This window comes from Sceloporus occidentalis, unplaced genomic scaffold (assembly GCF_023333645.1).
Source record: "Sceloporus occidentalis isolate IW3139 unplaced genomic scaffold, rSceOcc1.0.p SCAF_1, whole genome shotgun sequence".
NCBI lineage: Eukaryota > Metazoa > Chordata > Lepidosauria > Squamata > Phrynosomatidae > Sceloporus > Sceloporus occidentalis.
This window is the reverse complement of record NW_028316981.1, coordinates 70,747,289-70,819,377: the sequence shown is the minus strand read 5'-3', so window position 1 is coordinate 70,819,377 and position 72,089 is coordinate 70,747,289. Positions and strand designations below refer to the sequence as shown.

General features: G+C 41.7%; 1 protein-coding gene across 5 annotated transcripts; it reads left to right on the top strand.

Moving 5' to 3' along the window:
* Positions 1-19,637: 19,637 nt before the first annotated feature.
* Positions 19,638-52,467, top strand: POC1A (POC1 centriolar protein A). Of its 5 annotated transcripts, none has more exons than XM_089524474.1 (12): positions 19,647-20,237; positions 21,209-21,293; positions 23,054-23,225; positions 27,126-27,305; positions 29,488-29,595; positions 30,966-31,081; positions 31,820-31,953; positions 36,926-36,994; positions 38,257-38,355; positions 44,047-44,106; positions 47,132-47,272; positions 52,204-52,467. In XM_089524474.1, the coding sequence occupies exons 1-12, from the start codon at positions 20,220-20,222 to the stop codon at positions 52,300-52,302; spliced, it is 1,281 nt and encodes a 426-aa protein (XP_089380600.1). In that variant the 5' UTR covers positions 19,647-20,219; the 3' UTR covers positions 52,303-52,467. The 5 variants fall into 5 exon arrangements, with proteins under 5 accessions (XP_089380610.1, XP_089380600.1, XP_089380591.1 ...); XM_089524465.1 differs by having other exon boundaries at positions 19,651-20,237; positions 47,129-47,272; XM_089524494.1 differs by having other exon boundaries at positions 20,147-20,237; positions 21,213-21,293; positions 47,129-47,272.
* Positions 52,468-72,089: the final 19,622 nt, after the last annotated feature.

Here is a 72,089-nt window from a genome sequence, read left to right as displayed (position 1 = left end):
TTAAAACCATACAGGTATTATCAACACTGAAACACAACAATTAACATATTAAATTTGCATAATTAAAATGCAAATTAACATCATGCATAATTATAATTTCCATAATAGGTAAAATAGATGAACAGATTTGAATAGCTGGAATGTGACAACCCTAACTACATCACCCGACATTTGTCCATGTTGGCTGGGACTGAAGGAATCTATAGTCCAACAACATAGAATCATAGGATCATAGAATCGTAGAGTTGGAAGAGACCACTAGGGCCATCCAGTCCAACCCCCTGCCATGCAGGAAATCCAAATCAAAGCATCCCTGACAGATGGCCATCCAGCCTCTGTTTAAAGACCTCCAAGGAAGGAGACTCTATCACCTTCCGAGGAAGTGCATTCCACTGTCGAACAGCCCTTACTGTCAGGAAGTTCCTCCTAATGTTCAGGTGGAATCTCTTTTCCTGTAGCTTGCATCCATTGTTCCGGGTCCTGTTCTCTGGAGCAGCAGAAAACAAGCTTGCTCCCTCCTCAATATGACATCCTTTCAAATATTTAAACAGGGCTATCATATCACCTCTTAACCTTCTTTTCTCCAGGCTAAACATCCCCAGTTCCCTAAGTTGTTCCTCATAGGGCATAGTCTCCAGACCCTTCACCATTTTTGTCGCCCTCCTTTGGACACGCTCCAGTTTCTCAATGTCCTTTTTGAATTGTGGCGCCCAGAACTGGACACAATATTCTAGGTGGGGCCTGACCAAAGCAGAATACAGTGGCACTATTACTTCTCTTGATCTAGACACTATACTTCTGTTGATGCAGCCTAAAATAGCATTGGCCTTTTTAGCTGCCGCATCACACTGTTCACTCATGTTCAACTTGTGGTCTACTTGGACTCCTAGATCCCTTTCACACGTAGTTTCATTCAGCCAGGTGTCACCCATCCTATATCTGTGCATTTTATTTTTCCGCCCTAAGTGCAATACCTTACATTTCTCTGTGTTGAATTTCATTTTGTTAGCTTTGGCCCAGCTTTCTAGTCTATTCAGGTCATTTTGAATCTTGATCCTGTCCTCTGGGGTATTAGCTATTCCCCCTAATTTGGTGTCATCTGCAAATTTGATAAGTATGCTCCCAATTCTGTCATCCAGGTCATTGATAAAGATGTTGAATAGCACTGGGCCCAGGACAGAGCCCTGTGGGACCCCACTGGTCACTTCTCTCCAGGATGAAAAGGAGCCATTGTTGAGTACCCTTTGGGTTTGGCCGGTCAACCAATTACAGATCCATTTAACAGTTCCTTTGTCTAGCCCACATTTTACAAGCTTGTTTGCAAGAATGTCATGGGAAACCTTGTCAAAGGCCTTACTGAAATCAAGATATACTATATCCACAGCATTCCCTTCATCTACCAAGCTGGTAATTTTGTCAAAGAAAGAGATTAGATTTGTCTGGCATGACTTGTTTCTCTGAAACCCATGTTGACTTTTTGTGATTATGGCATTGCCTTCTAGATGTTCACAAACTCTCTGTTTAATGATCTGCTCCAGAATCTTTCCTAGAACTGATGTCAGACTAACTGGACGATAATTGTTGGGATCCTCTTTTTTCCCCTTTTTGAAGATGGGGACAACGTTTGCTCTCCTCCAGTCTGCTGGGATCTCTCCTGTTCTCCAGGAGTTTTCAAATATGATTGCCAATGGCTCCGATATTACTTTTGCCAGTTCTTTTAATACCCTTGGATGGAGTTCATCTGGTCCCGGAGACTTAAATTCATTTAGATTAAGAAGGTATTCCTCTACTATCACTTTACTTATTCTGTGCTGAAATTCCCCTATTCTGTCCTCTGCTCCATTATCCTCAGGTTGAGCACCCTTTGCCTTTTCTGAGAAGACTGAGGCAAAGAAGGTGTTGAGTAATTCTGCCTTTTCTCTATCTCCTGTTAGCATTTTGCCATCTTCCCCACACAGTGGTCCTACCATTTCCTTCTTCTTACTTTTGCTGTGGACATATCCAAAAAAACCCTTTTTATTGTTCTTAACCTCTCTAGCAAACCTGAGTTCATTCTGCGCTTTAGCTTTTCTGACTTTACCCCTACACATGCCTGCTATTTCTTTGAATTCCTTTTTCGTGATTTCCCCCTTTTTCCATTTCTTATACATGTTCCGTTTCAAACTTAGCTCGGTTGAAAGTTCCTTAGTCATCCATCCTGGTTTCTTGAGACACCTCCCGTTTTTCTTTCTCACTGGAACTGTTTGAAATTGTGCCTTCAGTATCTCTCTTTTGAGAAACTCCCATCCGTTCTGAACTCCTTTATCTTTTAGTATTTCTGACCATGGAATCGCCCTCAATACTTCTCTAAGTTTACTGAAATCCGCTCTCCTAAAGTCTAGGATGTGTGTCTGACTCTGCCTGGCTTCCCCTCTCCATTGTATAACAAACTCCAGGAGAACATGGTCGCTTCCACCTAAGGATCCCACCACTTGCACCCCATTAACCAAGTCATCCTTGTTGGTTAGGATCAGATCTAAAATAGCTGACCCCCTTGTTGCCTCTTCCACCTTTTGGACCATGAAATTGTCTTCCAGGCAAGTGAGGAATTTGCTAGACCTTGAGCATTTTGCTGAGTTTGACTTCCAGCAAATATCAGGATAGTTGAAGTCGCCCATTACTACTACATCTCTCTTTTCTGACTGTGTGGTCATCTGTTCTAGAAAGACATCATCAAATTCCTCAGTCTGACTTGGAGGTCTGTAGTAGACTCCCACCGTTACACCCTTGTTGTTTCCCTCCCCTTTGATTCTTATCCAGATGCTCTCCACCTGGCTTCCATGATTGATGTCCAGGATCTCTTCACTGGTGTAAATATCTCTGACATATAGTGCTATTCCTCCTCCTTTCCTGTTTGGCCTATTTCTCTTAATAAGGTTATACCCCTCTAGAGGTTCTCACCCCTGGTTTACTGCATTACATTCCTTCAGTGTAATACCTCTGGTTTGTGTTTATGAAGTAGTAGCCAGCTTCCAACTCTGAGGGCTAGCCAGGGTATCGCCACAGTTGGTGCAAAGGGGAAATATACCTATCTACAGCCAGATGTATTTGTAGTGTTCTTTTTCTTACAAAGGTCCAAGGGCATAAGTGAGGGTACACTTATACACATCTTCATAGAAGTAAATCCCACTCACTTCACCCAAGCCTACTTCCAAGTAAGTGGATATAGGACTTCAGTAGGAACCTTTAGGGTAGTTTCAGGGACGTAGCCAAGGGGGGGGGGGTTTCTTGGGGCCCGGACCCCCCCTTCCATTAGGAAAATGAATGGTGCGTGCTGCTGTGCCGCCGTGCCCAAGCCCCATTATAATGGGGGCACTTAGTCTGGACCCCCCCTTCCTAAAATCCTGGCTACGTCCCTGGTAGTTTGCTGTATTCTGGCACTAACCTGCATTCTTAACCTTGTCATCACTTCCAAAGAAAAATAATATTTCAGGACAGACTGCAAGAGAAAGTAAAATAGCCTTGAAATGACAAGCCCCTGAGGCTTCTGGGAGTATGTTCTTGCTATTTTTTCCTCCTAGAAAGGGGGGGGGTATGGGATCTAATTGAGTCTGGGAGGCATGATGGGTTGCATGTGGCCCATGGGCAACGCTTCACCTACCCCCAGTCTAACCTAGCAAAGTGTTCTGTGGAACTTGAAAGCTCACATACTTTTGGTGCATTTTGGCTGGTTCCAATAAAAGTATTACCTAGTGGCATCACTAGGGTTAGGGGTGTCACCTAGTGCGACTGTGCGAATGCACAGAAAGGGCTTCCAGGAGGTGACGACAGTGGCAGCCTGACCTGTCCCCCTTTCTTCCCTCCTCTCTCTCGCTGCCTCATTTGCCTGCCTACCCAACCAGACTCAGAAATGGCTGCCATCAGCTGCCTGCCTCACTCTCCCTCCCTTGTTTCTGGCTGCCTCACTTGCCCGTCCTCCCCAGATGGCTGCCTGCCATCTGGCCAGAACCAGAAAGGGCTGCCAGGCAGCAACAGTGGCCTTCCTTCCTCTCCCTCTCCTCCCACTGCCTCGCTGGCATGGTCACCCACCTGCCCCCTGCCCAGACATGAAAAGAGCTGCCAGAGCAGGAAGCCAGGGGGTTAGTCAAGTGAGGCAGTGTGTGTGTGTGTGTGTGTGTGTGTGTGTGTGTGTTTGTGTTTGTGTGGAACTGGCATGTGCCCATGCCTCCTTCTCCACTGCTTTGGCTGTCTTGGCAGAAAAAGCCAAGACAGTGGATAAACAGAAGAGGAGTGCACCTGTGCCTCCTTCTCCACTGTTTTGGCTGCCTCGGTGGAGAGAGCCAAGGTGGTAGAAAAGCCAGAAGGGGAGTGCATCCATGTTTTCTTCTCTTGTGCATTGGTGCCCTTGTCTGAGAGAGACATGACAGCAGAGAAGAAGCAGCGGGTGTGGGCACTGAACACTGAACCCCACCACACACAGTGGGTGGAGGGCCTGACTGTATGTCACCCCTCTGAGGTGTCAACGCTGTAGTCCAAACCCCCCCCCCCCCCGTACCCCTTAGTGATGCTTTTGGTATTACCTTACTGGGGATTTTGTTTTTAATCAGGCTAACATGGCTACTGTTTTTTCTTATTTACATTAAGGCAATATATTTTCTTAACCAGAACAATTATTTGTCTAATCATACTTTGACTCAGATAAATACCTTAAAACATGTAATCTAAACACATAATTGGACTGCCCAGCCAAAGTTCTGCTCAGGTCAGAATGCAAAAGAGGCCATAACGCCCAGGGATAAATGGATAGTGCTCAAGCAAGGGGCTGTTACACTTGCATCACTGCAATTTGTGGCACCTTTCTCCAAATAACTGGCAGTGCCTGAACACCTACATCTGATGTGGAGGAGCACCTAACATTCCATATCTTTAAACATTGTTTGGCTTAAAGGAAATATTGTCTTTACAGAACTGTAATCATTTCCCTGTTGTATAGCAGCCAGAAGTTTTATTTTCTGGAATCTTGGCATCTCTACTGCGTTCCGAACTCTGAGACCCTGCTGTGCCTCCACTCAAAGCATTCCCTCAGAAACAAGATCAGTTCAAAGTTCCTCTGGTCTTTTGTCTCTGGTGGTTTGCCAAAGTTATTTCTCCTTGACAAGAAACCTCAGCTGTAGCACTCATTCTTCCAACTCAGCCTTGAGGTTTATAGCAGAGATTAGCTGTGTATATAAGACAAAACTAGAAAAGGGCAGGGTAGGGGTGGAAATCAGTGGGATTTTCCTACTAAATCATTATGAGACGTCAAAATATTCACTATTATCCAAAAACAGTCTTTCTTCAAAAGCAGCCCCCGATAGTGTCACTGTGGTGTAGTAGTTTAGGTGTTGTGATAGGACTCTGGGAGACCAGGGTTCAAATCTCTGCTGAGCCACAGAAACCCACTGCAAGACTTGGGGCAAGTCACATTATCTGCCATAGAGGAAGGCAATGACTAACGTCCTCTGAATAAAGCCTGCTAAGAAAACCCTGTAATAAAGTAGCCATAATCCTGGAGTTGACATGAAGGTACATAGTAACAGCAACAACAACGTTATAGCTTGGATTTTAGCCATGGATACTTACAATCTGGTCCTGTAACCAGGAATGGCTATGTTGGATTTGCTGCTATGTGATGTGGTTGTTCTTGGCAATTGTATTCTGCATGTTCATTTTGAAATATAAAAGATGGCTTTAAGTATGCGGTAGAATTCAAAGATATAGCCATGTTAATCTATAGAATTAGTATGTAGATGGATCTTGTAGCTCCTTTGAGACTAACTGAAAGAAAGAAGTTGGCAGCATGAGCTTTCGTAGACTTGAATCTACTTCCAAATGCATCTGAGGAAGCAGACTTAAGTCTGTGAAAGTTCATGCTGCCAATTTATTTCTTCAAGTATGTGGTTACTGTTGCTGCACCTGTCACACCAGGAGTGCGTAAGTGAAGCCAATGGCTCATACAAAACTTTTGAGGGGAGCCACTCAAAGTTCCCTCCCCCACTAGTCTGAGGCTGGGAAAAGATATGAAGGCTGAGAAAAAACTAGAGGAGTGAATCTTCCTCTTTACTAACCTGCTTGTAATGTTCACATAGCTATTGTAGGAGGAAGGAGATGGATCACACTTGTACACTTTTGCTCCTGCACTATATAACCCTTGGGAGCCCATCTTCCATCAGTCACACTTTCTGTGTGTGTGCACACCAGTCCAGAAGCACATGGGATATTTAGGGATAGTCTGGATAGAATTAGCTGTTTGTGGGCCCAAGTCTATCATGGGGTATGGGGAGACATTGGACCCTATCAGCTAAAAGGCTGGAATGCTTCTCTGCTGCATATAATCTGCTGCACTAATAAAGCTTATCTTATAGCAGAACAGCCATCAGTAGTTAACACCAAATGAAATCATGGAACTACATCCATTTCTAGAGCAACTATGGAGTCTTTTTCTTTTCCCATTGGAATTGTACACAAAATGAAACTTCCTTTCTACTTGGTTTGGATTCTTGTAAATCATTAGACTGGATGGCTGCAGAAACTTAAAATGTAAGTTTAATGGGCTGGTAGACAGAATCATTGAATAGTCTAGCCAAGAGCACAGAAACAGATTTCTAAATCATGGTAGGCTATAGGAAAGGAAAGGAAAAACAGGATGACTGAGTTTTTTATGGTTTTTTGGGGGCTATGTGGCCATGTTGTAGAAGAGTATATTCCTGATGTTTCACCAGCATCTGTGGCTGGTATCTTCAGTATTCTCTGAAGATGTCAGCCACAGATGTTGGTGAAACGTCAGAAATATACTCTTCTAGAACATGGCCACATAGTCCAAAAAACCCACAAAAAACTATGGATGCCGGTCATGAAAGCCTTTGACTTCACACAGGATGACTGAGGTTTAGTACAACCAGATTTTCTTCATTAAAGACTGTATGCTGCACAAGCTTTCTGCAAAGACACAATTGTAAATGTGTCCATGTGCCCAGCATCCAAATTCCATTCCTTTGCAGACACTTGTCACTTAGCTGCCAGAAAAAGAGACAGATAGAGCAAGGACAGCAACCTTTCCAGGTCAGCTGTTTGACTGAGGAACATACGGTTTAATAATTCATCTGATGAAAAAAGGTTGAGCAGCATCTTTTGAGATACTGCATTGTTTGACTTAGAGAATCCTTCATATCCAGTTTTCCTCTTGCTTATGCAGTGCCTAGCAGTTTATAAAACACAGGCAAGGCAATCTTATATAAGTCTACCGTGAAGTTCAATTAGATAGCAAGGGTTGGAACTGTTCAGCTCTCCAGATGTTGTTGGACTGCAAAGCCCATCTGCCCTAGCCAACATACCCAATCATAAGGAATGTTAGGTGCTGCAATATAACATCATCTAGAAGGCTATGTGATTTTGGTGCATAAGTATGCACTTGAAATATGTAAAAGGTTGGCACCATCTGTGTAACAGATGTGTTTTTAATGGGCTTGTGTAAGGAGTGGTTTCCCTGTCAACACATATTTTCCTGGTGGGACATTCAGGTACAGTTCTGCCCCCCTCACTCCAAGATGGCTGCTTCCACCTTCTCCGCAGTCCCAATGAATTACACCAGCAGAGCCTTTGGTTTTCAGCAGGATTCTAGCCTAACTGTTTGGTCTGCAGGGTGAGGAGGATGATAGCTTTATTAGCTGTTGACTAAAAGGCAGTCATAAAGAGAACAGAAAATATCTATTTAGGAGCAATGAGTTTAATGCAAGTTTAAACAGAATCTTGGGAAACACACCATAGTTAGTTTAGCAGGACAATGAAAAATAACCAGATACATATTTGTGGCTTTGTACATTAACTGAGTATATGAACTTCCAGTGAAAGGAACTGAGGGAAAGTTGGTAGCTGAACCTGACCAATAGCTCATCTAGTCTTTATTTTGTTAAAGAGTTTATTTTAATGTAAAATTATATCAAGTACCATACAAATAAAGGCCAATAGTTAGCACATTGGACTATGTCAGGAGAACAGGGTTTGAATCCCAGTTTGGCCATGGAAACCCACTAGGTGACCCTGGGCAAGTCACACTCTCTCAGCCTCAGAGGATGGCAATGGCAAACTAATATAGCTCAGATTTTCCTTTCAGCAATGGCCAAATCAGCTGTTCATTTGAAGACCTTAAAGCTGGACATGAAGACAATAGTTTATGCTCCCTTGCAACTGGCATTGCACACTGGCTCTGATACTGAAGGTAAGCTCCAGTCAGTCATGACTCATGAGTGAGAGTTGTTGACATCCTTATCCTCCATGGATTTGTCTCATCCCCCCTTTAAAGCCATTCTGTCTAGTCACAGTTGGCAGCTGTCATTAGACTGAGGGATGTTTTTCTAGGGAATCATCCCATGGTAGTCCTCTTAGGTTTAATGGCCTGTCATCAACCAGGAAGCGCCCATTTGCATGCATAGTTGTCAATCCAATGGGTTCTGGCAGAAGGGTAAAAAAGGCTCTGCACAACTGAGTCCACCTGTGTTGTGGTGAGACCCATATGTTACAGCAGCAGCTCTGGCATTTGCTTTAGAGATGCAATGCAGCACTATGTTAGGAAGGATCGAATTAGGGGAATTATACAAGAGGTGTGTCCTAACAACGCACGTAGCGGGATCGTGTCCCTGTGTGTATACCAGAGGTCATCTAGTCCAAGCCCGGGGAGAAAGAGACTCGGATGCCAATGGAGGTGCAATTAAAATATGAACATTTATTAAAGCCACACAACAAAAGGGATCATACACGCACACACACATTCAATGCTAAAGCAAGGGAGAAGTGAGTTCGGGAGTAAAGGAAAAGGATAAAGGCACCGTTGGGAATATTTACCTTCGAAGTCTTCTCCAAGACATCGGATGTGAGGGATGGTGGATGGTGAGACACACCAGCCATGTGAACGAGAAAGAAAGTGGCGGCCGCGATGGCTAGGAGATGAGTTCCGGCGGGCAAAGCTAACTAGAGGCCCGAAAAGACAGTGAGCTTGGCTTCGCTCAAGTGATTTCTGCAGAGCACAAGGCTCCAGAAACACAAGCTTGGAGCAAAATGCTCTACAAGCAAGGAACTTGGGCTCGGAACTTACTGCTCTACAAACCCAAGGAAGGGCTGGAAACGAGGTCCTTATATACCCCTAAACATAACCTCAAGCTATGGCAGCCTGGTGGACAAAAGGCTTGACGACTTATCTTTGTCTAAGCTGAAACTACACAATGGATACACAAAGCATAGGTCTGGCACTTTTTCAGGGGGAGCAAATATCTTGATGGTCGAGCCGTTAATTTAATCACTGGCTCATTAACGAGGAAGCTATAGCTATTGTCTTTCTGCTTCAGGTAGCTTGCAAATCCGGTCTAGCAATTCCTAGAACTGCTGCTGAAAGGTTTAAATCTACCTTTTTTTCTGTGACCATGCCTAGCAAGGGTTGCTGGCTATGCGGTCTGCTCGCTTTGGGGATGATGGCGGCTAGCGATGGGGTCAGTCAGGGGTCATGGCTTCAGATCGCATGGCATCCAAAATTTATATAAAACCATACTTGGTAACAACTAGAAGTTTGCAGGGATCAAACAATGAACCTACATTGTATAAATCAAGCTGAGCTGCCTGAAACAATTGCAGAACATTCTGTGCTCGAGAAGAAACTAGTTGTGAACACTGAACGTATTTTTATTATTATTTTTAAAAACCTGTTGTTGCTGTTAGACTGGCAAAGACAGTGATACGTTTCATTTCAGGTCTGATTCAGGGGAAGTAGCAACACTATAAGCACCAAACATAAAAGCGGCTACATAATTTCAAACCACACCCGTACTATCGTGAACATAACAAAAGCCATTTAGACCACAATCTATGCACAATCTAGCATTCTGTTTGCAGTGGCCAGTATATATCCCATCAAATGACATAAAGAGGCATTCTGGGGTGATATATAGCCATCTTGACAGACAGCGACATTATTGAGCAAGTTGTCTAAATACTGGTTCTCATTGAACCTGTGTGAACCAGCTGACTTGCGTAACAAAATGAACCTTCTACAAAATGAAAAGGCAGGTGAAAGGGAGCTGATAAAACAGGTTCAGAGTGCTGGATTCTATTCAGTGCTAAATCAGTACTATTCATCCTTTGCCAACAAGGTGCTTGGCATTATGCTCATTTTCCTTCAAAGGGCTCCAGATGGCTACATTTTTTATGAACCCTTGAATCAACAAAAGCATAATTTAGGCTAGAGAGATAGGTCTGGTTCTCATTAATATGATATCAAACCTGGGCTCAAATCTTCCTCATTTTGACAATAACAAAATAAAAAAAAAACTGTTCCAATGCTTACACACTGTAAATCGCTTGGGGAGTGCTTAAGCGCACTGATAAGTGGTATAGAAATGTGCTTGCTATTGCTATGCTTATAAACGGCATTTATAACAGCACAGTCTGTTATAAAATCAAACACACCCATCTCACCACTCCTGGAATTCTTAAGTCAAGATCCTTTTCAGGCATATACATATACAGTATTTGCAACTCTAATCTGAGGATATGCACACATATCCTACCACTGTCTCCCTGTGTGCCTGGCAGCATTCCAGATGTTCACATGCTGGGCACAAATACTACTTAGGAGTCTCTCACCACATGCAATTAAACATGGCTATTGTGGTCATAAGACTGACAGTCCCGATACTTTCCACTTTTAAAAATTTATTTAATTTATAACCCACCTTTCCCCCAATATGAGACTGAAACTAAAATCACAGGAGCTCTATAACAGTTCTCAGTCAAATGGAGTTAGAAAGTCCTATATGGTACAGACATTTGTATTCATCATACAAAGTTCTGAAATGCTACCAAGTGTGCAGGGATGCTAGGAACAGGGCCTATGTGTCTACCCACATCCATACCCCCAGTTTAGCCCTATGTGAAGCCAGCGTGGTGTAATGGTTTGAGCACTGGACTACAACTGGAGACCAGGGTTCAATTCTCAGCTTGGCCATGAAACCCACTGGGTGACTTGAGAAAGCCACATGCTCTCAGCCTCAGGGGAAGGCAAAGGCAAATCCCCTCTGAACAAACTTGTCAAGAAAACCCTATGATAGGTTTGCTTTGGGGTTGTCGTGAATCAGAAATGACTTGAAGGCACACAACATACACAGACGAACAAATGGACATTTTCACAGGGTTCTAGTTAGCAAGTTATGCTAAACCCCTCGGTACATATGAGATGTTAGGAAGACACTCTACTTTAGGCACTCCCGTTTTTAATTTATTTTTAACAGTCTTCACTAAAATACTATTAACTGACAGAAAATACTGCTCAGTAAAGTATAACTCAGCAAAACAAATTAATTGTTTTGGCCTCAACACCCGCTATGTGTGTATCCAGACAGTTAAACTCACATCCAACCATTCTGAACTAAATCAAAGTTCAACTTTATTCTTGAAATAAACAACAGCAATGGTGAGATTGTTTTTAAAAAAATGATTAAACCAGACACCCCCCCCCCCCACTACCACTGAACTAAGGGAAACAGAGGACAACCAAGCCACAGGGAAGAGATACGCTAAGGGCAACAAATCAAATGTGACCCAAAAAGAGTCAGGCCAGATCAGCTGCTAACAGGTTTTTAAACAAAGAACAGCACAGTTATAATTACAATTTAGGGCAAGAGAACATATCTGAAATGACCAGCTGAGGCAGAACCAACATCAATAAAGTTAACTGTTGTCTCTGACTCAGTGAGCAATTAGGGAAAATAGAATGTATCCAACTGAACAATTTGCTTCCAACCAACTCTAGCTGAAATAACATAAAATGTGTCTATCTGCAACGAACTGCCTGGAGAAGAGAAGGTTAAGAGGTGATATGATAGCCCTGTTTAAATATTTGAAGGGATGTCATGTTGAGGAGGGAGCAAGCTTGTTTTCTGCTGCTCCAGAGACTAGAACGCGGAACAATGGATGCAAGCTACAGGAAAAGAGATTCCACCTCAACATTAGGAAGAACTTCCTGACAGTAAGAGCTGTTCGACAGTGGAACAAACTCCCTCGGAGTGTAGTGGAGTCTCCTTCTTTGGAGGTCTTTAAGCAGAGGCTGGATGGCCATCTGTTGGGGATGCTTTGATTTAGATTTCCTGCATGGCAGGGGGTTGGACTGGATGGCCCTTGCGGTCTCTTCCAACTCTACAATTCTATGATTCTATGAAATTACTTTAGTCAAACAATTTTGAAATGGCACTTTTAAGTATTCCATCAGTGGCATCAATATAGAGGAAAGATTTTTTCCCCTGGATGTCCACCTGATTCTGCTATCCTGCAGATTATTTATTTTAAAATTTCCATCCTGCTATCTTCAGCCTTATCCATCCTCTCATTTCCTTTTGCATGCCTAGGCACTAGATCCCATCTGATCTTGGAAGCTAAGTAGGGTCAGCCCTGATTAATACATGGATAGGAGACTGCCAATACATTCCAGGTGTTGTAGTCTGTTATTTCAGAGGAAGGAACTGGCAAAACCACCTCTGAGTGTTCCTTGCCTAAGAAACCCCTAGGAAATTGATGAGATCGTCATAAGTCCATAGGTAACTTGAAGGTGTGCACACACACACACACGTATGCTTTGCTACTTTGCTCTTTTTCTTCCCCTTCATCTTCACTAACTGCAATTAAATGTCTCCCTTTTGGCTATTCCTCTCGCCCACCTGGATTCACAGTTCAGGCCAAGGAGATTTAAAGTACAGTTGGCCTCCTTTTCCATGGAGTCAAGCATCCACGGACCGAAAATATTTTCCATTTTATATAAGGGACACCATTTTGCTATGCCATTATATTTAATGGGACTTGAGCATTCACAGATTTTGTTAGCCACAGGGGTTCCAAACCCCAATGGATAACAAGGGCCCACTGTACCTGTGATTACTTTCCTCAGTCCTTAAAACACAAAGGAGTTTATCACATGGGGAAACCTGCAAGCTTAAAAGGGTCAGAACCCAATGTTATCCAGAATTCCGCAAATGGTTTTCAGATGATGACTTGCATTATATGACTTGCATATAAACTGAGGCAGGGAGTGGGTGAACTCTGATGCCTTTCACTTGATAAGTGATCTTGGCAAGAGCCCTATTTATGCCAGTGTGTGCCCTGAGTGCAGCACAGGCTGTGAACTTCATTGGCCTATACTAAAACTCCAGTGAGTGGGTAGTTGGGGGGAGTTTAGTAGCAGACTGTGATGTGCACAGACCAAGGACAGACCTTTGTGCTTTTCATGATCCAGTAGCCATGATGTCTGGGAGATTCTGAGTGTAGTAATCCCAAACACTAAACTCCTGAAGCTCTCTTTTCAACTATTTAAACAGGCAAACAAGATCCAGACAAAACAGAGCTTAGATGGCTCACTGAAGATCAAGGTACTTCTATAATGAATCCTTCCATAGACCAAATTTTTAAAATTTTCTGTTGGAAAAACAAGGAGCATAAGCACCTCAGAAGTGCTATTGACATATCTGCTTGCCAGGTAGCAACACCTTTCTCAGAAAACAGTCATATTCGGCAGCTCAAAGGTCAACATGTTCCTCTGTCTCACACAGCTATCAAACTGATGATGCCTGAATTACTTTTCCTTGTTCCTCTTAGCTGAAACATTTGTTTCCTCATATAAATGACAAACAGCAGTAATGACTGGTTTTCTGATATGACATTACTTTTTCTTTAATAAAGACTGCAATAAAGAAAGGACAACAAAAGGATTGCTTCGGTTATGATGTTGTGCTATAAGTAATGATAGGGTTGTGTTCAAACAGATTTATCAGGGTTGGTTCACCCAGTCAAGGCTTTGGCTCCCAGGCATTTAAAGCTTCCTTTGAAGAAATGAAAGAAGTATTAGAGGAAACATACAGACAGATAGCCCATTTACTACAGAATAAAAATGCACTCAGGATTCAACTATTAATGGTAACAAGAAACACATATGTATCAAATTCCATGTTGGATTATGGCCAATGTACTTCTAAGAAACAACAACCCCAGAACAATCTTGATTGGTGTCTGTCTCTAATAGTTGATTTATTGATTAGCTGTTAACATCTACACAAATTTGTTTTCCAAATTCTTCTAGAGAAAATGTTTGTTTTAATGTCACAGGACCAATTTTAACCTAGAATCTGAAGGCTTCAGTGATAAAATACATACTTGGGATAAAGCAGATTGCTGTTTTATCTGGGATGTTCCACATGCACTATCATGGTAGTTCACAACTCCATGGTTATAAGGAGCAATATAGTACTACCATATTTATTTATATGCAGAGGTTTCAACCTATGCTCAAAGCAGTTTGCTAGTACAATAAAATCAATATATCAGTTGAAAAACCAGTCAAATGAGAAACTAGCAAAGCAACTCCTACTCTCACTTTTAATTCTATTTTAATTTTCACTTTTGTATATTTTTAAATTGTATTTTTGAGTTCCATCTTTTTGGGTGGCAGGGGGTTCTGAGGACTTTATTCAAGCAGAGCATCTTTACTTTGGTTGGAAAGTCTAGAATGCAGTTATAATGTGCTGATACATTATTTAAACCTCTCAAAGATTTCAAATTAGACATTGTGTTATATGCCCCCTACAAATGTCTGCTAGTACATGGATGCCAGTTGCCACCTGGTGGCTATGATACAGAATAATTTCCATCACTAAAATGCACATGAGGGATTCATTTACCGTATCAGTTTTTCATTCAAATATGGAAACAAGATTGATTATCCAAAGATGGTACTTTTCTTTCTGCTGTCGCATTCAGAGAAGAAATCTTTCAGCAGTTAACATGAATGCAGAAAACTCAGCGAAATTTCAGTGTTATTTAAATGTGCTTGTCTTAAGAGACAGCCTTGTTACTCTGCATCCAATACAAAAAGGACAGGCAAACATAGCTTTGTGGCACCTTTAACCTTTAACATTAACCAATTTATTTCAGGGCAAGCTTTTTATGAGCTCCAGCCCATCACTTCATACATCTGAAGAAGTGGGGTTTAGGTCACCACAAATTGGGTCTTGAAACAAATTGTTTAGTTTTAAAGGTGCCACAAGACTGCTTCGCCTTCATTTTTCAATTCTGGCATTTATCAGGCGGAGGTTTGGGGGAATTTTTGGAGCTCAGATCCAGGGTGACTGCGGGTCCACAAAGCGAATTCACGTCTGTGGGCGCGGTCCGCTGGCCCGCAGGCGCTGCCCCTGGGACTTGCTCCATGTTCCTGTAATGTCCCTTTCAAACAAACACAGAGGCTGGGAATAGCAGGTCAATAACATCAAGCACCACTTTATTTCTCACTCCACCAGTCACATATACCCCCAACTATCCAGTCCAGTTACTCCACTGCGACCTCGGCGTCTGGCCTTGCACAATCTTCCTGACCCAGTTACTTCACTAAGACCGCGGGGAATCTTCGCCCTCTCGGCGTCTGTACTCGTGCAATCTTCCCAACCCAGTTACTTCACTGGGAAGGTGATGCTCTCCCCTTTCTCATTGGTCCTACTTGGACGTACTCCCCTTCACAATGTTCGGGGACACGGGGGGTCGATAGTCCCATGCGAGGCTCTCTCGTCCTCTCTCCTCCGGGGTTCCGGACGTCCCTCCTCCTCTATGGCAGCTCTCCCGTACAACCCACCAGGGCTCTTCCCCCTCTCTAAGCCCCTCTCGCCTCCAACTCACTTCCGGGTTCCACGGCTGAGCACCTTCTTCAACCTCCCGCCTAGGGCAGGCCGGGTGGGTAGCCAAAACGGGGCCAACCCGGACTCTTCCTCCCAGCGAGGGATCTCTTTGGGCCTGGCGGCCTTCCCCGAACTCCGACTGCTCCTTCTCTCTCCCTCTCCCGAAGTCCTCCTCACGTCCCCCTCTTCCGCTCTCTCTCCTCCCCCTTTGCGCCTCTCCCTTCTTATTGGGCTCCCCGGGGCCCCTCCTCTCTCCACTGGGACCGCCCTTGATTGCCTCCCTGGTTCCAGCTGACTTCTTGCTGGTCCCTTTTCCCCTCCTGGGTCCTCACGCCCCTCTCTCGCCCGCTCAACCCGACCTCTACTCTCCTCCTCTCTACAACGTCATAACGTGAATGTGTTATCAGATGAGATTCCTTTCTATAGGCGCCCCTTCTGTGGCGCTTCCACAGTGATTCCAAAATGACCTCTCATTTTGGTGAAATCGGGGGAAAAAAGGTGAATTCACAGAATTCGGTTTCAAGCTCACTTCGATTTCACTCTGAATTGGTCTGGTGTGGAAGATCACTCCAATATCGCCTCCCCCTTGGTCCCTTGCGTCCTGCTCCTTCATCCTCCTCTTCCTCTTTCATGCCATCTCATCCTCTCTGCCACCCTGCGACCTATCCCATCACCCCCTGACTGCTTCTTCAGTCCGATCCTGGCTCCAGTGACCCCTGGCAACCTATCCCATCATCCCCTGCCTGCTCTTGCATCCGAATCCTGGCTCGTGACCCCCTGCGACCTATTCCATCATTCCCTGACTGCTCCTTCAGTCCGATCCTGGCTCCAGTGACCCCCTGCAACCTATCCCATCATCCCCTGCCTGCTCCTGCATCTGAATCCTGGCTCCAGTGACCTCCTGCGACCTATCCCACCATCCCAACTGCTCCTTCAGTCCGAACCTGGCTCGTGACCCCCTGAGATCTATCCCATCATCCTCTAACTGCTCCTTCAGCCCAATGAAGGATGACAGCTAAGGAGGGGGCAGGGAAGGAGGACAGTGTCCAGACCCCCACTGAGCATGCGCAAGGGTCCTAATTCGAATTGTTGAACCCGCATGGTATGCACTGGTGTGGTAATACAATTTGCACTCACTCCGCTTTGCATGAATCAGCATTACGTGACTTGCCTTGGATTCGATTCCCCCTCGATTTGGAAGGGCAACGGAAGGGCAACCAGGTGTGATAAAACATTCATGTTATGACGTGAATTCATATAGCTGAACCAGGAGTCACCCTGCATCTGACCTGCAAAAAGCCCCATGTGATATATTCCACTGTAATCTTATGTACATTTTTTGTTGTGTGCCCAGGTCTGAGTTATGGTGACCCTAAGGCAAACCTACCATGGGGGAGTTATTCAGACATTGTTTTTGTTAGCATGACTTTGTGAATAATTTTACTCACACATTCTAGTTTTGTTGTTTTTATTTTATTTTTTTAAATTGGAAGTGCATCTATGCACCTCTTTGCAAGTTCTGTTGCTCACACATGTCAGCACTGCAAATAAAGATGGGGACGATGATGTGGATGCATTCAAAACACATTCAAGGCATGTAGAGTTTTATCCCAGTTTATTCTGGGTCTGAAGATGCCAGCCACAGATGCTGGCGAAACATCAGGAAGAAACTCTTCTAGAACATGGCCACATAGCCCAAAAAACCCACAAAAAACTATGGACGCTGGCCATGAAAGCCTTCGACTTCACATATTCTGGGTCTATTTGCATCAGTTATTCACATAGTTGCCAATGCCAATGTTTAAGAAAACTTGGGGGGAAAACAAGATCGATTATCCTGGGTCAAGTGGGTTTTTGGTAGCCCCTCCAAACTTACTTGGGTGCATTCGAAATGCATGTGAACAACAAGGATTCAAACCACAGGTCCTCTATTACTTGGGCACCACATATATGGAAGTGGAGCACCTTTAAATCTTTCCTGGAGGAGCACTAAATCCATCATCTCAAATTGGAGATGGGTGAAAGCAGTGCATTGGCACTTCTCATCTCAAGAAACAGACATCTCTCCCCCTTGAATTGGGTCTTGAATGGAGCTAGCCAACTTACAGCTCTAGAGGCGGATAAAGCTGCAATATCAACCTGGGCCCTGATGTCACTGATTCTTAACTTGACAGAGGAGTTTATCACACAAAGGAGATAAAGAGTGAATATCCTGGAAAAATCACGTAATTACGCAAAACAATTTCACATGACATTGCACAAAACCCACCATTAAAGTGGTCACAAAGAAGCATTAACATGCATCTTTTTACTTTCGGGATTTCAGCGACAATGCATTTCCAATATCACTTTATTTGAACATTTGCGTGTGATAATCATTTGCGCAATTACTCATCATTTTTGCTTTATTTGCAGGATGCTTTAAATGTGCTTAAATCTTTCTTTAATGCCGAAACTAGCCCCAGTGTGATAAACTCCAGAAAGTTTTTTATACTATTGCTGTTCCCCATTAGGATAGCCAAGCTGAAAACATGTTTGGGCTGCATCCTTGTAAATTTATATATGTAACAAGGGTGATTCCATCCTGTTAATCAGCTGTTCTTCTAAACATTTCTTTAGGGGCCTATTATCAGTCGTTGATGCTGGCCTGAACCAGTAATTAACAGCCTGAACAAATGGGCGAAATAAGCCTGCTTCCAGGCTTCATCAGCGTGTGGCATTTAGACTGGATGACACTGGAAAGATGGCTTGAAGTCATCTGGCTGCCCAGAAACAGACAGCCTCCTGAGGCTCCGGCAGTGCGGCGTTTACTTGCCATAAGCCACCGGAGCACCATGAAGGCGCTATGGGACTACGATGGGGTCAGCAAAGCTGGCTTTTCCCCGACTGAAAATGGAGGGGATCTTATCCGCTGCTTTTTGAGCTGGGTTGAAGGTGAAGTCGTGGTGTGTTTGCCTTGACCCCAACCCATCTTTGGAAGCGGCGGCTTCAAGGCACCTCTTCTTGCCAGTCTGTCCCCCACCAAATAATTTTAACGGAATTTGCTCTGAAACTACCATAATTCCCATTTCCCTTAGCGAGCCAGTTTGTCTCCATTCTTGGTGAGGCCACAAGCTGAAAACACTGAATTTCCCCCCTTTTGATGAGTGAAGCTTCAAAAAGCTTGCAATGTGCATACTGTGCATTTTTGTTGGCCCCATAGAAGTATTCCTGCTTTGTGGATTTAGCAAGTACAAGGACCTTGAAAACCTCCAGAGTGGCTTCTGCAAGCAGCAGGGAATTCCTTTTTCTCTTTCACCTAAAACAGGGTGACAGAGATGTCCTCCTTTTCAAGGACATGCCCTACATTTCAATGTTCTGTCCAGGAGGAATTCCAAAATGCCCTCCATTTTAGGCACGACTAAGAAGCATTAACTGAGAGTATTTTTAGCTTTTATGTTGTCATCTCCTCCATTTTTCTTGAATGTCCTCCATTCTGACCCTGATTAAGAAGCACGAATTGATATTTCTATGACTCTGCTGAGCTTTTCTTTGGTTGTGTCCTCCATTTTGAGCCTGAACTGACATTTCTGTGAGTGTCTTTAGCTTTTCTTCGGTCATGGCCCTCCATTTTCCCTCAATGTCCTCCATTCTGAGCCTGACTGAAGGAGATGAATTGACATGTCTATGAGTGCCTTTAGCTTTTCTTTGGTTATGGCCCTCCATTTTCCCTCAATATTTCCATTTTGAGCCTGACGAAGAAGCATGTGTTTACATTTCTATGAGAGCTTTTAGCTTTTCTTTGGCTGTGTCCCCCATTTTTCTTGAACATCCTCCATTTTCGACCCAGACTGAGGGCCACAAATTGACATTTCAATGAGTGTTTTTAGCTTTTATTTGGTCATGTCCCCTATTTTTCATGAATGTCCTCCATTTTGAGCCTGATCGAGGAGCAAGAATTGACATTTCTATGAACGTCTTTAGCTTTTTTCCCCCTTTTTGGTCATGTCCCCCCCTTTTTCCTCAATGTCTTCCATTTTGAGCCTGAGAAGCATATCATTCCTTTGGTCATATCCCCCGTTTTTCTTAAACGTCCTCCATTTTGAGCTTGACTGAGGAACATGAACTGTCATTTCTGAGCGTCTTTATCTTTTATTTGGGCATGTCCCTCCATTTCCCCCTCAATGTCCTCCATTTTGAGCCTGAGAAACATGCATTTACACTTCTATGAGTGTTTTCTGGCTTTTATTCGTCCAGGGCCCTCCATTTCCCCTCAGTGTCCTCTATATTACTGTGCCTTTCCCAATCAAGACCCCTGGCCACCCTGCCCCAAAAGAGCCCCGTCTTTCCCCCCAAGAGAGAAGCAGGGCCTAGGAGGCCTGCCTTTTCCTGTCGGAGGCCAACATTCCCCGCCCTCCCCTTTAAGCGTGGGACGCCGTTACTAAGGCGGAGGAGGAGGGCAGAGCAGGGCGGGCAAACTCAATCGCTCCGGCGGCAACGGCGCTCCCTCCTTGCCTTGGTTCCGCCATGGCCTTCGCTTGCTTGGTAAGGGTCGTCCAGGGAAAGAAACTTCGGGTGCATCCACACTGGAGGGATAACCCGCTTTGGCACCGCTTTAACTCTTTGGCTCTTCGCTATGGAATTCTGGGAGTTGGAGTTTGTTGTGGGGCCCAGAGCGGAGCAGAGCTCCGCTCTGGGCCCCACAACAAACTCCAACTCCCAGAATTCCATAGCGAAGAGCCAGACAACACCACTGGGACCTATGATTGATTTACCAGACTAACAAGGCAGTGTCTTTGAATGTAATGGGTAAAGGTTCCTATAGTCCATAATGACTACAATTACCGTTATTTGAGTGGTTAGAGTTACAGTTCGCCTTTTCATCAGTTGAAGTGTCCCCCAATTAAGCAGGTAATGAATATGAAAAAATGAACTCAAGTGTTCTAGCAAGTACATTTGGCAAGTGCCCTGTTAAAAAGAGACATTTACCCTTGCCATGTGAAATTATTACCATTGGTTTTAAAGTAAAATATTTAGTCCCTGAGCTTTATATAGAAAGCTAAGAAGGCTTCTTCTTGCTTGCTTAAAAACTACTATCCTCTGAGTAGGCTAATTTTAAAAAGGTTATATTTTACCTGATGGGCTGACAGAAGAGAGATGGGTCTCTGTCTCTTGCCCAATAGATGCTTGATTCCATTGCTGACTGCAAAAAAGGGGCTTGCCACCTTCTGGCATCAGCATAAACAAGCAGTGGACTAACAGGTAAGGAGTGGAACAAGGTATCGCTTTTCCAGTAATTCGCACAGCTGTCTCCATGGAATCCATTGTTGCCAATAGGGGCAAGTTGAGACCTAAAGATAATATAAGCTGTTTTCCAGCTGGCAATTTTTATTAAAACAAAAACAGTTAATACAAACAAAAATCACAACAAAGATTATGTATGTTAGAGCAGATGTACACGCTTTCTAACAACAAAAAAGTACCGTAATTCATATACATATATTCTTCTTCTGCAGGAAGATCCAACATTGGAGAGGCATTTCAAAGGGCACCGAGATGCGGTAACCAGTGTGGATTTCAGTCTAAACAAAAAACAACTTGGTGAGTTACAGTTTAGCATCATTTTCTTTAGATTTCTCTTTCATAGAATCAGAATAAGACATTAGAAAGTCATCTCCAAATCAATCAGAAGATCAGTGTTAAAGTTTTAATTCAGAAATGTAAACTCTGCATCCTTAAATCTCATCCAGACAGGTGGGGCATTTTAATCCCTTAGAACTGTTTTCTACTGCACAATGCACAGAACTAGAGTTACAACATAGGCAGCTTATGTCATTGTCATCACAACAGTTGTAAACAATGTCTTTGTGTTTCTACCAGATGCCATGCACAAATTTTCTTTATAGAAAATATTAACTGGGACAGAAATTGTCCCAACAAATCTATTATATTAGTATTAGATTCATTATTTGCAAACAAGAAGTGCTGACGCTGCTCAAAACTAATGTTCCACCTCATGTGTATTCTGGCTCTGGGTGTTTGGGTATTGTGAAATATTCTTGTCTGCACCTGCAGACACTTATTTGGACACGGGAAATTTTTATGTCATAGTTCACTGGTGACACCTTGTAATTCCTGTTGAAGTCAGAAAAGATCCAGACAAAGTGGAATTTTTTTAAAAAAAAAATCTGCCTACATGATGTTTTAAAATCAAATAACTATATAAAGCAGAGCTACTTGCCACACTCCAGATATTAGATTGAAACGCCTGTCAGTCAATGGCATTCTAATCCACTCACATCTGTAGGGCCTACAGATTCCTCACGCCTGATATAAGTATTCAATTTTTTTCTAGCTAGAAATTGAAACAAGTTGGATCACTATAAGAGCATGTACAAAGCATGCCATATGAGTTTGGGATTTGGCTGTTATCAAGAGTATTCTTTTTTGTTTCATCTGATATATATCTTGAAAGTTAGCAGTTAGGCCAGAAAACTGGGAGCTGAGCAGCAGAGCAATAAGAGGAAAAGACTGATAAAACATAACCTATCCATCTAATTTGGGCAAAATAGAGTGGCTGTATAACACTTAAAATATTCTGTGGAAATGGGGTGTAGCAAAGTCCCTAAAGAAAGGGAAAACAATATATTCAGGTTACAAGAAAGGGTTTTAAAATTAATATTGGGGAAAAATTTAGAACTCCAGAAGTTTGCTCAGAAAATGACTTCTTTGCTGCTTCTGCTGCTTACTTATTTATATAGCATAATGTGTATGTGACACTGTACAAAACATGTATATGGCACTGTAAAAAACTAAAACAAAGACATCTCTGTCAAAGGCATACAATCTAATAAAAAAGGAACCGTGAAAAGGTAGGAATTAATGCAAATATGAAGGGGGGAGCTTAAATAGTCTAGATGCCCATACACTGAATATACAGAATTGTAAAGATAACATTAAATTGGAGTTCTAAAGGCTTTAGAAAAGTTTTTGGTTGACGGGAAAAAAATCTATAGATACTTGGGAAGACAATTCCAAAAGTATGGAGCAGAAAAGAGAAAGGGCAAAACTGAACGTATAAACAGTGACAATAACAAAAAACAACATTTGCTTCCCTGGTTGTTTTAAAGAAGAGATTCTAGGGACCATACCTTATTTCAAGACAATTTTTCGGTAGCTGGGATAGAAAGCAATACTTTGTATGTTTGTCTTCAGTTTTGTGGTGAGTGAACAGGGTTTTTTTTTCCTTCAAAAGGAAAAGCAAAAAAATGAAGTTGGTGATTGATTCTTCTGTTGACTGTGTGATCTGTTTCCAATTTAATTTTTAAAATATAATGAATGCCTTCTTTTCTTTAATCTAGTAAGTGGATCTATGGATTCATGTTTAATGGTTTGGAGCATGAAACCTCAGATGAGAGCCTATCGCTTTGTGGGTCACAAAGATGCAGTAATGTCTGTTCATTTTTCACCATCTGGTCATCTGATTGCTTCAGGTTCTAGAGACAAAACAGTTCGCTTGTGGGTTCCAAGTGTGTAAGTACCTGCCATGTCTGCCAGCTTCACATACTTGATGCTAAGTTATGTATGTCATTTCCCTCACTTTCTGAGTTGTCCAAGATTTGGGGTGAATGTATTTTTTTTCAGTTAAAGAGGTTCAATGGTAGTGAAGATGAGAGGTTACTAATGCTGCAAGCAGAAATTATTTTTCTGTGACTGCAGTAAATACTGACTTGTATTTTGTATTTTTATCAGTGTAAAAGAGGTATTCTTAAAGAGACAACAGTGCCAAAGTTTTTATGTCATATCGATGGGGCTAGACAGCTCTGTCCTTGTGTTGGCTTACTTGGGACCTGGTTAGTTTTCAGAGTGTAAATTGATTGTGAAAATGGTTCCAGTCACAAGTCAGTTGAAGACAAGAATAATATGAATTAAAATAAAATTGATTCCTATCTGCTAATGCCCTTTCCTCAAGTGGGAAGAAACTTTGGTCTCATCTATTGGCTACACCTGATCGCTACTGCAAAAAAATTTTTATCCCCTTTCCCCAGAGGTCCTCTGCTACACCTAGAAATCTGCTCCTTAGGATCTCCCAGCCCTCCAGAGTTGGTTTTGAGGGCTCACAGGTATTTATAAAGGAGAGCACTTCCCTGCCAAAGGAAGTCTCATCAGCAGAATTATACAGCTGGGCCTCTGTTTTCGCAGGGGATCCGTTCCAGACCCCCCCCCCCCCCCGTGAAAACGGAGGCTCGTACATATCCAAGCCCCATAGGTGCGCCCCAATCGAAACAATGGAGGTTGTCCCTCAGTGAGTATTCAAGGTTGCGGATCCCAGATCCACATGTTAGGAGGGGCGACTGTAGTAGTAGTGTCTGTGTGTGCTTTCAGGTGACCTGTTGACTACTTGTGAATCCATATATTTCATAGGGTTTTTTAGGCAAAGAATACTCAAATATGGTTTTGTCAGTTCCTTTCTCTGAGATATAGCCTATAGCACCTGGTATTCATTGCTCATCTCCCATCCAAGTGGTAGTCACCTTTGAGTATTCTTTGCCTAAGAAAATGTTGCTTAGCTTCCAAGATAAGATGGGTGGGTTCTGGTGCCTTTAAGTAGTAATTAATATCCCAACTTTTTCCCAGTCTAGGACTAAGCAACGGATAAAACAGAAACAGTTTAAAAATTCACATCCTACAAAAATTAAGAAATAAAACTAAAGTAACAATAGTGTCCAGGAATGCTGCCAACACACACTCACGCGGCTGATAAGAGCCTGCTGGGCAAAAGGTAAACATGCCAAGCTGCCAAGAAGCAGTTCCTCAACAATGCCAAATGACATCCAATAGAATAAGCCACTAGCCAATCTAAAGTTCAGGATTACAGAGGTCAAGAGTGCCAGAGGGTTGGTCCAGTGCGAGGTCAAGGATTCAAAGGCAGTCAAGGGTCTAGGAAGCCAGGAGTCAGTTCAAGCAGCTTTCACTAATGAGAACTAATAGTCTCTGGCAAGAGAGCTCAGTGTCTGCCAGGTGCCTTATATCTAGCTCCCTTATCACAGCTGCTGATTGCCTAATGAGCGTTTCTCAGTAAGCCTCTTGGAACACCAAAGGCATGCCCTTTCTGATCTCCTCTGATTGAGGGTCAGAACCTCAGTGCTCTGCTGCTCTATGCTTCCCAAGTCTGGCACTTCTACTGGGGCAAGGCTGGGCTGCTGAGCCCCAGGCTTCACTGGAGGAGATCCCACAGAGCTAGGGTCTAGCTGAGCCAGAGCTGGGACCTGGCAGGGCAGAACTGGGGCCTGGCACAACCTCAGGTTCCTCCTGCACCTGAGGAGCCGAGTCTTCCTTGTGTCTGGCCATGACAAATAGAACTAAAAGCAGTTTAAAATGAACATTAAAAAGAAAACAATAAATAAACAGCCTGTTCTGAAAGGCACTTTCCCATCTACCGTATATACTCACGTATAAGTAAAAAAATCTATACTACAAAATTGACCCAAAAAACCTGGGTTGACTTATACACGAGTCAATATGGCAACAAGATGGCAGGGAGAGCAATTGTTTGCTCCTCAAGCCTTTTCCCAGCCCAGTTTCCTCTGGAGGGGGTAGCCAGGCTAGGAAGATGCAGGAGGGGAGAGCATTCACTCACCAAGCTTCTTCCTAATCTGGTTTCCGGAGCGGGCAGCCTGGCTAGGAAGACGCATGAGGAGGAGCATTCGCTCCCCATGCCTCTTCCCAGGCCAGTTTCTTCCGGAGGGGGCAGCCAGGCTGGGAAGAGCAAACACTCCCTCCCCAAGCCTCTTCCCAGCCCAGTTGCCTCGAAGGGGTAGCCAGGCTGGGAAGATGCAAAAAGAGTGAACGCTCCCTCCCTAAGCCTCTTCCCGGCCTGGTTGCCTCTGGAGGGGGCAGATGGGCTGGGAAGACACAGGATGAGGCAGCAAGTTATCATTTACCTCCATGATTACATACCCTTAAGTTTTACTCTCGACTTATCCACGGATCATATAAAAATCCAGAATTTTGGCCCCCCAAACCTACTCTTGATTTATACACAAGGTCAAGCTATGCACAATATATACAGTAAGCAGTCAGCCTTCAAAGGCCTGCTAAAAAAACAAGATCTTCTCCTGCTTAAAGAAGGGTGGCAGTGAGGTAGCTAATCTAAACTTGCTAGGAAAGGAGTTCCAAAGCTTGGGAGCAGCTACCGAGAAGGCCCTCTCCTGTGTTCTCACCAGATGTACTTGTGTGGGTGGTGCAGCAGAGGGAAGGGCTTCCCCAGAAAATGTCAATCCACAGGTAGGGTATCACATGAGCAATGTACCACTTCAGATGAATACATATGACAGTTGGGAGAGGTTGAAATGGATAATTGAAAGAAGAATTACAGTGCCATTTCTTGGAAATGCTTGTTAGCCTGTTGGTTTTAAATTTCATGTAAGCAGTTGATTTCTGCAAAAGATCTGATAAAATGTTTATAACTTTACTTATTTGTGTAAGAAAAGTCCCAGGTAAAGTGATAAGCATCTGTGACCCAATGTTAATTTCCGACTGAATGGCTTTAAAGCAGAGGTGGACAAAGTGTAGTCCAGGGGCTGCATTTTGTTCCAGAACATCCACAAATGCATTTTTGAGAGTATGGGGGAAATTCAACCACTTTTGGAAGCCACCAGGCCCTCCAGGTGTCAAAAACAATTTTTTTTTGGGGGGGGGAAGACCCCGAGGCCCCAAAATGTCCTCTAAAGGGCACATGATATTTTTCCATTGCATTTTCCAGCCCTCTTGTGTCAATGTAGGCCCAGGAGAGGTCTTTTTTGAAACAGGAAATGACTTCAGCTCACGAAAAATGGCCTCTGTGGAACCTAAAATGGCCTAGGAAGCCCCAAAACATGGTAAAAATGCCCGCATACGGTAATTCCTAGAGGACCTTTGAAGGCAGAAAAACATCCAGTATTTCTTTTTTTGAGGGAGGAAGTGCAGTGGGTAGGTAGAGCTCTTGAGGTCTCCTAGGTGGCCCTGTAGCCTTCCTCAACCCTTGGTGTAAGGGTTCCTAAGCTCTTAACTGGCTCTTTTGTTTATGTTTCCTTACCCTGTTTGCAGTAAGACGTGAAGTTCTTGCACATTCTTTGTCTAGCATCATTGGAACAAACTGTTTTACTAGGATACTGTTTTGACCTTACTACTATAAACATTCTTTTTATTGTAATTATTTTCTGTGAAGGATGCAAATGCAGGCTGTCTGAAATTAGGAGCCACTCCAGTAAATAAAGTGAACAAGAACAATTTCTTCTTGTGCTCCATTTGGTATGTTTTGTATGGCTAACCTCAACCATTTCCTTGTAAATGTATATATTACAAACTAGCAGGAAAATGTACTTAAGCTTCAAACTATTTGGAATGCAATAACTTTTTATTCTGTTGTGTCTCCCCCTCCCCACAACTAAGCAAGGGAGAATCGACTGCATTCAAAGCTCACACAGCAACAGTCAGAAGTGTTCACTTTTCAAATGACGGACAATCATTGGTTACAGCTTCTGATGACAAAACAGTTAAAGTATGGTCTGTCCACAGACAAAAATTCTTATTCTCCCTAAGTCAGCACATCAACTGGGTTCGCTGTGCTAAGTAAGTAAAGTTGTTCCCCCCACATTACCCTGGGGTGGTGGTGATGTATATGACATAAAGACAGCTGTGGGAAGTCAAAAGCTTTATCCTACTGTTTTTTTCTTTCTGTTTATTATATTCAAAGTTTTTCATATGCATTGAGCAAATGCATTGAAGTGAGTGGGAGTAAAGTTATTCATGGTTATCTTAAGTGGCATGGATTTAAATGGCTCTCTTTTAAGTATGGCACTATCTGGAGGTTTGGTGAGGCTTTATACACCAGTCCTTCTCTGTTAGCCCTGCAGCTATGCTTACCATATATAAGGAAAAGATTTGAAGGGAGAGCCTGTAGGCTGTCTGTTAGATCTTTCCCTGCACATGTGTAGCAGTTAGGGGATAGGGTCAGTTAGGGGATAAGGTGGTTGAGGGCTTGCCCTGCTGTCTCTACACGATAGTCCTCACATGGAAGATAAAAATGCCTTAATAGGGTTTTTGTATACAACAAGTTTTCAGACCAATGAAGAGAGACCTGGAACGTTGGTGAAGTAGTATACCATTCATTCATCACTCTATCTAATTACCCATATACAGTGGTACCCCGGGATACGAATTGACTGCGTTACGAAATTTCCGGGGTACGAAAAAGTTAGATTTAAAAAAACTGTTCCGGGTTACGAAGATTTTTTCGGGTTACGAAATTTTTTTCGGCGCGAAATTCAAATCGGAAGCGCGGCTAGCGGCTTTCCAGCGCCTTTTCGGGTTGCGAAATGTATCGGGTTACGAACGGCGCCGCGGAACGAATTAATTTCGTAACCCGAGGTCCTACTGTACTTTAGTTTAGAAATTAGCTATATTTCAGAACTTCAGTTATATTTCCAACAAAATCATATTGGAAAGAGGATCAGGCCTAATTGGTATGGACATTAGAATGGGAAGAACATGGACTAAATCAATTTCTTTCTCTTTTTAATTATTGAAACATCTATACAACCTTAGACATACACATTTATTCTAAACACCAAACACTATTCTAATATTCCATATATTAAAACTAGAATCTAAAATATGACAAATTGTAAAACATAAAATGACTTCCTCTCCCTTACTTTGAATATTTCAAATTTTCCACTTTATTTTCTGACTTTCTGATTCTCACTTCATCTTCATACTAAACATCATTGGTCCTTAGTTTTTTATCTTATCATTCCCTTTTACTGTCCCATGCTGTGATTAGAGACCCCTGACATTTATTTGAATGTAACAAAACTTATTTCTGAGTAAACGTATAGGATTGCACTATTGTTCTAATTGTTAGTACCAAAAATACTTAGGATTTTGGTCTACAAACTTTCATACAAAATTTAAGGAACAATGGCGGGTTATAGACCGCCCATTTGGGGTGGGCTGCACCCGCCTCTTTCCCCGGTGTATCGGGGCCTCAGTGGTCAGAACGGCAGCCGCTGAGGCCCCAATCCGCCGCTTTTCAGGCTGCGGGGAAGCAGCAAAACGCCGCTTCCCCGCAGCCTGAAAAGGGGTGTCCTTGGGGCTTCAAGCCCCAAGGACACCCCGCGGCGGCGGGGAGGGGGAGAAAGGGGCCGCTTGGCCCCTTTCTCCCTTGCTTCGCTGGGCGCAGCCGTCTGAAGGCTGCTCCCAGTGAAGCAAAGCGCCACCGCAAACCAGGAAGGAGCTCCGAAACGGAGCTCCTTCCTGGTCTGTGGAAAGGGCGCCCTAGATGCCCTGGCGCGGAGTGAGGACGTCACGTCCGCGCCTCCCCATGTAGAGGCGGCGCGGCCGTGACGTCCTCATGACGGCGGCCGTCTGGAATAGCCGCCGTCATTTTTTACGCGCGGAGTGCGTATTAGGGTTAGGGAGGTGCGGAAGCACCGCACCTCCCTAACCCTAGTACGCGCTATGCGCGTACCTTCATGGCGGTTTGTAACCTGCCAATATTTTTGCACTACTACTTTTGATTTTCTTGAATATCTTGTAAAAATTGTTGACACATGGAGAATACTTTGGAGCATTGCTCTGATTATATTCACAGGTATTGAAACAATGCTGGCATGTGTGCTGGGTTTGTTGTCATAAGCCTATTACTTCAGCACAAATGTGTTGTTAGCTATTTGCTTCTGAAAATATTATCATCTTGTTGCTATAGGTAACCAGGATGTACCTTGTAGTTAAATAGATGCATGTCTTTTAGATTTTCTCCTGATGGAAGATTAATTGTATCATCTAGCGATGACAAAACTATCAAACTTTGGGATAAAGCAAGTAGAGAATGTGTACACTCTTTCTGTGAGCATGGAGGGTAAGTATCAGTACAGGTTCTTCGAATTTTACCTGTTTCTGAAAAGTATCTGAAAACTTGTCTCAAGTCTATCATAGCATTCTGTATCTTCTGCAAACTTATTCAGGCATTCAGAAAAAGGGTTTAAATCAACACCCTAAGAGATGCTTTGTCTCCTCTTTTGTCACTCTTCTCATGTAGAGAGTTGCTTCTGAAGGGGAAAGCCTCTATATAATTAGGGTTCTTGTTTATTTGACGAGGCTCTGCAGATAGAGGATGCAATTGTCTTCAAAACATCTTTGCTGTAGAACAGTCCATTCTTTTGGGTCTATTTGACTAACAGATAACAGATAACAGATTGAAATAGAATCTTGTGTTGCAATTTTGTAAACTTGCACTCTTATATGGTATGTGTATGTACCTGCCTTCAAATGTCCTGTCAACGTATGATGGCCCCATGAATTTCATAGAGCAGTGATGGTGAACCTTTTAGAGGCTGAGTGCCCAAACTGCAACCCAAAAACCATTTATTAATTGCAAAGTGCCATGTCTCTCTGGCTTTCTAGTAACAAACTCTGGCAAACTCTGTGCTGGGGCGACAGCACATGTGCCCACAGAGAGGGCTCTGAGTGCCACCTCCGGCACTCGTGCCATAGGTTCGCCATCACTCATAGAGTTTTCAGAGGCAAGGAATGTTCAGAGGTGTTCTTGCCAGCTCCTTCCTCTGAAATATAGGGGCTCTGCAAATTGTCCATTAAGGTTGGCCTGGGGGTGGAGTCTGGGTGTGGTGACCATATGACGCATGCCCTGACTCCATCCCCATGGTGGCATGACACTGCACACCTCTCCACATGACACGCGGCGCTCCTCTGGTGCTGTGGTGCTGTGTTTACACAGGGTAGCGCCAAAGGAGTGCTTTAAAGCTGCAGAGCTGCGACTTTCGCACCCTTTCCAAGGGCCCAAAATGTTTTGGAGTGCTAGCATGCAGCAGGGAGGCTATGTTTCAAAGTCTCCCATTGTAAAGTCTCATGGTGACATTACTATTACAGAAAATTGGAATTGACCTACAGACCCTAGAAAGCTACTGGGTAACCTTAGGCAAGTCACACACTTCCAGCCTCCGAGAGAGACAAAGGCAACCCTCCTGAACAAATCTTGCCAAGAAAACCCCATGATAGGGTTGGAAATGACTTGAAGGCACACAACATTTACAACAACAAATGTTCAGTATCTATCTTGAAAAATATTTTCTTTGATATACTATTATGAAGTAACATACTAGTTCACAAGAACATATAAGCAACAAGTATTTTTCACTTCTGGTTTGGAACAGTACATTTCACTTTTCTTCAAAGCAGAAGAGTTTTACTTTTACACTGTATTCTGTACAGGTTTGTACCTCATGTGGACTTTCACCCTAGTGGTACATGTATCGCTGCAGCTGGCACAGACAACACAGTGAAGGTATGGGATGTTAGGATGAACAGGCTTCTCCAACATTATCAAGGTAAGCAACACGATCAAGAAGTATCTTTTGTTAAGTGTATGCCTGGATTTTCAAGCAAAATAAATAATTCACTGTTAATATACAGTTGGCTTCCTTGATCCTTCTATCTGTCTACTGCCACTTATCTGTCTAACAGCTTTCAAACATCAGAAGGGGCTGCTCTCATCTGATTGCAGATCTTTGATGTAGAGTGGTTGGCTTTAAACGTACAGAGGCATTTATTATAGGCACAGTAATTAAAAATCAGGAAAGAGGACTCTGTAATGAAAAGATTGCTAGAGGAGGAAGAGAAAAATTACAGGAGAAACAAATACATTCTGAGCAGGACTCCAGGCTAGTTGTATTACTAAAACTGGCTCTATCTTAGTGTTTGCATCTTGTTTGAATGCAGTACATGCCTTGAATTTTTGTTTCTCACTTTGTGAAAACAATTAGAGTATGCATTTTTATAAATTATTTATTTATTTATTTATTTTATTCTTAATTTTTTAAAAATTCCATTTACTTTGAAAACGTTTGAGACAGAACCATTTGTCAGTGTAGAAATTATTGCCAGTTTTCTGAGGTTGCTTGGAAAAGTCATGAGTAGAAAAACAGACTTTCTGCATCCTGTATTGAATTTTTTTGATACTTACTCATCTTTCTGCTTCAGTTTCTAACTTTTTCATCTCAATCCATAGTGGTAATTTGCATTTATGTTCATTTTTTATCCTTTTCTTCCCCCCTTCCCAACTCCAGTGCACAGTGCTTCTGTGAATTGTCTGTCCTTTCACTCCTCTGGAAATTACCTCATTACTGCTTCCAATGATTCAACTCTAAAAATATTGGATTTACTAGAGGGGAGGCTGCTATATACACTTCACAGTCATCAGGTGAGGAGAATTAAATGGGTGGTTTGTGCAGACCTAGCAAATTTCTGTGTACATATTCTACATCAATATTTATGTACCCTACAGCATGTGTAGTGGTTTGCTTATATATCTGTAATTACAGACAAGAAATACAGTTTTCAAACTTGATGTGCATGTTGGCATAGACACTTTTAAAAACCTATGTGGAAATATTTCAGGTAAGAAACAGATCATATATAAACTTGCCTCTGGGAGAACATTCCAGGGACCATACCTTGTTTTGTGTATGAAGTAAAGAGGGATGAGAAAAAAAGAGTAGTCAGACCTGGAAGCTGGAGTTCTGGAGATCCCAGTTGCGGTGAATTTTTGTGGCCCTTGCCTACTTTTAGAAGCTAAAAGGGGACAGTCCCTGCATTTATAGGAAGATTAAAAATCTTGTAAATGTCTTAAGGGTCCATGAGGATCTGCGCCTCAGAGTCTTGTTCTCATGCCACATCAGTGTTGGCAGTATGATTTTTACTGTGTTTTATGTGTCCCCTATAGATACTGATATAAACTGATTAAAATTTGATGTTCATAAATGGTTCAGATTTTAACTTGTAATATCCAATATGACTTGAGCTGCATATATTTGAAAGTACATGCTTTCCTCAGTATTAAATGTCTAAAGCATTGAAATCTTCTCAGAAGACTTACTCAGTGTCCCCACCATCCATGGAACAAATGGCTTTTATGAGATCTAGTGCATTCTCTGTGTTGTTCTCTCAGCAGGATAACTTGCTACCTGTGGGAGGTTACCTGCCTTTCTCCTTGTTAACTAGAAGGCAAGTGAAGATGACAACTTCGTTCCTTTATTCTTTTTGCCTTGCTTTTAAGATGGTAGTTTCTTTTTTTCCCAATGATTGCAATGAAAGTTGCTCACTTATATACAGTCACCATCTTTACTTGTCTTTTAAAAATTAACAAAGAAAGAGTGGACTCTCTCTGGTTCAAAGTTTCCTAACAGGGGGCACCAATTCAGAGAATATTCAGTCTAGAGTTTAGACTGTAAGCAGGTCAGTGAGCCTTGCTATATCATAGCTTATAAATAGAGAAAGAAAAGACACTGAAATTTTCTGCAATGACTTTGGGATGGAGCACTTGTTCCTTACCTATACTCCCAAAGTATGTGGTACAGTGTATATTCCCATTCCATTCTTGCATCTTCCAGAAAACTCCTAAGCATATTTTTTTTAAAAAATTATTCTGAATAATTGGAGAGTCCTGAGACACTTGCATCTGTTCATTAGGTGGGCCATAGTTTACTAAAAGACATCTTCCTTGTTGTGCCTTTTTGAAACTATTGCTAAATCTAACTTAATGACTATAGATGAAAAAAGTGTTAAACATGCAAATATTTTTATTTCAAGTGTCAAGTCTCTGGGATATCTTAAGTCACCCAGATGATCAGTTTGTTAACTTTTGTAATTTACATATTTCTGCTGAAGACACTCCTTGGCTGAGATTTGCTTCTTATTCTGACAGCTGACTGGAGCTTTGGGACAATTACTCATGAGAGAAGTCATGGATTCCTTAGATAGGCTTTGACATAACTATTGGTGTCCAAGAAATTAATTACCAGCTGATTAACTTTAGTTTACATGAAGGAGACTGCCAAGTTTACATTGCTCTCTTTAATTATAGAGATGCTTACTCTTCATGTCTGAATGACTGTTAGGGTGATGGAGTTTAACTCTGCTGACATTTGCATCTGCAGAATTTGGTATACTGTGGTTGCATCCTGAGTGTTTTGGTTTATGGAATACTTTTCTTCTTGAAATACAAGCAAGGCTTGGAGTGAATACATGGATCTATTGCTGACATTTCGTCTTACACAGAAACAAAATGTTCCAACACTGAGCCACTTTTGAGTGGTCATTAAAACGTCTGCAAAAGGGTATACTATATTTGAGTGTTCATTTCTAAACTGTATCTGCTACAAATAATTATGTATGACAGTTGGTTTGATGAAACACTTTGATATTTCTATTCAAGATCTTTGAAGGCCTCCAAAAAGGAGAAATAATTTTGTTGAAGATTCTGAGGTTGAAGATACAGATAGATAGATAGACAGATAGATAGAATCATAGAATCGTAGAGTTGGAAGAAACCACAAGGGCCATACAGTCCAACACCCTGCCATGCAGGAAATCTCAATCAAAGCATACCCGTCAGATGGCCATCCAGCCTCTGTTTAAAGACCTCCAGGGAAGGAGACTCCACTACACTCTGAGGGAATGTGTTCCACTGTCAAACAGCCCTTACTGTCAGGAAGTTCCTCCTAATGTTGAGGCAGACTCTCTTTTCCTGCAGCTTGTATCCATTGTTCCAGGTCCTGTTTTCTGGAGCAGCAGAAAACAAGCTTGTTCCCTCGTCAATATGACATCCCTTCAAATATTTAAACAGGGCTATCATATCACCTCTTAACCTTCTCTTCTCCATGCTAAACTTCCCCAGCTCCCTAAGTCGTTCCTCATAGGGCATCGTTTCCAGACCCTTCACCATTTTACTTGCCCTCCTTTGGACATGCTCCAGTTTCTCAATATCCTTTTTAAATTGTGGTGCCCAGAACTGGACACAATATTCCAGGTGGGGCCTGACCAAAGCAGAGTACAGTGGCACTACTACTTCTCTTGATCTAAACACTATACTTTTATTGATGCAGCCTAAAATTGCATTGGCCTTTTTAGCTGCCACATCACACTGTTGACTCATGTTCAACTTGTGGTCTACTTGGACTCCTAGATCCCTTTCACATGTAGTTTCATTCAGCCAGGTGTCCCCCATCCTATATCTGTGCGTTTTATTTTTCCGCCCTAAGTGCAGTACCTTACATTTCTCCGTGTTGAATTTCATTTTGTTAGCTTTGGCCCAGCTTTCCAATCTGTTCAGGTCATTTTGAATATTGATCCTGTCCTCTGGAATATTAGCTATTCCTCCTAATTTGGTGTCATCTGCAAATGTGATAAGTATGCCCCAATTCTGTCATCCAAGTCATTGATAAAGATGTTGAATAGCACTGGGCCCAGGACAGACCCCTGTGGGACCCCACTGGTCACTTCTCTCCAGGATGAAAAGGAGCCATTATTGAGCACCCTTTGGGTTCGTCCAGTCAACCAATTACAAATCCATGTAACAGTTACCTTGTCTAGCCCACATTTTACAAGCTTGTTTGCAAGAATGTCATGGGAAACCTTGTCAAAGGTCTTACTGAAATCAAGATATACTATATCCACATCATTCCCTTCATCTACCAAGCTGGCAATTTTATCAAACTAAGAGATCAGATTTGTCTGGCATGACTTGTTTCTCTGAAACCCATGTTGACTTTTTGTGATTATGGCATTGCTTTCTAGATGTTCACAGACTCTCTGTTTAATGTCTAGAATCCTTCCTGTTATTGATGTCAGACTAACTGGATGGTAATTGTTGGGATCCTCTTTTTTCCCCTTTTTGAAGATGGGAACAACGTTTGCCCTCCTCCAGTCTTCTGGGACTTCTCCTGTTTTCCAGGAGTTCTCAAAGATTATTGCCAGTGGCTCCGATATTACATTTGCCAGTTCTTTTAATAACCTTGGATGTAGTTCATCTGGTCCTGGAGACTTAAATTCATTTAGATTAAGAAGGTATTCCTGTACTATCACTTTACTTATTCTGTGCTGAAATTCCCCTTTTCTGTCCTCTGCTCCATTTTCCTCAGGTTGAGCACCCTTTTCCTTTTCTGAGAAGACTGAGGCAAAGAAGGTGTTGAGTAATTCTGCCTTTTCTCTGTCCCCTGTTAGCATTTTGTCATCTTCTCCACGCAGTGGCCCTACCATTTCCTTCTTCTTCCTTTTGCTGCAGACATATCCAAAGAAGCCCTTTTTGTTGTTTTTAACCTCTCTAGCAAGCCTGAGTTCATTCTGCGCTTCAGATTTTCTGACTTTACCCCTACACATGCCTGCTATTTCTTTGAATTCCTTTTTCGTGATTTCCCCCCTTTTCCATTTCTTATACATGTTCCGTTTAAAACTTAGCTCAGTTGAAAGTTCCTTAGTCGTCCATCCTGGTTCCTTGAGACACCTCCCACTCATGGCGCCATTGGCACCCTCGCACACAACAATGGCTCATCTGCATATAGATGGGCACACATTATCATGGCGCACCGATTATAGGGCTGGGCACATGCGAATGCCCGGCCCTACAAAACCCTACTTTTGGTCCTAGGCCGGTGCAAAGCATACTGGGCCTTAGTACCCTGCTCAAACCGCTTGGCTGCCCAGGTGACCAATACATTTCTTAAAAGAACAGTAGTGAAAATGCCAGCCTTACTGGCTATCTATTTAAAAGTATATATTTAAGACCTATTTAGAAATAGTCAGATGGGGACTGGGGTGTGTTATCTGTGGAGGAGTGTTCAATGGTGATGGAGTCACCATAGGAAAGGCTCTACCTTATATCTGCAACCCTAATAAATTTTACTGGTGGATACACAATCAGCTTCTCCATGGCTTTTCTTAATGGACAAGTTCATATAGCGGACCTCTCACATAGATTCCAAGCCACTGTAGGCTTTAAGGTTGCCATATGTTCTGATGCCTCACTTTTGGGCAGCCACAGGAGGAAAAAAAAGTACCCAGCTCTCCTGTCTTTCTCTGACAGTTCCTAGCAGACTAGTAATTTTTTGTGACCTTACTTATAAGGCTGGGGAAAGTGTTCTGGCTGTATGTATACCTTTTAAAATTATTTTATGTTTTACATAGTTTTATATTTATACCCTGGTTATCGTTACATGGCCCAAATGAATACTGGATATTTTTAACCAATATTCATTTGTATAAACTTGGGACAGGTTATAAATATTTCAGTAGTTAATTTGAAAAGCACCCCTCCACCCTCACATCAGCTAAGTTTCAACATATATGTTTTAGTTTGCTTAATCTATACAATATCATTTGCTCTTTTGTCATTATAGGGACCAGCTACTTGTGTTTCTTTTTCAAGAACAGGAGACTTCTTTGCCTCGGGAGGGTTTGATGAGCAGGTATCTAAATTCTATCTAATAAATTGTTTGTAACCAATACACTAGAGATGAAATATGGCATTCCATCACCACATTAACGTCATTCAGCTGTTATCTTTCATCATCATCAGAGTCTACTACTGTGGGTTGTCCTACAATGCCTGTATTCAACAGAGTACTGAATGCAGGTACGATAGCCATCAAAGAAAGTGCCAGGAAACTAATTCAATGTAACCATGTCTTATTTCAACAGTGGAGGTGACTGCTGGATCTTTACCATGTTTTTTCTAGAGGTAGGAAGACACTTTTCCGATGGGTTTTTCCAGCCAACTGAATGACAAAAATTGCTGGTGATATTTCTAGATCTAAATGGGTAATAATCTTGAGACTTAGAAACTGTTCTCCATGTTTTTCAAGTTGCCTCTTCCACAAGATTAGAATTTGTTTACATATTAGCCATTTCATAGGATTTAGAAAATGCTTGAACTGCCTCTGTGTAAAAATGTTCAAAGGAAAGTGCAAGATAAATTTGTATTACACTGGACCATTCCCATCCGTAAGGGGGGGGGGGTTGGTTCCACCCCATCCATCCCTCTTGCAAATGGAAAAAAGCCAAGACAGTTTTATATTATTATTATTATTATTATTATTATTATTATTATTATTATTACATACACACAATTCAGTGGGGTGAATTTGTGTGTAGAAGCAACAGTGAATCTGCATGTGTATACCACCATTTAATAATATGGGTGTGGTGATCAATGGGTAGCCAGATCCACAGATCGCTAGCCTGCTGATAAGAAGGGTCCACTATACAGCCAGGACCAACCAGCAAAATACCAAAAATGCAATTTTAAAAAATTGGTAAAACAAATGTATTAACTTGGTGTCAGAGCAGACATATCTCATGGTGGGCTTGTTGTGTAAATTGCAACACTGCTGCAGGGGGAGTCCTATCCTGACATTTGTAGATCTAGCATGACAAGCAAGAGGAACATGGAGTTTCAATAGCCCAGCTGATCTGAAAATGCAAGAAGCTATGTGTGAAAAAGTGCATTCATTTTTGCCACACTTAAGCTAAGCAGAGGTCTTTATTAAAATAGGAAGTGACTTCCAGAATGTGGCAAATCCCGTTCAGAAATATTCCTTTAAATATTGGCAAAATTTAATTGAAATACTTTTATTCTAGCAAAGAAGTATTTCCAATCTTTTGAGGGATTTCCAAACAATTATCAGTCATTGCATGCATGCAGCTGCTCCTGACTGACTTTATTTTGCAGGTAATGGTATGGAAGACAAACTTTGATGCTGCTGATTATACTGATCTATTAAAAACTCGGAAGCATAGTATGAATGCGATTGGTGCTTTTAACAGCTTGGTGAGTTGATATCATAGATGGCTATGGTCTGTCTTCTATTTTATTTTAAACACATCTTGCCTAACAGTTGTCCCTGAAATGAAATACTCAGCAGTATAGTTATTCCTATCTTTCTTTTCTCTAAATTTAGCATAGACAGAGTTGTTTTTTTTAGAATTCTGTTTCTTTTGGGTTCAGTTTTTTAAAAAAAATACATATGCTGCTTTTCACACATGACATTATCCATGGACTTTCTATACAGTATGTATCACAATGTTTCATAGGAGGGATTTGTTCATGTATTTTGTTATCCCGGCTATGTTAGTGATGCCACCAAGTGGCACTGGGGTATATATAGAGCCTGGAAAAGTTACTCCAGGAGGTGGAGATTCCGCCTCAAATTCATCAGTCAGCACGGCCATTGGCCATGCTGGCTGGAGAATTCTGAAATTTATAGCTTAACATCAAAGGAACTTATCTAGGGCCTACTTATAAAGTCTCTCAAATAAGGGCTGATCTCGATGCTGGCCTTCAGACAGAACCTATAGCAGAGGTATCCAGTGACTCTGGTAGCAAGGTTATTCTGGATCGTTTTGAGTTTGTGAGTACCGAGGACGTTGACAAGCTCCTTGGTTGCATGAAGAAGACGACATGCCCTCTCGACCCTTGCCCTTCTTGGTTGACCGCTCAGGGAGGAGATGCTATAAAAACCGCACTCCATCTAATAATAAATGCATCTCTTCGGGAGGGTACTGTTCCATCATCTCTGAAACAGGCAATGGTAAAGCCTCTTTTGAAGAAACCTTCTCTTGATCCCCTTTTAATGTGTAATTATAGGCTGGTCTCCTTATTACCATTCTTGGGCAAGGTGATTGAGAGGGCAGTTGCTTTTCAGCTCCAAGCTGTCTTGGATGACACCAATTATCTGGACCCATTTCAAACTGGCTTCAGGGTGGGCTACGGAGTTGAGACTGCCATGGTCGCCTTAGTCGATGACCTCCGTCTGGCCACTGACAGGGGAAGTGTAACCCTGTTGGTGCTCTTGGACATCTCAGCGGCCTTCGATACCATCGACCATGGTATCCTTCTGGAACGCCTGAGAGATTTAGGTATCGGGGGCACTGCACTCCAGTGGTTCCGGTCCTATCTCTCAGGAAGATTCCAGATGGTGAAGCTGGGGGACAGTTGCTCGTAAAAGAGAGCTTACATCTGGCATCCCACAAGGTGCCATTCTGTCCCCCATGCTATTTAACATTTATATGAAGCCGCTGGGAGAGATCATCCGGAAGCATGGAGCACGGTGTTATCAGTACGCTGATGACACCCAGATCTATCTCTCCATGTCTCCGACTGATACAGTGACTAAGGTTGGCACCTCTCCTCTGGACGCCTGCCTGGGGTCAGTAATGGGCTGGATGAGGAAAAACAAACTCAAGCTGAATCCAGAGAAAACAGAGGTACTCATGATAGGTGCTCTGAATCCAGATAGGGAAATTTGCCATCCTGTCCTGGACGGGGTTACACTTCCCCTAAAGGACAAAGTTCGCAGTTTGGGAGTACTCTTGGATCCATCTCTACAGTTATCATCTCAAGTGGATGCGATGGCCAAGAATGCTTGGTACCAGCTTTGGCTGATACGCCAACTGCGTCCCTGTCTGGATTGAAAAGACCTAGAAACGGTAGTACATGCACTGGTAACCTCTCGCTTGGATTTCTGTAACGCGCTCTACACGGGGCTACCTTTGTACCAGGTTCGGAAGCTTCAGCTGATTCAAAATGCTGCAGCCAGACTGGTCATGGGCACATCTAGATCAGATCATATAACCCCCATACTAAAATCTCTCCACTGGCTGCCAGTTTGCTTCCGGTCCCAGTACAAAGTGTTGGTTATTACCTTTAAAGCCCTACATGGCTTGGGCCCGAGTTACTTGAGGGAACGCCTTTCCCTACACAATCTGCCCCGCACTTTGAGAACATTGGGGAAATTACCCTAAGGTATGACTGGCAACAACCCATCAAAGAGCTTACTCAACGATAGCTCCTACTCTTTGGAATGCACTTCCTGAAGAGATCCACCTCAGCAGTACACTGGAAGCCTTCAAAAAGGTGTTAAAACTTATCTCTTCCAGCAAGCATACCCTCCTGACTCACTGTAGAGAACTTATTCCCCAATTAGATTAATCAATATTTTATAGCTGTTTTTAGATAATTTTATTGAATAATTGTGATTATTATTGAAATGTTTTTAACTGTTTTTATATTGTATGTGATCACTCTTATAGATGTACACCGCTTTGATCTCAAGGAAAAGTGGTATAAAAATAAACAGTTTATTATTATTATTTATTATTATAACCTTGTCCCACCTAAAGGCATTACTTAGCACAAGCAGCATAAAAAATAGTGTAGAAAACAGTGAAGTGGTGTGTGTTGAAAGCTTTGTGTATTTTTAAATTGTTTTCCCCCCAGTGCCTCCACTATTCTTGGCAGTTTGCATAACTGTAAAATAATAACAGCATTTTTAAAAAAAAAAAAAGTATTTGTAGAACTCTTTTGAGCAGTCTTCCCAAAATCAACACCTGGTTTTATTATTACTATTCATATATCTGACATTGTTTTGTTTTGATTTTAGTATAATGTTTAAAGGAATATGGATCTTTTTTCTAGGGCTATTCTTTAGAAACCTTGACATGTGTCTGTAATCAGCCTTTTGCTTGGCATTATGTGTATTGTGAGTTGCCTTGGGAGCAATATAAATAAATATAGTATAAATAAAGGGAGCAATATAAATGAAGCTTGTGCCTCACTGAATTGGTCTGTCTCACTCAGTTTTTTGCTTTGTCCTGACAAATGAGTCCTTCCACTGGATGTCACTCTTACTTTCTTTTTGAAGCCAGAGTGAAGGTACTACTTACTCAGAGGTAAAATAGCTAATTGGAAGAGAGAGAAATAGAGACTTATATCATGTCCTGACCTTTTTAGGAGCTGTATTTTGGCTTTAATGAATTTCTAGTCTCTTTCCCCAGTTCTTAATTTGATTATATGATTGATTAGACAGGACAAATGATTTTAATTGTAATCCTATAACTTTGGGTCCTCTGTCTGATAGTAGAATGTTCAAGCTAAGTGTAATTAAAATTTCTGCTCCAGGGTTATCATAAGACAGTTTAAAATCATTCTTCTCCATCCCTTACATTTAGCCAGTGACTCTGTCCTTCTCACATCAATTTCCTTTTTATTCCCCCAACTTCCCATGCCATAAGCCTGCTCCCCCCTCTCACTCCCTCAAGGGCTTGTGTGCTGTGCCTCCAGGAACCTGCTGCACAACCATGGTGCAGGGCAGTTGAGCAAGGAGGTGTGGATAGGCTGCAGCACTGAGGTTCACCTGAAAACAGGCTGAGCCCCAATGAAGAGTCAGAAATCTTATGTTGCTAACTGGAAAAGAAACTGAGTTGTGGACTGGAATTCCTTTCCTAGAGAGATTAGGCTGGCACCCTTCTTGCCATCCTTTCATAGGCAGCTTGAATACCTTGTCATTTTGGCTGGCCTTTAAGGGCTGACTTATCAAATTCATTTATCTTATTTCCTTTCACAATGGGATTCAAAGGAAAGGTGCTTTTAATATGCTGTGTTGTTTAGATTTGTTCTTCTCCTTTTTAATGGTCTGCTTTTAAATGCTTTTAATTTTATTGATAGTTCAATTGTATTTTATCTTTTGTGCAATATAAAGTTTTAGCTGTACTGTTCACTCACTTTATCCATGGGATTAGTAACCACAGTTTCACTTAACCATGGTCCAGAAAAAAATGGTCTCTGGAGGTCCTCTGGTGTGATTCTTTGATCAACTTCCAGCAGAAATACAGTGGGCCCTTGCTTTCTGCTGGGGTTTGGTTCAAGGATGCTTCCATGGATATCAAAATCTATGGATGTTCAAATCCCATTACATACAATGGTATAGTAAAATGCTGAGCCCTATATATAATGGCAAAATCGAGCTTTGCTTTTTGGAATTCATATATTTTCTCTATTTTTTCAAGCCATGGATAATTGAATCTGTGGCTAAAGAATGTGTGGATTTGAAGGGCCAACTATATAGCATTCACCATTATCCATGGTTCTTGCTATCCATGATAAGTCTGGGGCCAAATTCTCCACAGATATGGGGGTTGGGCTGTATTTGTTTTAACGGAGTTTATCAGAGAGGAATTTCTCTTAAATTCGAATGAAAAGAAAATGGGGCCAAAACGCATTCACTTAAAGTCGCTAGTTTAGCACAATTACGTGAATACGCATTGCATTCGAACTGGCTCCCCATTGCCCGAAAATAGCATGCCATTGCCAGAATTTGCATGTGACAGTCTATCACACAATAACGTGAAGCCACATGATTGCCTTCGGACTGACTTCCCATTGCCCGAATTTGTGTGTAGTGGGTTATCACGCAATAACGTTAAACCCCATGATTGCATTCAGATTGCCATCGGATTATACTTCCAATTCCCCTTGTCTGATAAACTCCAATGTTTGTAAGCTGCTTTCAGTCTCAGATTGGGAAAAGGCAGGATATTGATATATGATATTGATGATGATAGGCTTCTAATTCCCTCCCCCCACTCAGACTATGGGGGTAACAATATCGATTTTACAGAGTTGCTTTGAGGATTACAGGAAAATAATTTGTGTGAGGATCTTTAAATGCGCTCTGTAAATGGTTAGTAATTATTTTTGAAACTATTTGTTAAATCTTATATTTTAAAGCACAAAGTATTTTTAGACTTCAGTGAACATGGTATTTAGGCTTAAAGGCAAACTATATGCTTGGAAATAAAGTTCAGGCTGCGCAAGCACAAATAGGATGCTTGATCAACTTGGCCTCCTTCCCACTAGACAACTTAGTAAATAACTCATGTATAGTGTGGGAGATGATAGAGTGTTCAAATGAAGGTAGATTCTCCTCCTCTTTATTCTACAGTAGTTACAGTACCCATCTGGCTAGGAACAGTGCTAAAAATGGCTTGTCTCTACCACCATTTAGTGTTCTTGTGTTCTGTGAATACCATTTGTCTTTGATTTAGCACAGGGTTGGTGACTCTCCAGATTTTGTCACACTGTAAATCCCATCAGTTGTAGCCAGCATGATGGGAGTTTTATCCGAGAACATCTGGAGGCTCTGAGCTGCCAATCCTTGATCTACCTTGATTGGAAATAATGGACATCAGTGTGAGAAAAGCATACTTTGGAAGAAATAAAACAAAGTGATGGTGGATCAGATGAACATTATGAAAAAGCCAGTCCTTTCATGAGCTTGGCTCTCCTCTCATTCTACTCCCTGTATTTACAGTGCAGCTGCTCTTCTCCTGCTCCCAATAGACAGCTGAAAGGTTTTTTTCAGGAAATAGTAAATCTTGGGAAAGGACTTTGAAGTTGAAATATAATGGCTTATGTTAGAATTTTGGGAGTGAGGTGAATGCTGCAAGCACACATTTTTCACTTCTTAAACATGTATTCTTCAAGGTACCTTGCAGTGCAGAAGTCAATATTTGGGGTTGCCAGCTTGGACATGTGGATACTGCTTTGTGTTTTCTTTTGTTTCAAAAGAAGGTACCACATACAGATCTGACTTTTGCCAGTCTTGTGGGAAGTGCCTTGAATTGTTCATTGTGGTGTGGGAAATTGTAGAATAATGCAAACCTTTGGCTTGTTTGCCTGTAGAACCCAATCGATGCTGGCAGTAGCGAGATTCAGCAAGCTGGAACTTACAGACAAGAAAAGGTAAACAAAGACAAACATTTCCTGGTTAAGATTTTTCCACTATTAAATTGTGGTGAAAACAGGCAAGCATTTGTGTATTTTGACAGAGTCCTTTTATCACAGGGCTCATTTATCAACTGAGATGACACAAAGCACACTTTGCAAGCTGTGAAAAGAGTTAGTAGCAACAAGCCCACTTATAGGTGCCTTCAGTAAACATCATTGTACTTACTACAACTCCTGGAGAAAAGGTTTTCCAAGGGGTCATTCACACTTACGTTTTGTCACGAGGAAATTCAGATCTCTGCCGTGATGCAGTATTGCTCCCAATATGATGTAAATGCCCGGATCTCTCCATGGCATTTAAACCCTGATAGACATTCACACTGGCACTGGATCATTTCAAAATGGAGGCATCTCCATGTCTGGAAATGATCCCACATGATCCGGATCGAACCGGTAGCACACTCATACTACTGAATATCCAGATTGCTGCAGCACTTTAAAAAAAACATGGTAAGGGACCCGGTGCAAATTGTACTGGGTTAAGTGGGTTTTAGTGCCCCCCCAAATGGCATTGGGTGGATTTGGGGCCTGTCTGAATGTCATGGAAATAACCCGGTTTCATACCAAGTTATTTCTGTAGTGTGAATGGGGCCCAAGATTCTTGGGCATGTGTTTGCATTCTCCATCCATTCCAGTGGAGACTCTTTAAATGCCTAGATTTTCCTTTGTGCCAAGTAGTTTGAAATGAAGATTTGAACTATGTTTTACTATGTTCCACCCATATGAACTGTGAGCAAGAGGATAAATGCTGAGAAATTACTGAAAAAGAAAGCATGCTTGTGAAGTGACCTGGAAAGGATGACTGCATAATCAGTTGACCAGGAAACGGTAACCTATGAGCTATAACATAGCCATGTTAGTCTGGAAAATCAGCATGCAAAGGGATCTTGTAGCACTTTTGAGACTAACCGAAAGAAAGAAGTTGGTAGCATGAGCTTTTGTTAGACTGCGTCTGAGGAAGTAGACTCAAGTCTACGAAAGCTCATGCTACCAACTTCTTTCTTTCAGTCTCAAAGGTGGTACAAGGTCCCTTTGCAATTTTATGAGTAATTAAAATAAAAATAAAACTATTTTAAAATTTAAATAAATTTGCATGTATCAGTAACATTCTTGTTCAGATGTTGAGGGGGCATGCTCATCAGATTTGCAGATGACACTAAATTAGGAGGAGTAGCTATTGCCCTAGTGGACAAGCTCAAAATTCATTAACAGATTAGAAAGCTGGGCCAAAGCTAACAAAATGAATTTCAACATGGAGAAATGTAAGGTAGTGCACTTAGAGCGGAAAAATGAAATGCATAGATGTAGGATGGGGGACACCTGGCTTAATAAGACTACATGCGAAAGGGATCTAGAAGTCCTAGTGGACCACAAAGTAAACATAAGTCAACAGTGTAATGCAGCAGCTAAAAAGTCTAATGCAATTTAAGGCTGCTTTAATAGAAGTATAGTGTCCAGATCAAGGGAAGTAATAGTGCCAGTGCATTCTGCTTTGGTCAGGCTTCACCTGGAATACTGTGTCCAGTTCTGGGCACCACAATTCAAAAAGGGTGTTGACAAGCCGCAGCATATCCAAAGGAGGGTGGCTAAAATAGTGAAGGATCTGGAAACGATGCCCTACAAGCAACGACTTAGGGAGCTGGCAATGGTTAGTCTGGAGAAGAGAAGGTTAAGAGGTGATATGATAGCCCTGTTTAAATATTTGAAGGGATGTCATATTGAGGGTGGAGCAAGCTTGTTTTCTGCTGCTCCAGAGAATAGGACCCGGAGCAATGGATGCAAGTTACAGGAAAGAGATTCACCTACATTAGGAGGAATTTCCTGACAGTAAGAGCTGTTCGACAGTGGAACACTGTTCCTCAGAGTGTAGTGGAGTCTCCTTCCTTTGAGGTCTTTAAAAAGAGGCTGGATGACCATCTGTCGGAGATGCTATGATTGAGAGTTCCTGCATGGCAGGGGGTTGGACTGAATAGCCCTTGTGGTCTCTTCCAACTCTATGATTCTATGATTCAAATGTATACTTTTACATTTCCCATAAAAATATTAGTGTGTTGATACCTACCGTATATACTCGACTATAAGTCGACCTCATGTATACATTGAGGACAACCTTTGGGGCAAAAATTATAGATTTTGCTATGATCCATGCATAAGTCAAGGGTAAAACTTAGGAGCATATAGCAAAGGATCTAAAGGATGTAGCAAAGTAAAACAATGTAAAAGAATTTACAAAATTCCAGCAGACATAACTCTATGTGCTTAGTTGTAAGGCTGGATGGATGAGAGAGTAGAGAGGGTGAGTGATTCCAGGACAGATTATACTCTTGCTTTTCACCAGGGGATAGTTTTAAGATACTCTACATACATTGACCCATGGATAAGTCGACTCAGGGTTTTTGGGTCATTTTTTGACCTAAATTTCTAGACTTATACATGAGTATAGTATTATAGAGATCCAGTTAAGTATTATTGAAGCACTTTGGTAACTAGCATAGGAATGTTTTTCTCACTCTTCAATCTACAGGTTGAAAATAGATGCTAGATAACACTGTGAAGCTTCTAAATTTTATATTTATTCTAAAAGAGTCAGAGTTTGGAAATTTCCTGTTTTGTAGATGTTCTGGTTGCATTTTTTTAAAGTTCTGATTTTAGAGGCTTTATTCAGTCAAGAAGTGCTGGACTGGGAAAAGTTCAGTGGAGTGGTTTGGAGACATAATTTTTACATTTCAGTGATCCCTGCTGCTAAGGTGCCTTCATGGCTATTGTATACAGATTGGATGACTGCACTGGTACAGCTCTTTAGAGTGCGTTGGGCATCACTTCTTCTCTGTTCAGTTTAACACTCCTGCCATATGTGCTATTTGAGTGTGACATCCTTACTGCATATTGTGTGAGCTGAATGTCTCTTGTCATTAGTTTGTTTTTGATAATTTTTTTAAAGATCTGGTTCTGGTAGACAGTGTCTCTTTATTTCCAGCAGTTGGAAATGGATTTTGGAGAAGTTACAGATAAACAAAAAAATCAAGAAACTACAGTCGGAAGGCAGCAAGAACAAATGGATGAGGCCAGTCTTGCCAGTACCCTTCAGCATATTGTGGGACAACTTGATGTTCTCACTCAGGTATGGAACACTTCTGGGAGTCTTGATGGAACATCAAATAATTCCAGAAATTAAAGTAATGTTGACACCCTGAAAGAAGACTCTGGCCCAGTACAGACGGACCTCGTGGCATATCTTGATGATGTGCTAGAGTTACCTCGGGGCGTTTCTTACAGACGCCTCGCAACCCTAGCACTACCATGCGTCAAAATGGCGGTGCCCTGTACAGATGGGTGCTGCCATTTTGATGCCACGGATGCCTAGCGTCTGCACATCGCAGCGCCATAATGACGTTGAGAGTGCGCCATTGGTGCACTGCAGTGTCATTATGGTGCCGCAAAAAGAACCCGCTTTTCGAGGGTTCTTTTGGCTCCACAAGGAAGCTGCGTGGTTTGTCCACTGCAGCTTCCTCGTGGAGCAAACCAGGGTGCCAGCAGACCACCCTTTTTGGGTGGTCTGTACCAGGCCTCAGTCTTGAGAAGTTAATGTAAAAATTTTTTGGGATATTTCATTTTAAAGTGGAGTCCCAAGCTGTATTCAAAGATATAGTCCTGTAAGTCTAGATCATTATGCAAAGGGGTGCTTTAGTACCTTTGGGACTAATTGAGAAAAAAGAAGAAGTTGGTAGCATAAGCTTTCGTAGTATTCAGCAGTAGTTCCTGTGCATTAATCATATGTGTGGAAGATTATGGTTCACAGATACTACATTTTAAGTATTTGACAGATAATACTTAATCTTCATTTTATTGTCAATAAATTAATAATATATAAGCTAGAAGTGGGGATCTTGTTGGTGACTGCAGCTTCTATTGGCTTTAGTCAGTATAAGCAGTGGGACGGATTGCTGGGAGCTGTTCTTCAGAAACATCTGGAAGGCCTCATGACCTAAACAGTAAACATGGCGCATGAATACCAGCTTCTTGCCCTGCATGATCATGTGGAAAAACACTGGTGCTGAATGTCCAACTAGGTAGTACTGCATTCAGTGATTGTGATCCTTTAGTCTTGCCAACCAGGAAGACTACTCCAAGGAAAGTTACCTGGAAGAAACTTACTGAGCCTATATTTCACAAAATAGGTCTGTGGCATTCCTGTGTTTCTAACAGAATCAGAACAGTTTCTCAGTATGGCCTAGAGTGAAAAGAATGAAGGCAGACTGTTAAAGCAAAAGTAGCAGGATGCTGATGCCCAGCCAATTGTCCAGACTGTTTAAAACATTTGTGTTCCACCTGTTATTTAAAAGAACCCATAGTAGATAAAAACTGTACACTGGCATGAGATGTGATGTATGCTAGTAGTCTCTTGGTTGCTCATGACCAATCAAGGTTTTCCTTATGTTGTCTCTGAATGACAGCATTCCTTCTTGCAGGTTGATATGGTGGACTATCTTCTTCCTTTGTCTTTTAGGCTGTTCTGACAACAGAGGTTGTGGCATCCATCAGAAGCTAGACTCAAGGCTTTCACATCATAGCTCTGTTGTAAACATTAGTTCATCCTTTTCCTGCAGGGCAGCAGCATCTTTTTCCAGCTTGTAATATGGGGGTGATATCACTGGTTTACTGTACAACAATGACTGGTTTATTATACAGGGTGTATCAGGGGAATCACTGAAAATGTGTGAAACCATGCTTCAAGAAAGTGTTTTGTATGCCTTATGTGTAGTGGATCTCTTTTATTTCTTTTATATGATCTCTTACAGTTCTTTCATTAATTTATACAAAGGCATATAGCATGAATATAAAGGCCTTCATTTGTATTATTTGTTGTTAACATTGGTTGGAAAAGGTGGCCCTCCATGGTTTTGCCTAGAACTCTTCTCCACCCTAGCCAGCGTAAACAGGTACTGTGGGAGTTGCTTAGTGGAAACATTTGGAGGTCCAAGTTGCCCATCACTGTTTGTAACATTTAAAGAAATATGAACTGAAGGAATTCACTCTTCTTATGTGTCTAAGGTGTGTTTTCCTGATAGTGGACTCTAGCATCAGTATACTGGGAGAAGGAGGTATCTTGTGCATTCCTCCATAGTCACAAATTCTAGTGAGGTAGCTATGGGACAGCAAATACAAAGTCCTGTGGCAACTTTATTAATTGTGGCATAGGGATTTTTGATAGGGTTGCTTAGAGTCACCATAAGTCGGAAATGACTTGAAGGCACACAACAAAACATTTCTGTGGACAGTTCCATAAAATGACCAGCAGAGGGGCCTAGAAGATAACTTGAAAGAGCTAATGTTTATATGCATTCTGATATATCTAAACTTCCTAGGCTTTTAAATGATCACTTTAAATATGTGGATTTATCATTCATAGGAGGAGTAAGGATAATTAAAGAGGCCATTATTACCAGATGCCATTCTATTGCTTGATTTCTAAAATTCCACAACTGTAAGCGCTATCTTGACTTATTCAGCTTGTCTTGCAGAGTATTCCCCTCCCAGGTTGATTCTTTACCACGCCAGTGAAATAGAAATTTTGATATAGGTGGAGAAGTGAAGAACAATTTTCAAATGTGTACAGGAATGCAGGATCTGAATAATCTTGATTTATAATGCTTCCATCTATGAAAGCTGGTTCCCAAGGTATATAAATTGGGGCATGACTATGGCAATATTGCATCAATCCACACAGCAGAAATAAAGCCGTTTGACACCACTTTAACTGCCCTGACTCTAACCTACAGAATCCTGGGATTTGTAGTTTACAGAAGCACCAGAGTGCTCTTGACAGAGCAGATTGAATACTTTATTTAACTACTAATCCCAGAATTCTACAGGATAGAGCCATGACATTTAAAGTGGTGTCAAACTGCTTTGTTTTGGCGACGTGTCAGATCTCATCAGCTAGCTTGGGTCTCACTGCCTCCTTGTTTTTCTGTGAGAGCAGGCATTATCTGCTTTCATTCAGATACTAGCATACTGCCATTCCTTTTATGTAGTCAAGTAAAACACCACATGGATTTAAACATTCAAATAACAGATTCAGAGTGGCTTAAAATCTGGAACACTCCACATAGAAATCTAATTATATAGCCCTGAAAGAAACCACTGTTAAAGTTGTACCTCACACCACTACAACTTGCATGCATTACTAAGAACCCCACCTCGTGCTGTTGGAGACGGTGTAGTAATAGAGGTACCTTCCTGCACATGTGGTATGATTGTCCAAGTGTATTTGCATTTTGGCATTCAGTAGTTAAACTTAGTTTCAGAAATTACTGATCAAAAAATTGTCCCTTCTCCAGAACTTTTATTGCTTTCAGTGTTTACTAATGAAAACAAGACATTACACAATAAAAATATTGTTGCATTTTTGTTGGCATTGAAGATTGAAATTGCCAGGCTTGGAAAACTAGAAAGGTCAATATGACTGATTGGTGGTCTCGATATTGGAATGTTTGGTTTGTGGAACAGCTCACTGATCAATCTAGAAGGTTGCAAGGGTGGAATCTTTCTCTGCTTTTTGAAGAACAATGGTCCCCACTTATATCTTATCTCAATAACATTGGAGCAGAAGTGGTCTTCTTTTGTAATACGATTCCCTTTTGATGATCGAACTGGTACAAAGAAGGTATCTCTGTGTTCTGAGTCCATTCCTGTTTTTATGTAATGTTTCCCTTTTATATTCCATGTAACCTTGAATCTTTGAAGTTGGTTTTTAAGGATTTGTATTTTTAGCTTGTTTTTGTTTGTATTTGTTATTGTTTTCTGCCTTTTTTTGGTAAGAAATAAAATTTATTTTAAAAAAGTAAAACGCCACATGGAATAATGCTGCCTTGGGGAGGCGGAAATGGCCCCCATCTTAAATTGTGAGCATGGAGCTATGAAAAGTAGTCCCTTCCCTTCCTCCTCAATGTTGCCCTTGTATTGCAGGGGAGGGACAGTATGTTTTCAAAACAGCCTCCCTTCTCAGAGCAGATGTCTGGATAACACGGACCTTCTCTGTACCAAACGCATCTTCTGGGTTGGGAATGTGATTTGAACTGAAAACTATATTTAATTTTAAGAAGCAGGGCAGATAATAAAATAGAGCTTTCCATGGATTGTATTCTATCCAAAGAAATTATCTCAGTGAATAGGGGTGAGGGGAAGGATTACAGTTTTCCTTCCCTTCCCATTAGACTTGGTAGACCTTTAGCTAGTATGCAATTATAAGTCACATGCCACACTTCTTTTCACATATGTAGAGAGATTTTGTAGCACCTTTGAGACTAAGGGGCAAAAGAGACGTCCCCAAAGGAGGGGAGTCACGCCAATCCTTTGTGTGCCGGATTGGGACTGCAGCAAAGTGTGCCTTTGCTGCTGCGGTGGCATTTCCAGCACTCCTTTTGGAATGCATCATCTGAACACTGCCCCAAAGGAGTACCATAATGTGCAGTCGCCATGCCCCCACTCCACCCCAACACTGGCACTTTTGGTTGGTCTGTTTAGCCCCTAACTAAAAGAAAGAAGTTGACAGCATGAGCTTTTGTAGAATTCAGTCTACTTCCTCAGATGCATTTAGAGGAGTGGAAGTAGACTGAAGTCTACAAAAGTTCATGCTGCCAACTTCTTTCGCTTAGTCTCAAAAATGCTACAAGATCTCTCTACATACTGATTCTACAGCCTAACACGGCTGTCTTTGAATTCTTTTCACATAGAATTCATCAAGAAGGTAACAGACCTAATGTGGTGCAACAAATTTTCTTACCAGTCTGCTTTACCAACATCTTGGGCATTAATTTAGATACTTTTAAAAAAATTAGTATCCTTATTTGGTTTTTATTGTTTGTATGATGTGTTTCTGTTAGCCAGAAAATGGGCCTATGTGCTTTAATATTATACACAACACAACCTAATGTGCACACTTAATCAGAAGTCGCAGTAATTTCATACTTAAAAATTTATTCTTGGCATTGCATTCTTAAATAACTATTCTTGCAACACCTTTCTTATGTTGACTTTCTCATTTTTCAGACTGTTTCCATTCTTGAACAAAGGTTAACATTAACAGAAGACAAGCTGAAGGAATGTCTTGAGAATCAACAAAAGATTGTGCAAAGTAAATCCAGCTGATTCCCAGGGAGCTGATGAAGCCACCATGTTTGGGTGTGGGTACAAGCACATTTTTTAAAAGGGGAAGAATTTCCTTTTTTTTTTTTTTTAGAATAAATTGTACAGCTAATGGTGTTTGTAAATAGATATTTTTTGGTTACGATTAAACTTTGCTTTCATACTAAATATGTCCATTGGTGTTGCTTAGCTTTATTATCCTAGTTTGGATCTTCAGGTCATAAAGGATTTACATTAGAAAGTGATACCTATTTCACTTCTCAGATAGGTTAAACTGAGAATTAAACACCCTCACATTGAGAAGAATAAGCTTCTAGATCCTGCCAGTGGATTCATTGAAATGTTAAGTACATACACATAAGAACACTGGGGGAATTTCCTTTAGATGAGGAGGACATCTTCATTCCAAATGTGCTGCAAACATTCCAGGAAAGAATGTGAATCACACTTTTTCAGAGATCCTTCTGGAGGTCTCAACTGCCTGAAGAACATCCCAAAATCTGACTTCTGCTGGCAGAAAGAGCTCCATGTGTACAAGACCTTTCAGTATGATGGAGCTGAAAAGAGCAAGTTTGACTATTAAGGTGTAGCACATTAGCAAATCAGATCTAGTGTAGGTCCTAGTTACTTCTAATCTGAGCATTATTTGTCTAACTATCAAGCATCAAAAGCTGTTTATCTTCATGTGTGTTTGCATAGTCTCTGTTAGTTTGCATGCATGTTGATGAAGTGCATGGATTTGTCTTGGCTTAGTTACACTTATATTACTGAAACACGATTTCTGATCAGTTTACTTGTGTTGACTCTGACTAGAGGACCCATAGTGAAGGATATTCCTTTTGTGGTGTGGAACAAGCTGTGGGTTCTTTCCAGGCAGCACAAATTAGCTTTAAAGACACTGGTTCACATGGAAAGAGTGTCTGACTTGGCTCTTTCACAGATCGGTGCTGCCCCTGTTGAAACCTAAGGAAAAACTGGCATAGAAAGGTGCCACATTGAAAACCCCAGTGAAAGTTTTCCAGCAGAGGTTGGATAGCCATCTGTCAAGAAAGCATTTTTAGCTGTGGATTTTCTCCATTAATAGGTATACTAGATGCTTCTACTGGTTGTTCTAGGTAATTATTAGGGTCCTTTCCAATTGTACAGTTCTATGGTTGTGGGCTTCCCTCATCTGGCACCAATTGTGTCTGATGTTACTCTCACAGCATATATGCCAGGAGCTGCACTTCCTAGCTTAGCTGATGACATTCTCTTGCTCTTTCATCATTAAAGACTTCCCTGCACTGCTGTGGGTTTTTTTTATTCCCAGCCCCCAGACCATTTCCTGGAACAAAGAAATTCAAATTTCTTTGTCTAGAACTGGCTTTCTCTATTCCACTTTTCAATGAAAGTCTCTATCAGCCAGTATTTTAAAAAAACCTTACAGCTTATTTCCTTCTGGGCTTTAAGGGGGAGCGGAATGGTGCTCTTCATTTTCTAGTGCCACAAATGATCCCTATCTCCTGTTAGACTGTACATTCTGACCATCTTGAGGCATCTGTTAGGAGCTTCAGATTATCTTGGCCTGACATGAAGAGTGGAAGAGAAGATTTGTTTTTGTAGAGAGATATTGGTGGTGGTGGGGGGGGGGAGGGTTACACCTTGCCTAAGGGCTTTGGATGTTATGGGAAATGGTCAAAGAAGAAGCAAAAGTACCTTGTGACTGCACGAGTTCCAGATGTGGGTATGGCTCAGCATCTCCCTGTGGAAAAGATGCTTGTTCTCTTGCAATACATTTAAAGTCAGAATGGGAAAACAGTCCAAGCAGTTTTCCTCACCACCACAATTTTACATTAAATGTTAAAATGCTCTTACATAATAAGGTGATTCTACTGTACTTTGTTCTCAACTTACTTATAAAGTAACATCTTTTGAGTTGCTTGTATAGTCAACAATCTGACCTTGAATGGGAGGACTCTTGAGGATTTTCTTTGTGATTCAATGTCATATATGTATTAAAATATAGATACATAGCCATGTTAGTCTGGGATATGAGTATGCAAACTGATCTTGTAGCCCTTTTGAGACACTGAAAAGGTATAGACCAAATCTACAAACATCTTCTGCACAGTTAGTCTCAAAAGGAGGTACACTGTCTCTACATGAATGTATTGGTACACAAGGCTGGATCCATGGAGGCTATTACTTCTCCATTCAACCCCCTGTGTACCTATAAAATCAGCTCTGGAATGTTAGGATGCCCTCTAGAACAGATTTTGGGGTGGAACAGAGGAGGAGAGAGGAATGAAGTCCTGTCACATTACTGGAGTTGTGATAGCACTATGCTGCATGGAATCCATCACTGTGATCAACACCCCAGACTTCTCCAGGGATCTTAGGTCAATGTTTGTGGCAATCTACCCTTAGTGTTACAGCACATTTGAATCTGGTTAGATTGAGAGATGATAGTTTAGGCTAGTTATATGAAGAACTTCATAACCAAGCAGGGATTTAGCCCAGGATTACCCTGTCAAAATACTGTGCCACCCTCTGTGTGCTACCCAGCTTTCCTCATCTTGGAGCCCTTTTTCAGATGTGTTAGACCAGTGGTCCCCAAAGTATGCTCTTTAAGGGAATTTGGACTTCAGCTCCCAGAATCCCAGAGTATTGGCCAACATGGATGAAGTTTCTGGAAGCTGAAGTCCAAATGCTCTTAAAGGCACAGTTTGGGGACCACTGTGACAGACCATAATGCATTCTGGGAACGGTGGGAGTTGTATTTCAGCACATCTAGAGGTTACCAGGTTCATAAAGAGAGCACCATATTATATTGGCTCTATTCCAGCCTTGAGTACTGCTGTTTCAGGATTCCATCTGAAGCAGTGTTTAAATGTTTAAAGCAATGTGACTTACCTGCATTGAATTTACTAAATTCAGTGGGACTTGCCTCTGACTATAGAGTGGATTGGGTTGCAAGTCACGTAAAAATGCTTTGTACTGAAAGTGAAGCATTTTTACACGACTTGCAGTCCAATCCACTCTAGTCTCAGAAGTCCCAATGAATTCAGTCAATTCAGTTCAGTTGTAGGTAAGCATGCTTAAAAATATATCCTTAAACTGGTATTCCATTATATACCTGTTGCCAGCCCCCACCTAAACATTTTGCTGAAATCTAACAGCAAATTTCTTCCTTAAAACAAGGAAGAAATTGGGTTTTTAAGGGGGGGTTGCGGGGGGTGGGTGGGTGGGTGGAGAATTTTCACTAACATTTGGCTTCAACTGGGAAGTGCCATTAAAACAAGCATTTATTCTTTATTTTAATGGAATTTAGTGGTTCACCAACAAATGTTTTAATTTTGCCACTAAATTTTTGAGGAGGATGCAGTCTGCAGTGTGGTTAGGAGAAGCAAAGTTGACTCCCATACTTCCAAAACTGACCACTTCTAATGGGAAAGGTTTTTGCTCAGTTTCCTTGTCAAAAGACTAAATGTCACTTTAAAAGACTTAAGATGAACTGAATGGCCTGAAGGGGAATGGTGGAAAGTGAGTGCAGAAGCAGCTGTAGACTTAGAAGTAAAAGTATCTATAAAAAAAAGAATTTGGCCTGCAAGGTGCCAACTGGGATCCCCCAAGGCAAATTCAGTCTACCGAGAAATGAAGTCTGGCCCCTTAAATTGACAATCCAGTGACACCAAAGATTTGATGAAGTGGCAACTGTGACAACAGAGTTCTGCTAAACTACTTGAGATTTATAGCAGTCAGGCTGAGGGTCTGATACCTTTAATTCCCCTATCAAAGTGTCCCATCTTAAAAAACTAGTTGTGGGTCTGGGTCTCAACCTTTATCTTGATTCCACTGTTTTCAGTATGTTCTCCAATTCCCTGTCAAAGAGATGATCTCTGACCAATATCACTTAGTCACTGCACTCATTAACAGGTGCCACCAGTATAACTCTGAAAGAAACTGAGGGCTAGGGAAGTCTGGGACAATTGTAGGGGGAAGGACTTTGGCTAGAGTATTGCTGGGCAGTTGTGCAGCAGCATAACCTGAAGTTACTCACTTGTGACTGTTTCATATTAACAATCCTTGCATGGCCCCTAATTTAGGTGCTACGTAGGGACCATGCCAGCCCCCCAAGTCCCATTTACCAGGAAGCAGTAGTCAATAGGTGCCTGTCTGTTCAGTCAGAGAGGATGTTGCTGGCTGCCTTTCCCACCCTCCCCTTGTGTAAGTGATTTCCTGCGATAGGGGATCACAACAGGAACCCTGTTTCTGCCTGTCACAGTGGAGATCATTTGAGTGAAGGGCAAGGAACCTCATTGAACTGCTTCTCAGTTGACGGGAACAGACTCCCATTGATCGCAGTGGCTGCTGCCTGATAAGCAGGAATCGCAACAAGATTCACCATGTACCGCCATAACTATGGTGTTTATCCAGTTGTAAATCCCCAACAGGATTCCAGCTCTTGTGTTTATGTCTGTATTGCTGTTTCTGAATTCCTATTCTGTTGTGAGTAGGAGGCAGTAAATATAGTCTTACTCATTGCATTGAACTCTCCCCCCCGCCCCCAGAGGATGAAGCATCTGTGCTCATCATGTTGCAAAACTGCTAGTTTGGAAAGCGGCGGAATAAAATCTTTGAGGGAGGGTATGCTGCAGACAAAGGTCCAATGAGAAAAGCAGCTCATTTGAGGAATTTGTGATCTGTGGCAGTGGTGGCAGAGGACGTGAGAAAGGGGTTAAGGATTCAGTTTGGAACTCTGAAGCCTTTGCCAAGCCAAGTTCCTAAAAAAAGCAGTTTAATTTGTTGCCATTAGATTTGCCAAACATATGACCTCACTGAAGTTTTTAGTAACAGCTCTTTCTACTCAGATTGGTCCCTAGGGGAGGTACATATGCCAGAAGGCTGAAGTGAAGGGATTTTTTTTTTGGCTGTTACGGGCATGGAACATGTTAAAACATACTCGTATAGTGTGGGGAAAAAAGCAGTCTTTATGCAGTGCCCACTTTCCTTCCTGTCTGGGAGTTTAATTTCAAGCAATATTGTGGTCAATTCATAAGTATTTTGGAAAAAAAAATATGCAGGCCTATATTAGTGATGGTGATGGGCAGCAGGTCAGACGCCCAATGCAAAGAGCTCTGTTCCTATTCTTACAGTGAGTCTTGTCAGTCTATAACACCAGGCCTACGTTTTGTTCAGATTCTAGTCTGTATTCTTTAGTGTGAATATCTTCACTTTAACAACCTCTAATATAACACAAATGTGTGCTGCTTTTTTTTTTTTTTTGGTGTGTTTTTAAAATTTAATTCACAATTGATTGCAAGAAAGAGGAGCGTCTCCAAGCCATTCTGAAAGACTGGTTTACAAAAAGATTGATTCCAGCTTGATGGATCCAAGAATGTTTGTGGGCTATAGGCAAAACAGATTTGAAACCAGGAACACGTGAGTCTTACCTTGGTAACGGAACATTGCCTGACAATTATAGCAGAAACTGACATTCCTGGATTCCCTTCTTTGTTCTATATGCATACAGAGTCATTTTGAGCAAATCTATTTTTAATCTTCATGAGCCTCACTTTCTTTCTCATTTCTACAAAAAAGAAAAAAAGACATGGAAAATTGCAAAGATTAAAAACAGATGCAAACAGAGGATGGTGGACCTCTCAGTCTAGTGTAAGGATGACCTCTGCTTGTGGAGCCATAAACAAAAATTCTTTGTCTGTTGCAGAGCCAGTAGCCATGCTGGCCGGGGGATTCTGAAGTTGGAGCCGTGAATAGGGTGACCAGATGTCTTAACCATAAAGGAGGACAAAGCAGCGTAAAATATAGAACATTCAAGAAAAATGTAGGGTTTTACCAAATAACAGCTTAAAAACTAATATAAATACACAGCAAGTATAGCAATAGCAAGTACATTTCTATACCACCTATCAGTGAACTAGCACTTCCTAAGTAGTTTACAATGTGTAAGCCAATTGACCCCAACAATCTGGGAACTCATTTTACCGACCTACTAAATGATGGAAGGCTGAGTGGACCTTAAACCCTCATCTAGGATCAAACTTACAATGTCATGGCTGCAGGACCAACATTTAACCACTGTGCCACCAGGGAAAAATTCATGCTTCTTAGTCATGTTCAAAACGGAGAACATTTTGGAATTCCTCCTGGACAGAAGGTTGAGATGGAGGGCATGTCCTGGAAAAGGAGGACATCTGATCATCCTGCCCCTGAACAACCCTCCCAGAATCTGTTACTCTCAGTCCACATACTCAATCCCTCTGGAGCTATAGCAATAATTGGCATTTCAAAACGTGCTGTCAATAGGAACTGATGAGGCTCTGGCAATGAACAAAGGGCAACATTTGTGTATTAACATTGAAATGTCTGCATTCTTCTTGGCGGGATTATTGTGTTGCTGAACACCATGGAAGGTTTGCTTTAGGGTCACTATAAGTCAGAAACAACTTGAAGGCACGCAACAACATGAAGTTAATTACCATCAAATCAACTTCACTATATTGTGACCCTATGAATGAGAGATTTCCAAGACACCCTGTGATCCACAGCTCTGCTCAGGTTCTTCCAAACTCAGGGTTGTGGCTTCCCTGATTGAATCTATCTGCAAGGCTCATACGGTCTTCCACTTTTCCTATTGCTTTCCACTCTGCTGTGATATGTCCAAAGTATAACAGCCTCAGTTTAATCCTCTATAAGCCAAAGCAAATATAGGGCCTGAACAGACAGGCCAAAATAAATGACACACACATCTTAAGAGGCTAGAAGCTGTGCTCCAGTCCTTGGGACTGGAGCGCAGCTTTGCTTCTGGCCTATTAGGATGCATGCATCATTTAAACAGCTTACCTCCAGAGTAACCCGAAGCAGCTTTATTTTGGCCTGCCTGTTTGGGCCCATAGTCAGTCCTAAAAGAGCTGTGATGAGAGCCAGTGGTAAAAGGCTCACTCCCATTCCACTAGAACCCTGTTACATCCAAATGAGCAACCATTTCACATTGAAGCTCTAGCTTTCTTAGCAAGGAAGCTGGACTCGTTGGATACCTTAAACATAAACTGTATGTGAATGGGATGGATCATGTCTTTATGAGTGCACGTGGTATTGGGTGACTACTTATTTAGGCAAGTGGTTTACCAGTTATGGTGATGGCTCCAGGGTTGAGGAGCATCTTGGGCAAAGTGCTCTCTGGCAAGTTCTTCCTTTGTTGATGGACCATAGTCTGCTTACTTGGCAGTGTTACTCCAAGGAACACTTGGGTCTAGTCACAACTGGCCCCAAACAATCATTTTAATGAATGGTACAGGCTATATTAATATGGTAGCTCGACCCAGCTGCTCTTTGCACTGAGTCTGAATTGTCTTTGAGTCTGGTTCTCTTAGTGGTTCTCAACCAAGGAGGCTCCAGATATTGTTGGGATTCAACTCCCAGATTCTTTCACCATTCATCATGCTTACTTAGCTGGAAGTTGAAGTGCTTCAGCATCTGGAGCTTCCCTACTTGAGAACCTTTGCAGCTACCCAAGGATTCTAAGTAATGGTGTTACTTCTGAATGACTTCATCATCTACTTTGATCTCAACCAATCTTCTGTTACTCCCCCCCTCCAACCAACCTGGTACTAATGCTGGGGCAATGAGGCATAGAGCTTAATGCAGTATACTCTTATAGTGCTGCTATGCCACGTTTACTGCTCTGGCTGACTGGAATAGCAGCACTATTAGAGTGTGGTGTGGTAATCATGAAAATGAACTAAAACTGTTACATGTTTGATCTATGATGCCTGGTCTTGGGAGAGGATCCTTTTTCCCTTATTATTTACATGGAATGTCAATCCCTGGTATTTTCACAAGAGAAAACATACCCGCATCAACCTATGTGCTGGTCTTACTATGGCTTCTGCAATAGTTTTGTTTCCAGAGTTAATAAGTTTCTTTTAATGCACTCTGTAATTTTTAAAAAATGGGCGGGGGGGGCAGGTATCACTTTAAATCCTGTTTCCCACATTATGCCATGCTGTGTCTGTATGTGCCTTTTCCTTACTTTCTTGTGGCATGGCCAAGAGCCATTTTAATCACCAACACAGCATCCATAAATGGGTCATATGAGCAGATTGACTACTAAAAGGGTTAATGTAATAATTTTGCAGTGCGGGTTGTTTGGATGAAGTTCAGCATTGCTTCACTTCCCTTTTACACTCCCTCTGTGAGTATTTTCTTAACAGCTGTCTGGGATCTGTTCCATTCAGACTTCCCCTAGTGTGGGCCTATGAAAACATGCAGTCTGCTACTCTCAGTAAAGTTTCCATTGTCGCACCCTTTACTGGAAGAAAAAGGAGCATAGTACACTGGGCTTAGACTTAATGTAAAGTGCTTGCTTTCTGATTATTATTTTTAAAAAACTGGACAAAAAAGGACAATTCCAACATTACGCAGTACATATGATAATTGAAACAACTCTTCAGCATCTGTATCTCTTTGGTCCAACATTCCCTCAGAAATGCACTAAGAAAAAGAGTGTTGGTGTAGTTCTGTCTTTCAGAAAATTCGTTTAAATAATAAATGTCAAAAGTAAATGATCAACAATAGCACAGATCCCTGCAAAATGGCAGGTCTGAAATAGCTTTTCTCAAACCATAGAGGAGGTCACAGTCAGGCTTAGATTCAGTGGTGTCACTGGGGGGTGCGGACGGCACCAGGTGACACCCTAAGGGGGGGTGACACCACTGCTCCTCAAACACCTACTTTTTGGCAGAAATGGGCTGTGGTATTCACCTTCTTTCCTTTAAAATGCTTTAACAGATGGTGAAAGTGGGATGAAACTCAGTGGGAGGTGAAAGAAGAGGCTCCAGGATTTTTTAAAATTCATATTTCAAAATTTTAAATTTTTTAAAATTAAACTTTTTAAATTCTCTTTAAAATCATCATATTTTAACCAAATCTTCACTATGCATATATAAATATATATGTAAATAGGTTGCACATATGATATTGTAATTTGAGGGTATATTTTTTATTTTGCTAGTTGTTTACGTCACAACTATTAGCATTACACTCAGTGGTATATGGGAATTAGAATTTATGGGTAACATTAGTGCAAAAAAAAAAAAAAAAAAGAGAGCATTGCTAAGGATTTTGTATGGTGTGAAAAGAGGTCAAGGGGGGTGTGTGTGACACCATGAGATACTGCACTGGGTGACACTAGCCCTAGGAACACCACTGCTCAGATTTCATACAACACAACTGAAGAAATGTGAGCCCTCCCTGGCATCTCAACTGGGAGGAACTAATATCAAAAGTGTAGCCTCAGACCATTTTTGACTGTCTTGCACCATGGATGCCCTAAGTGTGGCACAGGCAGTAAGAGCTTTAGCCGATGTATATGAACAGGATCAAAGGGAAACGGAGCTTCCCTATGGCATAGAACAACCTTGTGTTGTGTTTGATATGTATTTATTTATACCCTGCCTTCCCCTCTGAAAGTTGGACTCAAAGCTTTTTGCTCTCACTGCCCTTCAGATGTGTTGGATGACAGTTGCCATCATCCTCAATGTCATGGTAGTGACTGAGATTATGGGAAGTGCAGTCTACCAGAGTTTGAGGATTGCACTCCTGGCGGCTTCTCATTTACTGCACTGCTGTTTTAGCATGGGGGGGGGGTGCAGTCTGATGGGATGCAGAAATTGCTGTGCTTTCTATTGACACTGTTTCGTACTTGTTGATGAAACATACTCACCCAAAATGATGGCTGCAACAAAGGCTTAGATCACTCAAGGCAACAATCAAGACCCCTTCACTGGCTGCCAGGAAAGGAATCCATTTCCATGAGAGCCCTTTGGCATACCATGTGGCCCTTTAGTTGTGATCCTAAGCACACTTCCTCGAAAGCACAACATGCTCAAAGCATAGGAAAAACCAAATTGCTCACAAAATGCTTGTGCCTCCTGTAAATGTCCCTTATCTGTACACAGTTGGATGAAGTAATACTTCCCTGAAGAGAAAGGAAGCAGAGTCTTCCACACAGAGCCAAGAACAACAGTAAGCTGGCAGCTTTCTCTAATTTGGGTTCATAGGAGGAAAGGCTGAGAAGGCTTGATGGCCTGTCATGACTTTACACGGAGCCTGGCTGAGCAATTCCCTCAATGTTGCATTACAGAAGGCTTATGGTGCCAACAGGAGGCTTACATCAGACAAAATGGGTATCACCGTGTAGCCCCTCACTTCCAGACCAACTCCATTTGCCTCAGTGATGAGAAGAATAAAATCCCTTTGGACCGTATTAGGTATGAAAATAAGCCATCCTAAAATCTGGTGCATGAATAAAGAATTGCTGGGCAACAGGAACAAAAATCGTTATGTACACGTAGAGCCTGCATGGTGTAGTAGTTGAGTGTTGGACTAGGACCCTTGGAAGCCAGGGTTTGAGTCCTCACTTGACAAAGGAAAGCCACTGTATGACCATGGGCAAGTCACACTCTCCAGCCTGAGGAAAGCAATGGCAAGCCCCTCTGAAGAAATCTTGCCAAGAAAACCCCATGACAGGGTTGCTGTACAATCACCATAAGCCAGAAATTATTTGAAGGCATTCAACAACAACAACAAAAACAACAACAACAACAACAACCATCTGAGGAAGTAGACTGAAGTCTACGAAAGGCCATGCTGCCAACATCTTTCTTTCAGTTAGTTTCAAAGGTACTACAAGATCTCTCTACATACCCTTTCTACAGACTAACACTGCTATATTTTTTAATACTGCTAATACAGTTCTTATGAATATGTTGTTGTTGTGTATCCTCAAGTTGTTTCCAGCTTATGGTAACCCCTATCATGGGGTTTTCTTGGCAAGATTTGTTCAGAGAGGCTTTGCCTTTGCCTTTGACTGAGGCTGAGAGTGTGTGACTTGTCAAGGCCACTCAGTGGGTTTACATGGCTGAGAAAGGATTCAAACCCTGGTCTCCAGAGTCATAGTCCAACACTCAGACCACTAGTACTCTATTATTATATTGCATTTTAGATGACACTAATGTAAAAGAAAAAGAACAGATGCCTGCCCTGAGGATTTTACAGTTCAGCTTTGGATTCCTTGTATGCTTACCTGGAAATAAATACCACTCAGTATTGCTAGGCTTACCTCTGAGGAAATACGCACAGCATTGCACTATAGTTTACTCAAAATCTCTCATTTTCTTCATAATATGGTGTACACTTCCCCCACCCTTTCAAATAGCTGTTCTCTGACTTCAACAAATACGTCTTTTACTCACTGGTGCATTTCCTTGCTAGATGTGTTGAATTTTTTCCTTCACCTTTAGCTGTAAAAAGGCTTAGAGCCCCTCTCAGGCAAACAAGTGACAGTCTACTTTCAATTTAAATGTTCCTAATCTAACAGTGCAATCCTGTGGCTATTTAGGAGTAAGTTCCACCAAAGGGCATGTTTTTCTACTAGGTGAACAGAGTGAGGCTTGTTTTTAAGCTCGTTGTCTGCAAAAGATTGCACTTGATATCCACTAATCTGTCCACTAGACTTCATACACATGGCTCAACACAAGTAGGCTGGGGGCAATCAAATGTTTTTTCATAGTGGGAAGAAAATTACTAAAATTTATAGGGTCTCAGCTTCAGTCTCACCCTGGGAGAAAGGCAGCATATAAATGAAGTAAATAAAAATAAATAAATAAATAAAATTACTTCTTGCTTCCCTCAAGAAGATAATCACTGAGGAATTATATCCCTATAGAATAAGGGATGGAGAGAGGAAGGTACAGACTTGTTTCAACAGAATTTAGGAGAGTAGCAATTCTGCCTCTTTCAAGTTTGGGAAGGAAAAGTTCTGCAATGGATGGACATTAACTTCTGCACAAATGGGATATTGGTATGACAACTCAGTGTTTTGGTTTGAGAGTTAAGGGAATGGCTTGCTTGTATGGCAACAGCCAGAAAAACAGACTAGAGTTGAATACATTCCAACTGACACATAAGCTAACCTTTCAGTTCTCTGGTTTTTCTATAAAAGAAGTTTAGGATCTTTAGGATTAAGTAGTTACACTGAAAACTGATTGATCCTGAATGGCTTGGACAATATAATGTGATTATCCCGCTTGACTATTTATATGGGATTGTTTTGATGTGGATCTATTTGGGGACAGCTAATAGTTTCAGATAATCCTGAGGATTTGGATAGCAATAATAAAGTTTTGGACAAAGGGAAATTCCCTTTGTGCTACAATTGCATGTGGAGAGACTCACTGAGATAGAACAGGCACTGTACAAAAACAGTCAAATGGAGACACTATACAGACCCAGAAATAACATTCTGAATCATTTACTCTCACTAAACTCTGTCTGTGGAAAATATTGTTGCGTGCCTTCAAGTTGTTTCCAATTTATAGCCACCCTATTGCATGGTTTTCTTGGCAAAATTTGTTCAGGAGTTCACCTTTGCTTTCTGTTCAGGCCGAAAGAGGGTGACTTGCCGAAGGTCACCCAGTGGGTCTCCATGATTGAGCAGGGATTTGAATGTTGGTCTCCAAAGTCCTAGTACTAGTATAAATATTCTAATGAAACAGCCCTGAACAAAATCTGCTGTGTAGACCACAGTCAGGATTAAGTTAAGGATTAATCTCAAAGTTAGCCCCTCTTTTCTGCCTACCTGGTTGTATATGAGGAAAATAGTTTGCTGTTATGCAAGAGCTTTGGTATAGTCATTCACATGCCATCTGTATATTATTTATTTATTGCATCTATGTGTAGTTTTTCTTAAGTTGATATATACTGAATCAGACCAAAGGCCTATTTGGTCCAGAATTCTACTCCTGCAATGGTGGTAGGAAGCCTATAGGTAGGATAGGAATGCAATACTCTTTTTGTTCCCCAGTAACTAATTTGTTGTCATTGTGTGCCTTCAAGTCCTATCCAACTTATGGAGATTCTAAAGTGATTCTATCATGGGGTTTTCTAGACAAGTTTCTTCAGAGGAGGTTTGTCATTGCCTTTCTCTGAGGTTGAAAGAGTGTGACATGCCCCATGGTCACCCAACGGGTTTACATGGCTGAGCCAGGATTCAAACCCTGGTCTCCAGAGTCATAGTCCGCTGCTGAAACCACTACATCACATTGGCTCTCTAGTATCATGAAGACGAGGCCCTTGACCACTAAGGCAATCAAGCTGGTTTCAGTAACTAATACTGAAAGCGATTCTTCCTCTCAGGCTGGCCCAAGACATATTCTCTCCAGAACTGCCCTCCCACATGAGTAGGCAGAAGCCAAGCCCATATTTCTAATAGTGCTGTCTTGTTTGCTCTGGTTAGTACTTGGATGGGAGACCACCAACAAACACCAGGTGCTATAGGCTATATTTCAGAGGTAGGAGCTGGCAAAGCCACCTCTGATGAGTCCTTGCCTAGGAAAACCCTATAAAATTAATGGGATCACTGTTAGTCAACAGGTGACTTGAAGGCACACACCTGTACTTGCCACCTCCATCCCTATGTTAAAGGGAAAGCTCCTTTTGAGATCCAACACCTTTCCAAGCAAGAATAGTTTTTCTCTTTCTTCCTTTCTTTTTTGAGGGGTGGGGTAGCTGGCAGTGTGCAAAGTTTTCTCTTTCACACACACTCTCTTAGATCCTGTATGCCTTCTGCTCAGCATGCCAGATCAGGGTCATAGTCGCAATGTGATTTCCCCTTGTCTGGGCAGCACAGGTTTGTTGGCCATGGCAGGATGAAAATGACAGAGAACACTGGGAAGAGCCAGGCCCATTCTGCATGGAACAAGAAGAGGGGATGTATAACAATGTGTGTGTGTGTCGTGCAAATGACTTGAAGCAATTACTGAGTCCAACCTGAACTCCCCAGCAACTGTTCATGTTAGATTGCTAAGGACTGCAGGAGACTTAGCAATCCTTCGTCTCCCTCTTTTCTTGCCTTTATTTGGAAACTCTGGCTGCACAGCCCATTAAACCTGCTGCTACTTTATGTAAGTGAAGCTGCCACAATTAGAAGCCAGGGAAAAATCTGAACCCAGAAACCTAAAGGTTTGGATATTGATTTATTCATTTGATTTAAACACTTGGTTACAGAAACAGACTTAGTATCACAAGCTCTTTGCTTTATAATCCATTTAATCCTTGGCTTTTAAAAGACACTGCTGTATTTAATGCTTCCTATGGGAGAGATCATTTGACTTTACATTGATGTGGGGCTTTCTTTCACGATGTAATTTAATAGAATTGATCAACCATAAACAAGAGTCTTCCAAGCTTATGCAATCCATGAAGATAAGATAAGCAGAACTCAAGTAGCATAGCATTACAGCCTAGAATACTGGAGCCCATTCACACTAGACCATTATAGCACTGTGATTCCACATTAACTCCCATGGCTGCATCCCATGGTAGGGTGTGCAGTTTGGTGAGGCACTAGAGCTCTCTGGCTGAGACTTCTAAAAGCCCCTTCCTAAATGGCAAATCCCAGAATTCCATAGAGTGTTGCCATAGCAGATAAAGTGAAATCATAGTGCTATAATTTTCCAGTGCAATGGAAAATTGTCTCTTGTCTCTTGTCTTCCAGATGTTTTGGACTTCATTTCCCAGAAGTCCCAGCGAGTATGGCCAATGCTCAGGAATTTTGGGACATGAAGTCCAAAATATTTAGAGTAACAAAGGTTGAAAATCATTGATCTAGTGTGGAAGGGCCTCTGAAAAAAGGAAGCCTTTTGACTCTTCTGGGCTTAAATTCTATTGCTGGTTGTGATTAGAGCAGACCCAATGAATCTGTGGGATTTATCTATGTGTCAACTCACCATTCAACAATTGATTGAATATTTCTATTCTAGCTGGGACTAAGCAATAGGATACCAGCCATGATCTGTTACTTATCAGCTTCTTCTTGGCTTTTGTGGTCTCCAGTTGTGGCTGTGTTAACAAGAGTCGCAACTCTAATGTCTCAGTGTGAAAGAGGCTTGCATCTTATACCAGAAGCAATGCACATGTCATTGCTAAATGCCACTCCTGGCCCTTTGGAAATACCTAGGACCATTGAGAGAGCTGGCACTGGACACAGGGCAAAATACATGGCTGGGGCCTATGTCTCCCTGCAGGTCAAATGTTACTTACACAACTGTTAGAAATGCTTCTTGAGCAATCTTGAACTGAAGGCAGGACTGGATTATTCCCAGTTCAGTTGGACCTATTGGTCCAGGCCTTCACAGGCTGAGGTGCAATTCTGAAGGGAAAAGTGGTTGTTTGCTTCTTCTTTCCCACTACCTGAATCTGCCAATCTTTTTAATACCACTAGTGGTGTGTGTGTGTGTGTTTCAGTACAGTGTTGTTGTTGTTGTTGTTGTTGTTGTTAACTTACTTCAAGTCAACTTTGACTTATGCACGAGAGATCTCCAAGTCATTCAGTCCTCAGCCCCCCTGTTCAGGTCTTGCAAACTCAGGGTTGTGACCTCTCTGATTTAATCTGGAATGCAATCTTCTTCTTTTCCTATTGCCCTCCACTTTACCAAGCATTATGTTTTTTCTGCTCATGTTCAAAATACAACAATCTCAGTTTAGTCATCTTTACTTTTAGGGAGAGTTCGGGCCTGATTTGCTCTAGGGCCGATTGATTTATCTTTCTAGCAGTCCAAGAATATCCATAGATTTCTTCTCCAGCATCACATTTCAAAAGAGTTTATTTTCTTCCAATCAGCTTTTTTTACTGTCCAGCTTTCACAACCCTTTATAGAGATGGGGAAAACAATGCCATGAACACTCTTAATTTTAGTATTCAGTGATATATTTTTACTTTTCAGGGTTTTGTCAAGCTCCTTCATAGCTGCCCTTCCAAGTCCAAGTCTTCTTCTTATTTCATGATTGCAGTCTCTGCTCTAATTAATGATTGAGCTCAGGTATAAAAAAACATCTGAAACTATTTCCATGTCTTCATCTTCTATTTTAAAATTCTATAGATTGTCTGTGGTCATTATTTTTGTTTTCTCAATGTTAATTTTGTAAAGCTGACTTTGTGCTTTCTTCCTTGACTTTCTTCAATAATCTTTCCAGATCGTTGCTGTTTTTTTTTTGATAGTAGTATGGTGTCATCTGTATATCTTAGATTGCTGATATTCTTTTCTCCAATTTTTATGTCTCCTTCTTTCAAGTCTAATCCTGCTTTACGCATGGTATTTTTGGCATACAATTTAAACAGATAGAATGCAGCCTTGCCTGACCACTTTCCCAATTTGAAACCATTCCATTTCTCTGTATTCTGTCCCATATCTTGTTTTGATGATAGTTTATGCATCAGGACAATGAAATGTTGTGGCACACTCACTTCTTTTAGAGTAATCCATACTTTTTCATGATCTATACAATCAAAAGTGTTGCCAGATAATCTATAAAGCACAGGCTGATTTTCTTTAGAAATTTCCTAGTACCGTGCGTCCTTGGCTTACGCGGGGGATTCGTTCCAGACCCCCCCCCCCGCGTAAGCCAAATATTGCATATGCTTGAGCCCCATTCAAGTGAATGGGGCTAGTGCACACGGTGGCATGGTGGCGTGTGCGCGCCACAGGCACACCCCCATTCATTCGAATGGGACATGCCGCCCTGTGCGCTCCCACGCTGCTCTACACAACTTTGCGCGTAAGCTCAAAGCTGCGTGTAACGCGGGCGCACTGTACATTCCATTATCTGGTGCATGTTTGCTATATGATTTCTAGTCACCATTCCTTTTCTGAACCCAATTTGGACAGCTGGCATTCCTCACTTCATGTATGGCAAGAGTCTTTGCAGTAGAATTTAAAGTATCACTTTGCTTGCATGGAAAGTTAATGCAATAATCTTGTGATTACTACAATTCCTGGCGTTCTCTTTCTTGGGGATTGAGATGTATATTGAGTGTTGAGCCACTGTTTTGTTTTCCATATTTGTTGACAGATTTTATTTAGAACAAGAGTAGATTCTGTCTCTGGCGGTTGAAGCAGCTGTATTGGTATGCCGTCAGTTTCTGACTTATTTCTCTCAATTGTTCTGAGTGTAGATCTCACTTCATTTTTAAAAAAAAATTGGAGCTTTGTCCTCATATGATTCTTCTTTAAATATATCTATCATCTGTTTATCTCTTTTATATAGTACTTCTCTGTATCATTTCCATTGTCTTTTTATTTCTACTTGGTCATGTAATTTGCTCCTTTGCTGTTCATAGAACATCCCCACTCGTGGTTTAAATTTCCTTTTGATTTCTCAGATCATGTTGAAGAGATCTCATGTTCTTCCTTTTTTGTTGTTGTTGTCAGCTTCTGTTTCAATGCATTGATTATTATAGTAATTCCCCTTATTCCTACTGAACATTTGCATTCAGGATTCTGGTTCTATTTCTGTCACCTTTTATTTTTGTTTCTGTTCTGCCTTTGACTGCTTGTAGAGTTTCATCTGTCATCCATTGAGGTGTCTCTTTCTTTTTGGCTACAGATAGTGCCTTTTAGCTCTCCTGCCTGACAATGTCCCTGGCTTCAATCCAGAGTTCTTTTGGCTCCTGGTCAATTCAGCTTAATAGTGCAAATCTGTTTTTCAGTACAGTAATGGAGAAAAAATGTAAGGGGTCCAGGTGGCAGTCTCATTTAAGTTGCTAGGTTCAAAATGGATTCATGCATGAGGATTTTGGTGCTGCTGTCTATGGACCACTGTATTTGTTTAATTTCTGTGCCAGCATTCCAGGACAGGGCACCCATTGTTCATAAAAAGGGGCCCTACTTCTGGAACTTCAGGACCCCAGCCACTTTATTCCAGCCTTGACTGGGACCTTGCAGTAGTTCTGTAAACTGAGCTTTACTATTTGGGCTTAGTAGTTCAGGTCCTAAGATATATGCTTCCTTTTGCTGCATATGATTCACATTAACAAATGTTAGTGCTTATAGGGGTCTTGGGTATGCTAAGATTTAGCTGCAGACATTATAGCCACTTTCTTATTTGTGAGATACCAAAATTTATTTTAAATATGTTGTGTTCCCTCCCACACACTGTTCATACATCCAGAGGCCCAGACCCTTCAAAGGTCTGTATCCTGGGGAGCTTTGACTTATATTTTCCTTTCCTTGAACCTACAAATCCTGACTATAGGCTGTATTATGTTTTAATCTTTTACTGCAAATTGCCTTAGATACTACATGTGGGGGGGAGGGGAGGGGGAGAGTAGGATACAAAACAAATAAACAAATACTGTTTTCATGATGAACTTTTGCATCAAGGGAAAAAACCATTGGCATTTTGGAGAGTGTTTATCATTTATTGCCATTAAGTCAGTGGAATTGTAGAGCTGAATTTTGTTAGGGAGTTATTCCTTCTTAGGTGGACTTATGTCTTGTGGAAATTAGAATTGGTTCCATAACGTGCATAATGTCCATGCCCAGTAAAGGGCGGCTGTTACCTTAGAGCAGCGCAGAGCTGGCAAACACTGCCTCAATAGCCTATGCACCAGATCCCATCTGATCTTGGAAGCAAAGCAGGGTCAGTGCTGGTTAGTACTTGGATAGGAGACTGCCAATGAACCCTAAGGCAACCCCGTCATGGGTTTCCTTGGCAAGATATGCTCAGAGGGGATTTGCCCTTGCATTTCTCTGAGGCCGAGAGAGTATGACTTGCCCAAGGTCACCCAGTGGGTTGAGCAGGGACTGTAATGTAATATAGTGGTTTGGCTACATTAAATGTTCTTTACCATGTCTCCCAAAGTATATGAGAAGGAATAATTCTCTCATTTCACCTTGTTCTGGGAGCAGCTCTTTAGTTAATGGTGATACTAGGAGGCCAGGGTTCAAAGCTAACGTAACCCATTTCCTATATCACATCCTCAGCCATGGAAACCCACTTCATGTCACACACTCTCAGCCTCAGAGGAAGGCAAGGGCAAACCCCCTCTGAGCATATATTGCCAATAAAATCCTATGATAGATTCTTCTTAGGGTTGCCATGAGACATAAATGATTTGAAGGCACACAGGACTCAGTGAACAATACTTAGCAAGGTCACCATGAGCCATATCCCTAGGTCACAGATTTTGGCCTGCGAACATCAGAGGCAGGGACAATCCTGAAATGGTAACCTTACAAGTCCCTCTTCATCCAGCTGTCCTCTCTGAGCAGGAGTGGCAGGAGTCTGGAGAAGGATCTTACCCTCTCCTTTTGGTCAGATATAGATGTTGGCCTCCAGTGAATGAGCAAGGTTATGACAGTGAAGTCAGTGCATTCTGGGAGGGAACCCACTGAAAGCATATTTTCCAAGGGTATCCACTGAATGCTCCTGCTACTCACCACACTTTGGGTCCTTATTTGCTCATGCTGTGCCTTCTGTCCAGTCACCTTGTGTGCTGTTTTCCTGATATCATAATATACGGCAGTTGATCTGTACCACTGCTGTCCACCTTTTCAGACAACTGACAGGCATCTACAATGTCAAATTACTCCCAGGAGCAAAAGCAACATGGGCTAAGATGTTGGGGGAGCCTTTAAAGAGTTCAGAGCTCATAAGCAATATGTCCCTCCCATTTATCTGTTATTCTGCTTCCATTTTAGATTACCAGTCCTGTAAGCAGTGTTGCCAACAAGCCTCAAATATATTTCCCGGAATGTTTTACCAAAATCCAAAATCCCCAGAATTCCCCAATATTTATTATTATTATTCAGTCAAAATTTCCAGAAAGGAATTAATTAAATTCCACGGATTCCAGGAAATTCCCCAGAAATTGGCAGCACTGCCTGTGATATTCTTCTTCCCATTTCTGGAAATGGGGTGGCCACTTATAAATTGAGGGGGGGGGGGGA

Coding starts and splice junctions, on each gene's coding strand:
- POC1A (XM_089524465.1), top strand. Junction 21,294..23,053: donor TCTAAACAAAAAACAACTTG/GTGAGTTACAGT, acceptor TCTTTAATCTAG/TAAGTGGATCTATGGATTCA. Junction 47,273..52,203: donor AACTTGATGTTCTCACTCAG/GTATGGAACACT, acceptor CTCATTTTTCAG/ACTGTTTCCATTCTTGAACA.